Raw genomic sequence first — 72,089 nt, forward strand, 5'->3', positions numbered from 1 at the left:
TGTCGATGGACATTTGGGTTGTTTCCATGTCCTGGCTATTGTGAATAGTGCTGCAATGAACATGCGGGTGCATGTGTCTCTTTTAAGTAGAGCTTTGTCCAGATAGATGCCCAAGAGTGGGATTGCGGGGTCATATGGAAGTTCTATGTATAGATTTCTAAGGTATCTCCAAACTGTTCTCCATAGTGGCTGTACCAGTTTACATTCCCACCAACAGTGCAGGAGGGTTCCCTTTTCTCCACAGCCCCTCCAGCACTTGTTATTTGTGGATTTATTAATGATGGCCATTCTGACTGGTGTGAGGTGGTATCTCATGGTAGTTTTGATTTGCATTTCTCTTATAATCAGCGATGTTGAGCATTTTTTCATGTGTTTGTTGGCCATCTGTATATCTTCTTTGGAGAAAAGTCTATTCATGTCTTTTGCCCATTTTTCCATTGATTGATTGGTTTTTTTGCTGTTGGGTTGTATAAGTTGTTTATATATTCTAGAGATTAAGCCCTTGTCAGTTGCATCATTTGAAACTGTTTTCTCCCATTCTGTAAGTTGTCTTTTTGTTTTCTTTTGGCTTTCCTTTGCTGTGCAAAAGCTTTTCAGTTTGATGAGGTCCCATGGGTTTATTTTTGCTCTAATTTCTATTGCTTTGGGAGACTGCCCTGAGAAAATATTCATGATGTTGATGTCAGAGAGTGTTTTGCCTATGTTTTCCTCTAGGAGTTTGATGGTGTCCTGTCATATATTTAAGTCTTTCAGCCATTTGGAGTTTATTTTTGTGCATGGTGTGAGGGTGTGGTCTAGTTTCATTGCTTTGCATGCAGCTGTCCAGGTTTCCCAGCAATGCTTGCTGAATAGACTTTCTTTTTCCCATTTTATGTTCTTGCCTCCCTTGTCAAAGATTAATTGACCATAGGTGTCAGGGTTTAGTTCCGGATTCTCTATTCTGTTCCATTGGTCTGTCTGTCTGTTTTGATACCAGTACCACACTGTTTTGATGACTGTGGCTTTGTAGTATTTCTTGAAGTCTGGAAGAGTTATGCCTCCTGCTTGGTTTTTGTTTCTCAGGATTGCTTTGGCGATTCTGGGTCTTTTGTTGTTCCATATAAATGTTTGGATTGTTTGTTCTAGTTCTGTGAAAAATGTCATGGGTAATTTGATAGGGATTGCATTGAATCTGTAGATTGCTTTGGGTAGTATGGCCATTTTTACAATATTGATTTTCCCAATCCAGGAACATGGAATATCTTTCCATTTCTTTACATCTTCTTTGATTTCTTTGATTAAAGTTTTATAGTTCTCAGCATATAGATCCTTTACCTCCTTGGTCAGGTGTATTCCGAGGTATTTGATTTTGTGAGGTGCAGTTTTAAAAGGTATCGTATTTTTGCATTCCTTTTCTAATGTTTCATTGCTGGTATACAGAAATGCAACTGACTTCTGAATGTTAATCTTATATCCTGCCACTTTGCTGAATTTATTAATCAGTTCAAGGAGTTTTGGGGTTGAGTCCTTAGGGTTTTCTAGGTATAGTATCATGTCATCTGCACACAGTGACAGTTTGATCTCTTCTCTTCCTATATGGATGCCTTTTATTTCTTTTGTTTGTCTAATTGCTGTGGCTAGGACTTCCAAAACTATGTTGAAGAGCAGTCGTGAGAGTGGGCATCCCTGTCTTGTTCCAGATTTGAGTGAGAAGGCTTTCCGGTTTTCCCTATTGAGTATTATATTTGCTGTGAGTTTATCATAAATGGCTTTGATTATAGTCAGGAATGTTCCCTCTATACCCACTTTGGCGAGGGTCTTGATCATGAATGGATGTTGGACTTTGTCAAATGCTTTTTCTGCATCTATTGAGATGATCATATGATTTTTGACTTTTCTTTTGTTAATGTGGTATATGATGCTGATTGATTTGCATATGTTGAACCATCCTTGTGAACCTGGGATGAACCCAACCTGGTCATGGTGTATAATTTTTTTGACATGTTGTTGGATTCGATTGGCTAAGATTTTGTTGAGAATTTTTGCATCTATATTCATCAATGATATTGGGCGATAGTTTTCTTTTTTGGTGGTATCTCTGTCTGGTTTTGGAATGAGGGTGATGGTGGCATCATAGAATGTCTTTGGGAGTATTCCTTCTTCTTCAACCTTTTGAAAGAGTTTAAGGAGGATGGGCACCAATTCCTCTTTATATGTTTGGTAGAATCTGCCTGTGAAGCCACCTGGTCCTGGACTTTTATTTGTAGGGAGTGATTTTATGACCTCTTCAATTTCATTTCTAGTGATCGGTCTGTTCAGTTGGTCTGTTTCTACTTGATTCAGTTTTGGCAGGCTGTAAGATTCTAGAAAATTGTCCATTTCTTCCAGATTGTCAAACTTGTTGCCGTATAGTTGTTCATAGTATTCTCTTATGGTTTTTTGTATTTCTGTTGTATCCGTTGTGATTTCTCCTTTTTCATTTATAATTTTGGTGATTTGGGTTCTTTCTCTCCTCTTTTTAGTGAGTCTGGCCAGGGGTTTGTCAATTTTGTTCACCTTTTCAAAGAACCAGCTCTTGGTTTTATTAATTTTCTCTATTGTTTTTTGAGTCTCTATTTTATTGATTTCTTCTTTGATCTTTATAATTTCCTTCCTTCTGCTGATTTTAGGACTTCTTTGTTCTTCTTTTTCTAATTCATTTAGGTGGAGGGTTAAGTTGTCAATTTGGGATCTTTCTTCTTTTTTGAGAAAGGCCTGTATTGCTATAAATTTCCCTCTGAGCACTGCTTTTGCAGTGTCCCAATGATTTTGAGAGGTTGTGTCTTCATTATCATTTGTTTCCAGGTAGTTTTTAATTTCCTTCTTGATTTCCTCATTGACCCATTGGTTTTTTAGTAGCATGTTGTTTAGTCTCCATGTAGTAGGTTTTTTCTCTTTCCTTTTCCCATGGTTGGTTTCGAATTTCATGCCATTGTGGTCAGAGAAGATACTTGAAATAACTTCTGTGCTTCTGCATTTGTTGAGATTCGCTTTGTGTCCCAATATGTGGTTGATTCTTGAGAATGTTCCATGAGCATTTGAGAAGAATGTGTATTCTGATTTTTTTGGATGTAGTGTCCTGAAGATATCAATTAAGTCTAACTTTTCTATTGTTTCCTTTAGGATCTCTGTTGCTTTATTGGTTTTCTGTATAGAGGATCTGTCCATTGATGTGAGGAGGGTATGGTCTCCTACTATGATTGTATTCTCATCAATATCTCCCTTTATGTCTGTTAATATTTGTTGTATGTATCTGGGTGCTCCTATATTTGGGGCATACATGTTGATGATAGTAACATCCTCTCCTAGGATGGATCCCTTAATCATTAAGTAGTGTCCTTCTTTGTCTTTCTTTATGTCTTTTGTTTTAAAGTCTATTTTGTCTGATATGAGCGTTGTGACTCCTGCTTTTCTGTCATGTCTATTGGCGTGAAATATTTTTCCCCACCCTTTCACTTTCAATCTATATGTATCTTTTGTCCTAAGATGGGTTTCTTGTAGGCAGCATATTGAAGGTTTTTGCCTTTTTATCCACTCAGCCACTCTGTGTCTTTTGATTGGGGCATTCAGTCCATTGACATTTAAGGTGATAACTGATAGATGACTATTTATTGCCATTTGAACCTCGTGTTCCAGTTGATTCTATGGTTCTCCATTCTTCCTTTCTTTTTTTTTTTTTTTGGTTGGATGGTCTCCTGTTATTATCTGCTTGAGTGTGTTTTTTTTTTTTTTTTCATTTTTTGCAAATGCAATATTTGCTTTTGGCTTGTGGTTGCCCTGTTTTTTAAGTATGCTAACCCCTTCCCATAATTGTGTGTTTTAGCCTGATGGTCCTGTAAGTTCAAACACTTCATTACTATATTAAAATTAAGAAGAGAAACGTACAAACAAACAAACAAAAAGGGTTATTTACTTCCTAACATCCCTTGCCCACATTTTATGGTTTTGATGACTCTTTTATTTTTTTCTTTTTAATTTTATTTTGTTTGAAGCATGTTCATGATTAAATCTGTATGCTGGCTTATTTGAGTGACTGCTCTCTGATTGCGGTTTCCTCAGTCCTAGTTCTTCCTCTTCTTCTTCTTTTTTTTTTCTTTTCTTTTTTCTTCCCTTTCCTTCCTTTCTTTTTGGTTTAGAGAAGCCCTTTCAATATTTCCTTTAACCTGGGTTTTGTGTTGCTATATTCTTTAAGTTTTTGTTTGTTTGAAAGAATTTTTATTTCCCCTTCCATTTTAAATGATATTCTTGCTGGATAAAGTATTCTAGGTTGCATATTTTTTCCTTTTAGCACTTTAAATATCTCTTGCCATTCCCTCCTGGCCTGTAGTGTTTCTGTAGAGAAATCAGCTGATATTCTTATGGGGGTTCCCTTGTAGGTAACATTCGGTTTTTCTCTTGCTGCCTTTAGGATCCTCTCTTTATCACTAACTTTTGCCATTTTTATTATGATGTGTCTTGGTGTGGGTCTGTTTGGGTTCAGTTTGTTTGGGGCCCTCTGTGCTTCTTGTATCTTGAACCCAGTATCCTTTAAATTTGGGAAGTTTCCAGGGATAATTTCTTCAAATATATTTTCCATTCCCTTATCTTTTTCTACTCCTTCTGGAATTCCTATTATGCGTAGATTGGCCCGCTTTATATTATCCCATAGGTCTCTTATATTGCTTTCCAGTTTTTTGATTCGGTTTTCTGTCTGTTGACCGGATTGAGTGATTTCCATTATTCTATCTTCCATATCACTGATTCTTTCTTCTGCATTATTCATTCTGGTTTTTACTGCCCCTAGTTCAGTTTGCATCTCTGCAAATGAATGTTCTAGTTTTTCTTGGCTCCTCCTTATATTTTCTAGTTCCTTTCTGAGGGTATCTGCATTACTGTTCATATCTTCTCTTAATTCCTTCAGGATTTTCACTGTTTCTCTTTTGAACTCCAGGTCTGTCTGACTGCAGAGGTCTGTTTCATTGTTGACTGTTTTAGGTGAGTTTCCTGTTGGTTTGACTGGGGGTGGTTTCTCAGCTTCTTCATCTTGCTTGTTGTTTTCTTTCTCCTGAGGGAGTTGTACTGTCCGTGACCGGGCAGTGTTTGCCTTGTCACTGCTGTGGAATATTTCCTGAGGGCTGGCGTTGTTGGTCAATCTTTTTTGAGGCAGTGTGGCTTTTCTGGAGTGTTGAGGGGGCTAACAGTGTTTCTTTGAAGCAAAGTAGGGCTTCCTGAGGGCAGACAGGACTGGGAGGTCCACACCATGATGGTAGCAGATTTCACTTGGTCATGCAGAGCTTGCTCTGGTGTTTTTAGGCTGTGGGGTTCTTGCAGGGGGTTGGTGGTTTGGGGCAGCTGTTCCTCAGGAGTGCAGACCCCCTGGGGGCTGGAGCATCTATCTGGGTCACTGAGAACCTAAGAGGCTCTTCCCTAGGGCAGCCCAACTCAGAAGGATGGCTTGAGAATGTAGGCAGATCTTTTCACAGTCTGGCCAAGCTTGTTGCAGCTTTTCTGGGCTGCAGGGGCTCTTCCAGGGGGCTGGTGGTGCTGAGCAGCTATTGCGCAGGAGTGGGGCACCCCCTGGGGGCTTTGGTGGGTAGTAGGGCCGCTGAAAACCCAAGAGGCTCCTCCCCAGGGCAGCCCAACTCAGAAAGACCATCCGAGATCTTTTCCCGGCTTGGCTAGGCTTGTTGCAGCTTCTCTGGGCTGCAGGGGGTCCTGCCTGGAGCTGGCAGTCTTATGCAGCTGATCCACTAGGGCACCCCCTGGGGGCTTTTGTGGGTAGCAGGGCCGTTGGAGACCCAAGAGGCTCCTCCCTGGGGCAGCCTGACTCAGAAAAATGATCTGAGATCTTTTCCTGACTCGGCCAGGCTTGTTGCAGCTTTTCTGGGCTGCAGGGGGTCCTGCCTGGAGCTGGCAGTCCTATGCAGCTGATCCACTAGAGCACCCCCTGGGGGCTTGGGCGGGTGGCAGAGCCGCTGGAAATCCAAGAGGCTCCTCCCCGGGGCAGCCCGACTTAGAAAAACCATCCGAGAATTAGGCAGATCTATTCACAGCCTGGTTAGGCTTGTTCTAGCTTTTCTGGGCTGCAGGCCTTTTCTCGGGGGCTGGTGGAGTTTGGTGCTGCTCTGCGGAAGTGTGGCCCCTCCAAAGGGCAAGCAGGCCTGTGCAGGGACAGCCCCTGCGGTGGTAGGCTTCAGGCAATTGTTGAGGCCAGCCCTCCTGGATGGCAGGTTGGGCGAGAGCGTAGGGGGTGGAGGGGGTAGGGGGAGGGGATGCACTGGGATGCACAGCTTTCAGCTAGCTAGTGGGCCTGTAAGCTTGCTGTGGTGTGGGGGTATTCTATAGGGACCCACCCCTTCTTCTCTCCCCTCCCCAGCACGGGCGCAGACCAGGCTCTTCTCCCAGGTTCCCTCTAATGCAGCTTTCCACTTCCCCGCCCCTAGAGTATTGCTCCCTTCCTCTGCGACAGCTTTGTTTTCTAGTCTCCAAGGCAGTCTCTGCCCTGTCAAATGGTTTCTAGACCTCCCAAGCAGTTTCCGCTCCGCTCCGTCCCCCCAGCCCGGGGACTAACCTCTGGAGCCGAGGTCTCAGTGCCCAGCCCCCACCCAGGCATCCCCTGTCCCTTTCTTGGGGACCAACCTCCGGAGGCAAGTCTCAGTGCCCAGCCCCCATCCAGGCGTCCCCCGGCCCCCTCTCGGGGACTAACCTCTGGAGCCGAGGTCTCGGTGCCCAGCCCCCACCCAGGTGTCTCAATATTTGGTGACTGTGCCCGTAGTTCACATGGTCCGTTCGGTTCTTGATCCGCTTTTCCATACTCCAACTTACTGCTATACTCTTCTCTGCATCTGGAGATTCCTCTGGTTCGTTTGATCTTTTCCCCATGTAGGTGACTTTCCAGGGTGCGGGATCCCTTTCTCTTCCGCAGTTCCCTTTTGGGAGCACCCGTCCTGCTCGGATTCACCTTGTCTCACTCTCCTCTTTTCTCCTGTTCTGCCCAGTAATGTCATGAACTTCTTGCCGTTATTGGAGTTTAGGTTCCTCTGCCAGCAATTGGTTGCTGTTCTGTGCGAGTGATTTATTCTGTAGATGTGTTTTTTTTGTTGTGTTTGTGGGAGAGGGCGAGCGTGTCCCCCTACTCCTCCGCCATCTTGTCCTCTCTCCTGCTCTGATCTTTATGATTTCTTTCCTTCTACTAACTTTAGGTCTTGTCTGTTCTTCTCTCTCAAGCTGCTTTAGATGTAAAGTTAGATTGTTTATTTGAGCTTTTTCTTGTTTCCTGAGGTGGGCTTGTATTGTTATGAACTTGCCTCTTAGAATTCTTTTGCTGCATCCCATAGGTTTTGGAGTGTTGTATCTTTGTTGTCATTTGCTGCTAGGTATTTTTTAATTTCCTCTTTGATTTCTTCAGTGATCCATTGGTTGTTTAGTAGCATGTTGTTGAGTCTCCACGTGTTTGTGTTTTTGCAGTTTTTTTCTTGTTGTTGATTTCCAGTCGTATAGCATTGTGGTCGGAAAAGATGCTTGATATGATTTCAATTTTTTTAAAGTTACTGAGGTTGAATTTGTAGCCCAGGATATGGTCAATCTTAGAGAATGTTCCATGTGCACTTGAGAAGAATGTGTATTCTGTTGCTTTTGGATGGCATGTCCTATAAAAATCTATTAAGTCCATCTGGTTTAATGCTTCATTCAGGGCCTGTGTTTCCTTATTGATTTTCTATCTGGTTGATCTGTCCATTGCTGTAAGTGGGGTGTTAAAGTCCCCCACTATGATTGTGTTATTGTGAATTTCTCCTTTTAAGGTTGTTAGCAGTTGCCTTATATATTGTGGTGAACCTGTGTTGGGTGCGTAGATATTTAAAAAACATCTTCTTGGATTGATCCTTTGATCATTATGTGATGTCCTTCTTTGTCTCTGAAAATATTCTTCATTTTAAAGTCTATTTTGTCTGATATGAGTATTGCTACTCCAGCTTTCTTTTGATCCCTGTTTGCATGAAATATTTTCTTCCATCCTCTCGCTTTCAATTTGTATGTGTCCCTAGAAGTGAAGTGGGTCTCTTGAAGACAGCATATATATGGGTCTTGTTGTTATATCCATTCAGCCAGTCTATGTCTTTTGGTTGGGGTGTTTAGTCCATTCACATTTAAGGTAATTATTGATATGTATGTTCTTATTGCCATTTTATTAATTACTTTGGATTTGTTTTTGCTGCTCTTTTTCCTTTCCTTATTCTCTTGTTCTTTTCTGCCTATAGAAGTTCCTTTAGTATTTGTTGTAGGACTGGTTTAGTGTTGCTGAATTCTCTCAGCTTTTGCTTATCTGAGAAGGTTTTGATTTCTCCTTCAAATCTGAAGGAGAGCCTTGCTGGGTAGAGTAATCTTGGTTGGAGGTTTTTTCCTTTCATCACGTTGAGTATATCATGCCACTCTCTTCTGGCCTGCAGAGTTTCTGTTGAAAAATCTGCCAATAGCCTTATCGGGGTTCCCTTGTATGTTATTTGTTTATTTTCCCTAGCTGCTTTCAAGATTTTTTCTTTGTCTTTAATTTTGGTCAGTTTGATTAGTATGTGTCTTGGGGTGTTCCTCCTTGGGTTTATTTTGTATGGTACTCGTTGTGCTTCCTGGATTTGAGTGAGTGATTCCTTCCCCATGTTAGGGAAGCTTTCGGCTATTATCTCTTGGAATATTTTTTCTGTCTCCTTCTCCCTCTCTTCTCCTTCTGGCACCCCTATAATACGGATGTTGGTGCGTTTCACATTGCCCCAGAGTTCTCTGAGACTCTCTTCATTTGTTTTCAATCTTTTTTCTCTTTTCTGTTCTGCATCCGTAATTTCCACTAATCTGTCCTCCACCTCGCTTATTCGTTCTTCTGCCTCCTGTATCCTGCTATTAGCTGCTTCTAGTGAATTTTTTATTTCAGTTATTGTATTTTGCATCTCTTCTTGTTTAAGTTTTATATCTTGTATCTCTTTGGTTAGTGTTTCCTGTAAGTTATCCATCTTTGCCTCCAGTTTATTTCCAATGTCTTGCATCATCTTCAGGATCAACAGTCTAAAGTCTTTTTCCTGGAGGCTGAGAATCTCCTCATGGCTTAGCTGTTTTTCTGGGGTTTTTTCTTTCTCCCTCATCTGAGTTGTAGTTTTCTGTCTTTTCATTTTTATAGCTTTTTGGTGTGGTGACCTTTTTACAGATAATAGAGCTGTAACCTCTCTTACTTCTGGTGTCTGCCCCCCTTGTAGCTGAAGTCAGTATGGGGACTTGCTGTAGGCTTCCTGATGGGAGGGGCTGATGCCTGCCCCCTGGTAGGAAGAGCCGATTCTAATCCCTCTGGTGGGTGGGGCTTAATCTGTGGATGGTATTAGAGGCAGCTGTGTGCCTGAGGGGTCTTTAGGTAGCCTGTTTACTGAGGGATGGGGCTGATGGGTTGTTGTTTGCCCTGGGGCTTCTCAGCGGCTGGCTGACGGGTGGGGCCAGATTTTCCCAAAATGGCCACCTCCAGAGAAAGGCAACTGCTGAATATTCCTGAGAACTTTGCCTTCAATGTCCTTCCCTCACAATGCGCCACATTTACCCCTGTTTTCCCAGGATGTCCTCCAAGAACTGCGGTCAGGCTTGACCCAGATTCCCTTGGAGACTTTGCTTTGCCCTGGGACCCAGTGCACGTGAAAGTATGTGTGTGCCTTTTACGAAAGGGGTCTCCATTTCCCCCAGTCCCGTGGAGCTCTTGCACACAAGCCCCACTGGCTTTCAATGCCAGATGCTCTGGGGCTCTTTCTCCCTGTGCCAGATCCCCACACGTGAGAGTTTGATGTGGGGCTCAGAACTCTCACTCCTGTACGTGAGTCTCTGTGAACCAGTTAGTTTCCAGTCTGTGGAGCTTCCCACCCAGGAGGTATGGGGTTGTTTATATCACGAAATCGCCCCTCCTACCTCTTGATGTGGCCTCCTCTTTTTCTTCTGGAGTAGGGTATCTTTTTTAAGGTTTCCGGTCCATTTTGGTGAAGTGAGCTCAGTCTTTAGTTGTGTATTTTGTTGTTTTTAGGAGAGAAGTTGAGCTCCAGTCCTTCTATTCTGCCATTGTAATCCCGTCTGCCAACAGCAACATTTTAAACATAAAAAGAATATGACTGCTCCTTTACTTCTTCCTTTCCAATCTGATGGGGAAAGTCTCTTAAAATCTATGTTAACTCAGACCTAATTATGGAAGGGAATTCTAAGAAATATAGCTTTAGCTTAGCTAACTTGACACAATATAAATCACAATCCATCCCTTGTCAATTTGGCATCCATTATTTAACTCTTTCAATTATACTTAACTTTCAAAAATTTTAAGTTAAAAAAAAATACGTCTGCCTACCTTAATGCTATTAACCCTTGTACAGCAAAACCCTTCCGATCCTCTCCATAACATAGAATTTCTCCATTTTTGAGTTATGTTCATTTTTCTTTCAGCTGAGACATATTCTCCTTTGATATCCTGGGACTTTGATACTGAGATATAAAATAAACTGCTTTTGTGCATAGAATGTTAGATGGTAGGGGAATGAGGGAAAATATAATAAATTAATATATACCAAACATCTTATATCAAATATGGAATATTAGAGTCTGTGGATGGAGCTGATAAGGTGATGGTAGCTGGTATTTATACCTATCTATTCCCACAAGCCATTCCATAGTCTCTCTTTGCTCAGAGAGCTGCTTTGTGGGTTATAGTTTTTGATTGGTGGGGTTAGCCAAATCTTTATTCCTAAAATATCTGGAGTATGAGCAGTCCTATTGTTATTGAGTTCCATTTTTCCACTCACTTTAATCATAGGATACAAAAATAGTGAAAGACTGCAAGTGTCACCAGCACTCCAGATATATACCCCCTTATCCCCATGTGTAAAATCAATCTAGTTTCCACTGAATACTCAGGCTTACTTCCTCTGGCCAAAATGAGCAACCCCTCTTTGCCCGTACTTTTACTAGCATGTGGACCCCAAAGTGGCCATGTGGGAGTCTCACATTTCAGGCTAATGCCACAATTGTTGGTCCCTTATGAAGGCATTTTTTCCTTGAGATTCAAGATTTCAAGAGTAGTAGAACTGAAAGTTACCCAATAGGAAGCCACACTCGCAATAGTAGATAAATAATAAGAAAAAACACACTTATTTTCACCCCCATTGATTTTTAGACCTTAAACATTGGCTAAGGAAGAAACAGCACAATATTTTGGTCACTGATTTAGAGATTTCCGGAGGACATGACAAGGCCCAGAATTGACCTCTCAAGTATAAAAATGTGTTATCAAGAGTTGTTGTCACCTAGCCAGTAGGTGTTGCTGAAAGGTGTAAACAGACTATAATTGAGTCTTAAAGAGGCCATAATTCTATTTTTTGAGCAGGTACAATGTTAACATGTTTCCAAAAGTCAAAACAATGTAAAAAATCATACCCAGTCCTTCCTCTCATGTCCCTTCTACCCCATCACCTTCACTCCCTCTACTGAAGTAACATATTTTATTAATTATTGATATATTTCTGTATTTCTTATTGAAAAGATATAATAATAGATATTTTTTCTCCCTACATAAAAGGTAAAACATGAATTATTTTCTTTGCACTTTGCTTTTTGCACTTAATATCACCTAGAAATCATGCCATCAATGCATAGAGAATTTCCCCTTTTTCACTTGGCACTTGGGGTATATGGAAGTTCCCTGGCTAGGGGTCAAATCAGAGCTGCAGCTGGGGCCCATGACTTAGCTACAGCAATGGCAGATCCGAGCTGCCTCTGTGACCTACACTGCAGCTTGTAGCAATGCTGTATCCTTAACCCACTGAGCAAGGCCAGGGATCAAATCTGCATCCTCATGCTTTTTCTTTATTTTTTTTAATAGCAGCATAGTATGACATTTTGTGTAGGTACCATTGTTTATTTAATCTATTTCGTATGCTTGGACATTGAAATAATTTCCAATACTTTGCAGTTATAAAAAATACTGCAATGAATAACATTTACACATGTGAATTTTAATGTTGTTGGAGGTGTGTTTTCAGGGGCAATTCCTAGAAGTGGATTTTCTCAGTTGAGGGGTAAATGCACATGTAACTTTCTTAGATATCGCCAATTTTCCTCCTATTGGGGTTGAATCATTTTGCATTTTCTGAATTCTTACTAGCAATGCATATATATATGAGTGGCTGTTTTCCCACAGCCTTGCCAAAATATGTATTGTTAAGCTTCTGAACTTTTGCTAGTTTGATAGGAGAGAAATTGTAACACTGTGTGATTTATTCTGCATTTTTCTCACTGAGTGAAGTTGAACATCTTTTTGTTTTGCCATGAATTTTTTTAATCTTGTCAAATGTGTCAATCTTTTGTTACATCTGAATTTTTAGTCATAGTTAAAAGATCTTTCTATATATGCAACATGATAGGTAGAAATTTATCTTTATTTCCTTGTAATGCTTAAATAGGTTATATATGTATATGTGTGATCTGTTTGGAATTTATTGTGAGAGATTATCTTTTTCAAAATAGTTACACAGTTGAACCAACATTATTTATTAAAAACAACCACATAAACTAAAAGCTTTACTCCATTGATTCTTGAATCCACCTTTCTCATTTATTAGACTTCTTGAGTAGTTTCATCTGTACTGGACTTCCTAATCTGTTTCATTAGTTGTTCTCTCTTACCAGTACACACTCTTAATTATAACGCCTTTATAATCTGTTTTTGTTTCTTGTAGAATTAATTCCCACCTTGTCTTGTACCTTTTCTTTTTCACTGTTTTCCTGGCTATTACTGTATGACAACGGTCCCACCTCCATTACAAAAAAGCTCCTTGGCTTATTAATTGGAATAGTTTTACATTTATAAAGTAACTAAGGGAGAGCTAAGATCTTAATAATATTGAGATGCTCCAACCAAACACAAAAGATGTCTGCCTATTTATTTTAATCTACTTTTTATCTTTCAGGAATGTTTCATAGTTTTCCTCATAAAAATTTTTCTCATTTTTGTTAAATTTATTTTAAAGTATTTATCTTTTCTATTGCTAATTCAAATACACTTTTTAATTGAACAAACAATGTTATCTACCTATCAGTGGGATATGAAGAAATTACCTATGGTCATAATTTTTTTTTTCCCCAATTAGGTCTTTTTGTAAATAGAACAATATTGGTAGCAAACTAGTTTCAGTATGGAAAAAATAAAGAAATCACTCTACAGTCTAGAAAATGTTTCCTCAAAAATTATAATGCATTAGATATCTGGTAATATAGAGCATGATTGATACCGTCTGCATCTATAATGGGACTAAGCATTTTCTAAAACTCATTGTCCTCAGATATAAAGTATATGTAATGATGTCTTTCCAGGACATCTTAATAGTCAGAGTTATTCTAAACAAAGGACTAAACTGTGGGAAGCACTTAGTAAATGTGATTCTGCATATTCAGGTGTGTATGTTTGATATGAGAGAAAACTGCTTTCTAGAAAATAGCTACTTTATTTTATTTACAAAAGGGGTTATCTTTAGAGATATCAGAAGATTGCATATCTGGTGGGGTTTTTTTTTCCTCCTGGCACTTGTTCTTTTGAAAGAGATATCGGAGCAAGGACAAAGAGGCTGACATAGAGCGAGGTAGCTCATATACTTCTCTTGGGAGAGATTCCCACATGTAAAAACTATAATCTTGAGGTGACAAGACAGCTCTAAAATTCTCCTCAGCCTCACTACATTTTAGGCAGATTCCTTTTTGACTATAGGCCCCTGATTTCCCCTTGTTTAGAGCATTTACCATAGAAAACTTGCAATTTTATATTTTTTCCTTGCTGTTTTGAGATGTAAATCTCTCAACTTCCTGCCAGTTTTAATACACAAGAATGTCTTTCTTAAGGACCAGGGAGCCATTCTTTTGAAATATAATGATCAAGAAAGATAGAACCCCTATCTACCAGGCTTTGTGGGAGAATAGAAGTCTAATTTTGATAAGTGCCAGTTAGCAAACACAGATGACCAACCCCTCACTTAAAGATCCCCTTTAATTTTTCAGCAGCTCACTTTTGTTTAGAAACTCTCCTGCCTTTTGTTTCAAGGGAGCTGCGCTTAATCTCTCTCTCCCGTTGTAGTAGTCTTGAATAAAGTCTTTCTTGGCTATTTAACTCTGTCTAGTGCAATTTTTCTTTGACTAGAGATCTTTAAAAATAATTTTACAGTGCAATTTACAATTTGACTCTATTGCTTCTTGGATAAGATATATGATCCCCTCTGAGAACAATTAGGCATTTATGAACTGCCCTTGGGGTAGCTTTAATATGGGGACAAGGAGAAAGCATCCATTTTAAATTGATAAGTAATAACTGATTTGGTGCTCATGCTCATAAACTAAACAGCCACTGAATTTTCTTTTTCTTTTTATCTCTAATAAGAGAGATGAATTTGATAGACATATTGAATTATACTGAGTAGGACTTTAGCTTTCATTCATAGCCCCATTTCTTCTGAGTTTATTATAATCTGCTTCTCAATTGTCATCCTAAATTTTAATAATTTTCTTGGACTGTATTAACACATCTTTGTGCCTAAGACATAGCTCTTTAGTTTGGGTTTTATGTAAATTTCCCTTTTGCTTTCATCTTGGAGATTCTTCTTTTGTTTGCTTAATCTGGCCAATTTGGGTATGTACTACCAGTGACTTTACTTTTTTTGTCAATGCCTACTTTTTCGCCTCTTAATATCTTTCATTTATTTGTCAGGTCTTGGAGATAATAAGAGTGTTTAAAACACAATTTCTGTCTTGAAATGTCATAAAATCTAGTGAGGAGAGCAGTAAATAAACAGACAATAATAACGCATTATAGTAGGTTTAATAGAGTTATTTTATATTGACTATAGAGAAGCATGCAATGGACCAACAATTCCAATCCAGGCTTGAAGATGATAATAAGAGAAGTAGTAGATTCATGTGGGTTTGCGGGAGGAAAGGTCTCAAATGCGTTGCTATGACTGGAGGATGAACAATGAGGATGTTGGCAGAAAGTATTAGAGATTTGGAAATGTAATTTCTAAGAAATATCATGTTAGAGAGTTTAATTTTATTTTGGACGTGAAAGAGCTGTTGAGGCATTTGGTAGTTAAAAATTACTAACATGATTCTATTTGAGATTTAGAAGAAAAAATTAGTTTTAGTATGGAGAACGGTGTGTAGGTATCCTCAGTTTGCCTCTTTAATAATCATAAAATAATTTCATTATTGAGAAAATATATAACTGTGGCTATATAACACCAACTTAACCCCAAGGAAATGAATATGTTTGACCAAATTAATATTTATATTGTTATCTTGCTGTTGTTATATTACTATATTGTTATTTTTAAGGACTATTCTCAAAAGTTACAGTGATCTTTTAGCTAGCTCTTTCTATAGATCACATCATTAAGAGATAAATACATTAATGACATGCCCAAAGTTACACAGTATTTTATAGTAACAATGGGCCATATTTGTGTTGCTAGGATGAATTCGTCCCTCAAATTGAAAGTCAGACTACTTCACTCACAAATCTTTTTCCAAGTGGGATTTTACTTTTTAATGAAAATTGAGAAATATATTTTGTTTTACGTTAAAACACAGAGAAAGTGAATGCTGGCAATAAGCTTGGTGGGACTAAGGGGGTAACATGGATATGAAAACATAGCCTCTTGCATATTTTCAACATCCTGTGAGAGAGCTTTGGCATTTTCAGGGTTTATATCATGCATTAGACTATTTCCTTTCATATATATATATATATATTTAGGCCTGCACCTGCGGCCTATGGAAGTTCCCAGGCTAGAGGTCGAATCAGAGCTGCAGCTGCCAGCCAAACACCACAGCCACAGAAACACCAGATCTGAGCCACCTCTGCGACCTGCACCGCAGCTCATGGCAATGCCTGTTCCTTAACACACTGAGCAAGGCCAATGATCAAACCCACGTCCTCATGGATACTAGTCAGGCTCCTTAGCACTGAGCCACAAGGAGAACTCCTCCTTTCTAATCTTAAGGGCTGCTACCCCAAACTGATATCTGTCTTACACTGTACAGAACTTCCTAGTTTTACACCTTTGAAGAAGTGAAGTGTTGACCCTTACAACAATCTTGTTATATAGTTGGGACAATATTTTTGTTGCTTTATAAAATTAATCTTTAACACATGCCAAAAAAAGAGATTTTATTGAACTGGGAATCTGAGTTCAAAGTTCACATGTTATTTTTCAGTCTAATGCTTTTATCTACTGTCACATTGTATTTCTTGCCTCTCCCTTAAAAAAATAGTCTCATTTGAGTGTACACAAAATTTAGATGCAGTAAAATTTCTGATTGTCTTTTCCTGCATTCAAAGTTCATCTCCCAACCTAGGAGTTTATGATTAGAAATAAGCTTATAATCCATTTATGGATCACTCTTTCCATTCTCTTCTGGGGTCTGTGAAGCTAATCCACACAGCTTACTTAGCAGTACTTTTGTCCTCTTCCTCCTATTCTCTCAATGGGAGACACTGGCAGAAGATCAGAGAACAGGAGGAGAATGAATTCTTTATATAGATTCTCCTGGAACCACCCTTTTTTTTGAGTAACCATGAATTAGCCTCAACCCTCTCTAGGCTCTAAAAACTACTCTGCTCTTTCAGCACTAGGGGGAGTTCGACTCTCTGATGTTACTAATCTAAGTGTATTACATTTCTCCTAATTCATTTTCCTAAACACAGTCCTTTATTTAAGTCTTTGCAACAGATCCATTTTAACGTGTCTGTTTAAAATTGTCATTTTATTGGAGGAACATATATAAAAACTGTTATACTAGTGTCAAGAATGTGTTAATAGAGGCAGCATGGGTGGTGCTTAAAAGGACAGCCTCTGGAACCAGCAGCCTCATTTCTAGCTTGGCTTTCCACTTCCTGCTGTGTGTGACATTGAGTGCATTTTAAAAATCCATTTGTTCTTCAGGGTTTTTTAAATCATAAGTGAAACAGATACCTATATGTGTATGTCTGTCTGTCTGTATATATACATGCAGATGCTTTAGAACATCACTAACCAAAGAAATATAATACACTGAGAACGATAAATGTGAGCCATATGTGCTTTAATGCTTTTAGTGATCACCTGAAAAAGAATAAAAGAAAGAGGTAAAATGAATTTCAAAAATATGTTTACTTAACTCATTATATTAAAAATACTAATACATGTAACCAGTATAAAAATAGCTAATGAGGTATTTTATATTTTCATGTATGATATATACCCCAAAATCTAGCTTATAGTTTACATTTACCAGACATCTCAATTTGGACAAGCCACACTGCAAAAGCTCAAGGGCCAAACATTGGTGATGGTTCCTTTATTGGGCCCTTATTGGACAGCACCGCTTTAGTGGCTCTTCTAACTTACACCTATTCTCTATTCTCTTCTGTTAACTAAAATGTGCTTATAGGATGAACCACGATTCTCTATTCTTTTCTGTTAACTAAAATGTGCTTGTAGGATGAACCACGATTCTCTATTCTTTTCTGTTAACTAAAATGTGCTTGTAGGATGCTGAGTGCCTGGCACATGCAGGCAATGTTCTTATGTATTTGTGAACATATGCTTCCACCCTTTGAATTAAATGTTTATGAAGAATTAATTGTATTTTTCCAGACATGTTTACATCAGTTCAGTTATATCTTTTCATTATAATAATAAATTATCTGTTTATAAACCAATGCAATATCAATGTGAGAAGAAATAGAGTTGTTTCAATGAAAATTAGGTTAAATATTTTGAAAAGAATTCATAAAAGAGAGGCACTAATTTTTTTCTTTTTGAAATGGATATAGTAGAAACAACTGAAAGACTGACGGAAAATTATCAAAATCTAGAGGGATTTTGTATTCAGGCAACTTTGCAAGTGTTGGTATGTTTCTACTCTATTTAAAGAAAATGAACCTGGATATCATAGAATGATCTTATGGTTGTGGTTAATGAGAAAAGTAAAATGAACTCCAACATAAGAATATATAATATGAGAAAAATCTTAATATTATATCCACAAATTGTTAAACCATGTTTTACTTTTACATATATAAGGAATTAAATATAAAAAACTTAAAGTTTTGTCTATAGTACTTTAATGATTTTTCATTCCAACCAGTATTTTCAATTAACTGGCCATGGTCCTTCTACTGCAGGTCCCACAAGGGCAGGTGTCACATTTGTTTTGTTTGCCGCTACATTCTCAGGGCTAGAATATTAGTTGGCTCAAAGTAGATGCTCAACAAATATTTGTTGACAGATTGACTGACTCATCCTTTCCATATGGCATCTCCTACCAGGCAAGCCTGTTGGTTTTTCAGTTTATAGTTTGCTGTCACATTTTTTTTAAAACAGGATATTGTTTTATTTACAACAGACATAATTTTATGGTCCTATTTTTCTAAGCGAAATGTTATTCTAGTCATCGTGCAGAAGAAAACTCATACAAAATTTAACTCAGTAAATGTAGACTTGATGTTCTATTAGAGCAATGCTTTGGTAAGGAAATGGAAAAGAGTAAATAAAATTAAGTCTATCTTATTCTGAGAAGGTCAAAGAAACTTTGTTTTCATATGTTTCTGGGGAGCTGTGAATAAATATCCAATGAGCCTCATCTGGATTCACAATCTGTTCATCAAAACACCTAAATTTATCTTCTTCCTAAGTATCTCTATTAACAGACATTGACTGTAGTTCTACACATACACCAATTTGGAAAATTCCCTAAAATTAGGCATATAAATGGTATGTCAATAGATGTAGAATTTACTCCCCCTACCCTACCCTGATGGTGAAGATTTCGTCACAGTGTAGCTAAAGAGACAGAAAATTTTTAGTTAGAACTGGAATCCTTCCTGAGGGACTTGCCAATATAATTACCTTTTTCACAGTTTGCAAAACATATCATTTTAATGCAAACTTTTAAATTATTACATATATAACAGCAAATATATCTTAAGTGTACAGCTTGATAAATTTTCATGAAGTGTACACACTGTAAATAGTATCCAGATCAAGACAACGAATATTACCTGTAGCCTGGAAACTCTTTTTGAATCATATTTCAGTCACCACCCTCCCCAATAGTATTTAATATCCAGACTCGATCACTATACATTACTATAACTGATATACAAACTACCTGTATGTGGGATTATTCAATATGTACTCTGTTTGGCTTGGCTTCTTTCACTAGATAAATGTTTTTTAGATTCATTCATGTATGTTGATGTAGTTCGCTTATCCTGCTACATTGTATAGTACCACAAATTGTAATCCATTTTTCTCTTGATGGATGTAGGGATTGTTTTGGTTTTGGCTCTCATGAATAGTACTGGTCTGAACATTCCAGCATATCCTTTTGGTGGGCACAGGAACATATATCTGCTAAGTTTAAACTCAGGAGTGAAAATTCTGGGTCATAAAGAATGCAGATATTAAGCTGTAATAGATACTAGCAATAACCTCTTCTGCACTGAGTTACTTTACAAAAAACAAAAAGCAAAGGAGATTTTTGTCTTAGAAACTTCAACTGGTTGACTACATTAGAAGATATTACAGGGGAGTTCCCATCGTGGCTCAGTGGTTAATGAATCTGACTAGGAACAATGAGGTTGTGGGTTCGGTCCTCGGCCTTGCTCAGTGGGTTAAGGATCCGGCGTTACCGTGAGCTGTGGTGTAGGTCGCAGACGCGGCTTGGATCCTGCGTTGCTGTGTCTCTGGCATAGGCCGGTGGCTACAGCTCCGATGAGACCCCTAGCCTGGGAACCTCCATGTGCTGTGGGCGTGGCCCTAGAAATGGCAAAAAAAAAAAAAAAAAAAAAAGAAGATATTACATACACATCTTTGTTAATCTCTAAGTAGATTTTTTTAGAATATGTTCTCTCTTGAAAAGGAAAAAAAAAATCTGTTAGCTAATAGACAGTTAACATTCATTAGGTGGGTGTTTTGGTTAACTTTTGTAGTTTTAATTTTCCATGATTGTAGTAACATATTTACTAGTAAAGAGTCTGAGTAATATTAGGAAAATATTATGCTCCTAAATGATTTATTTTCTAAATGTATCAGGACTTAGCCTGCCTCTGGAAGTAAAATTAGAAATCTACCAAATTAAAATCTACCCCTAAATGATAGTGGCTTGGGTTTATGATTTAATACATCAAATCATAAAGTTTCTCAAAAATATTTTGACAAAATTTTTTTCAGAGCTACTAATAAGAGGTACATGCCCTTGATAACATTTATACCCTATCAAAATTATAGCTGCAGCAATTGAACAACTGTCTCCAGGAATCAATGGTAACCAATGGAACAGCCCTCTAGGCCCTTTTCTCAGCTACTCCCTCAGGCAACTTGGATCTGTAAGGCACTCAGTACCCGAGGGATTATTGCAATAGCCATCTTATTCAAAAATATCTGCCCTATAGCTGAGGCCCTCAACTCTAAATACAGATGAGAACCGCTGGAAATTCAGAAAAAGTTAGAGCTATCAAAAGAATATTTTGTGCTTCATAAATGACTACTTTTTTGACCCTTACAATAAGGTCCCCTATGGGAAACCTAGTAGGTTTGCTAATTCCTTGAGTTTATGGAGGTATTATGAAGTAGTAGAAGGTGGAAGATATCTCTCAAATACATATGTTTTCAATTTTTTGATCAGCACTTAGCAATAACTGACCTCTAGCAATTTGCTTCATCTCTGTGGGCCTCTGTCTGTATGCATGAAACCTGTAGTTAAAATCTAAGCACTTATGGGAAATAAATCAAATACACATGTGAAATAATGGAAAATTTATATATGGGTCTCTTCCCAGTGTTCTTGGCATAGAACTCCTAAAACTCTTATAATTTCCTAAGTGATAAAAACACTAGGGGGTATCTCTTATCCTCATATTTGTCTTTGACTTCATCCCTGACACAAGGCTAAATTCTTAAGTGATCTCTGAGCATTTGTTCTATTGAGACAACTCTAGGTGGGCTCCTGGATGGCTTCTGGATGGGGGCTTGTCACCAGAAAGATCAAACATGATTTGAAGTGTGGAAGTTTCAGCCCCACTTTACCCTTCAGAGAGGGGAGAGAAGCTGAAAACGGAGTTAATAACTGACCATGCCTACATGAAGAAGCCTCCATAAAATCCTAGTAGTAGTGGGTTTGGAGAGCTTCCAGGTTGACAAACACATCCACAGCAGGAGGGTGACAGGGACAGAAGCTGTTCTGCAGTCAGGACACTCCCAGACCTCATCTGTGTGTGTCTTTATCTGGTTGTTCACCTGTATTCCTTGTCATAGCCTTTAATATGCTGGTAACGGTAAGTAAGTGTTTTTCTGAGCTCTGTGAGATGCTCTAGCAAATTAATCAAGTCCAAGGAGGGGGGCATAGGGACCTCCAATCTACAGTGTATTGTTACCAGGGCTGGTGACTAGCATTGGCAGTAGACGAGGGAAGTTTTGTGGACTGAGCCCTTACCGGGGGGAGATGAAGCTATCTCCAGTAGGTAACATCAGAAGCGAGTTAAACTGAAGGACACTGGGCTAGTGTCACAGAAAATTGCCTGTTGTGGGTGAAAAACCTCCACACATTTGGTGACTGGAAGTGTCAGAAATAGGGTTCCGGGTAGGTGGTGAAGGATTCTCAGAGGGAAGAAACTTATCAAAAGCAAGAACTGAGTTTTCCCTACACAGAAGGAGAAAAACTATGCTTTTCTAATTCAATATAAGCACTGTTCTTTGTGCATATTATATACTCAGAGAGTCATTTCCATTTCCTGACTCCAGTTCTCCTGTTTTGTGCTTATTTTTGGGCGTTGAAATTCTAGGAAGTAATGACAAAGTAATACTCTTAAAATTCAAATCCTACTAACTTGATTTCGCAATATCAAATAAACAAAATCTTTATTTGGGCACTTTAAAGGGTCATAAGAAAATAATTTCACCCTTGTTGAGAAATTTCATTTTGTTGCCTCCCAGCTGTCACTTAAAATTTCTATTCTATGTTTGACTCTCATTTTGACCATAGATTGAGGGTTATAGTAAAAATTCACCCCATTTGTACTTATTTTTCTCTCAGGGAAAATAAGGGTCTCTAAAAATAAGATTCACGCAAGGTGATCAGACAATAGACCAGGATTTTCTTTTCTGAAAATTATAGTGTAAGTTATATCCCATTTTATTTCTATATTTTTATAGTAATATCTCTGAACTGTGCCTGGTATGTCCCATTTTGTCTTACGTGTCTTTACTATCCATCTCTCAAGACAATATTTCCTGTAGAGTTCAGTGTAGAAATTGCTTTGATTCCCTTTTATTACCTCCTATAGGATATTTTGGTGTTTGGCTGTCCTGAAAATATATCTCTATTTCTCGAACCAACGATTAAATTATTAACATGTTTTCTAGATCCTACCTCTTGCTAAATACAGTGACTTGGTTTGACCATGCCTTTCCTGCACTGTTTGTTTGCTGTTTTTAATTAATTCCTTTGTTCTTGAATCCCCAACTTGTTAATTATTCTTCCAAATATATTACCTGAACTATATTAATCTTATTTTTCAAATAGTTTCATCTTTCTTCTTGAAGGACATGTGTCTGGTTGCCAAGGCAAATGTTTTAGAAGCCACCTTTGATATCAGCTCTAAAGTATTTCATTATCAGTAAGTTGTGTCACAGTTATGCATTTTTCTATTTTTTTTTTTTGGTGTTTAGGAATATTTTCTTTGGGCAGTAGTAATTCTCATCTTTGCTTTTCTTTTTCAGCCTTCAATGTATCTATTTAGTTATCAGTAATTCATTCAAGATTCTGTAAAAGGATCTTGCCTCATTCTCTAACAGAAACAAAGTTGAATTTTCCTCTTAACCACTTCAAGATATACCTAACAAACGCTAATTCAGAGGAGATCTCACTGGCTTTTTAAGTTAAAATGATTCAGTTGGTAACTTCATCAGCATGAATATCTGTTCTATGGATAGTAAAAGCCATTCTACCATTGTCTTAATTATATTAATAATTAATTGCAAGATATTTGTAGCATTATTAGCTCAATCAAATCAGTGTTAAATATTTATGTTTTCGAAAGTGGGAAGAAAAATAATCACCTCTACTGAACTGTGATAATTGCATCTATCACAAGTATGTATTATTTCGCAATGAATTAATGGGAAAAGTAATTTTTATTACTATATAGATCATAGCTTATCATTGTAATTTTCCTCCTTTTCCAAAAAGAAATAAAATACCCACACACAAACGTGCCTAAAACATAAATATAGAACTCAATGATTTATTTCAAAATAAAAACTCAAGTAAACACTACCAGGTCCGGAAAGTGAACATTGCCAGCATCTCAAAAGCCATGCTCCATCTCCTCACAATCACTATCCACTTCTTTTAAGGTGACCGCTATCCTGACTTTATCCTGATTTTTACTTGTCCTTGTTCTTAAAATAAATGTAATAACTTTCTAAGTGCCCCCCATGTCTTACCTTTTTTCTTTGGGATTATTTCATAGAGCTTGTAGCAGCAATTTATTGCCATGTGGCAGCAGTTTATTGTCATTATCATATAGAATTTTATTATATAAACACACCATAATTTACTTTTCTTGTCTGCGGTCGATGTTCATTTTAACCGTTTCTAATTTTGGCGATTACAGATAAAGCTGCCATGAACATTCTCGTGGTATCTTTGGGTACATAGTAGTAAGGTGCATTTGTAAGTAGTGATGATAATCTTGATAGATAATTCCAAAGAATTTTCTAGAGTGATTATCCAATTTTGACTCTGATCAGTGGGGTTTAAGAGTTTCTGTTGCCCCATGTCATTGCCAACAACGTCCGCCATATAAACCAATCTGTGGATTGCCTTTTAGAGTCTTGTTTAATCAACAAAATCTGATTTTAATATAACCCAATTTGTTGATATTTTCCTTTAAGACCATTGCTTTTTGAATATTTTCTATTTAAGAAATTACACATATATACATATAATATATATTACCTTTTATAATACCCAAATTCCCAAAAGAGAAATCAAGCAGAAAGAGGGCTATCTCATTCATACACAGGTGCAATCTAATAAGCAGCATAAATCATATTTTGTATTTTGTATTTAGCTTTCTCATTTGTTCAAGGTCATTTGACCTTGGCCCACTTCCTATCCAAAAAATGTCTTTGAAATTCACCTGTTTTAAATAACTATACTTCACTTTACTGAGAATGGACTGGGTACCTGGTAGGAATTTTCCTCTCTGAGAGGTTAATAATTATTTTATGCTGAAAATGTTTGAAGCTTATGAGAAGAAATAAAAGTAGTATTCAGTTGTAGGAAACATAAGTACAAAAATTAGGTGACAGCACTGGACTGGATAACAATTTCAGTAGGCACTAGTATGTTGAAAAATTAATTAAGGAAATTACTACAATAATCTCTGATAAACCTACATTATGAGGTTAAAAAGACAGATGAACACAATCTTGAAGTGCTAATAAGGAAAGTTTACTTTCTTCTTGGCTATGTGTTTCTTATGAAAAAAGTGAAATGTGATTCTATTGCCTTTATTAAAACCCAATATGGTAATTTCCTCAGTCATATCTAGTCTCATGTTACCCTTGGTTAAAAGGCCTAAAGCCGTACAATGTTCATATTTTTTTGAGAGTTTCAACATTATTTCTTAAATATGCCTGTCATATAGCTGTGAGGATTTCAACCACTGCCTTAATTATCTGTGGTGGTATAATAGGATATAATGTCTCATCAATCTTCATCATTGTTTCTACTAAACAATCCTCCCTTCATATACAAAAAGGAAGAAATAATTGACCCAATTTGCATAATACTCTAATGTAGTCATGCTGAGCAACATGATTCACAGATAATCAACTTTTTAAAGATAACGGGTGTACCAAATTTATAATAGAGTGCTGTTACATTGTTTGAGGGAGGGAGAGGGAGGGAAGAAAAGCAGATGATTCCAGGGAATTTAGAATGGTTTAAACAACCAAAACAGATTGTAATTATTAAAGCACTGTTTAAAAACAATTTTGAGTGGAAATATTTCTTCACACTAAATGTGACACAGAGGCCCTCTATGGAATGTCAGTAAGGTATCCTGGACCTGCTTGTCTACTGTCTGAGTCATATCCCTTTTCAATGGCCTCTGAACTGTCTCGAGGAGCCCCTAGTGCTATGTGGAATGCAGTCTGAGAACCACTGAATTCCTGCATAAAAATGATGTTTTTGTGTCACAAGACCAGAAATGGTTACAGCCTTCACTTAGAAAAAAAAATCATTTGATACGACGACTGGGGAGAAAGGCAAGTTATCTCAGATATTAGAAAATGATTTGTGGAGTTCCCATCATGGCTCAGGGGAAACTAATCTGACTAGTATCCATGAGGAGACAAGTTCGACCCCTGGCCTTGCTCACTGGGTTAAAGATCTGTCATTGTGTGAGCTGTAGTGTAGGTCACGGCACGGCTCGGATCTGGCGTTGCAGTGGCTGTGGTGTAGGCCAGCGGATACAGCTCTGATTCAACCCCTAGCCTGGGAACCTCCATATGCCATAGGTGCGGCCTTAAAAAGACAGAAATAACAACAACAACAACAACAATAACAAAACCCCACAAAACCAATTTACTTAACATACTATTTATTCCTGATCCTATAGCCTCTACTACAATCTGCCAGGCCAGAGGTCAGCAAACTTTCCCTGTAAGGGAGAGGGAGGTAAATATTTTAGGATTTGACAGCCCTCTCTTCTGTTAGTCACAGCTACTCAGCTCATGCTGTAGCACATGTTACAAACATATTACAAACAGCCATACTGCAACATTAGTTAAGTGTATAACTTTTGTAAGGCTTTACTTACAAAAACAGGCACCTGGCCAAATTTGTCCAGTGAATTATACTTTATAAAATCATAGTTGTAAACTCCTGCACTAGACATTTTCAACTCAAAGTGTGATTCACAGGCAGCAGCAGCAGCATCCTCTGGGAGCAGGACAGGCTACCTAGATGGTAAGGCCCAAAGCAGCATAGAAACGCAGGGCCTTTTATTCATAAATTACTAAGAAAATTAAAATGCTGACAGCAGAACATTAAATCAAGTGTGAAGCTTTTGTGTAACTGTATAGGTTACAAATCTGTGAATGTGGCCCAGCCTAGGAGCTGGTTAAAAATGCAGAACCTCAGCCCCAACCCAAACCTGCTCAATGATAATCTGCATAGCAATAAGGTCCCAAGATGATTCCTATGTATATGTGTTTTGAGAAGCACTGATAGACTAAAACGATTCTGAGATGGTATTTCTGGCTGGGAGCTCTCTAACAAGGTCTAAGTAATTACTTCTGTCTAGGAGAAGCCTACTTTGAAATTCATACAAAACTGTTTATAAAATAATTGAAAAATTAGCATAGTCAACAAATATTCTCGTGTATTCTCTAATCTCCCAATTAAATGATTTGCAATATATCCTTAGTTTCTTCTGCTGCTCTCACTGCATCTAATTGGTTGCCAAGTGCTGATCATTCCCACTCAGAGAATTTTCTCTCTTGTTTTGCAGCATCTCTCAAGAGAGTGTAGTAGTTAAGGAATGTTGATTCTGGAGCTGGACTGTCTGAGTTTGTATGCTGGCGCCACCTCTTACCAGCTGTTTGGTCTTGGGCAGGTTACTTAATTAATCTGTTTCTGTTCCCTCTTATTTTAAGTAGAGGGGATAATAACTCAAAACACCATTGCGAGAAATAAATGTTTTTATATGCAAACACTTAATTAGTGCCTGACATATAGTAAACACAAGTATTAGATGATATTATTACCTATAAATTCCCATCACCTTCATAATTCTTCTGGCCTTCATAATCAGTTTCCTGAGCTCTTGCAACACTAACTGTTCTCAGTACCACGTGATAATTAGAATTAACTGTTTGGGAAGTGAAGTTAGCTACCTACTGCAGTACAGAAATAATAAGAAAGAATTATTATTTTTTTTCTTTTTAGGGCTGCACTTGCAGCATATGGAAGTTCCAGGCTAGGGGTCGAATTGGAGCTGCAGCTGCCAGCCTACACCACAGCCATGGCAACTCTGGATACTTAACCTACTGAGTGAGGCCAGGGATCAAACCAGCATCCTCATGGATACTAGTTGGGTTTGTTACCACTGAGCCACAGTGGGAACTCCAAGAAAGAAAATTTTGTGCACCATACAGTGGGAGCCAAGAGATCATCCAAGGATGAAATCAATATGTAGGGATCAAGTCCAAGAAATCAAGTATAATAAACTCAGTTAAGTCCAAGCAGGCCTTGGGAATAAAAGTGAGGAAGGTCTAAGGCAGGAAACAAAAATCACAGCCATTTGGCCACACCAAGCCCTCTGCCTCCTTTTATAAACGAAGTTTTAATGGAACACAGCCATGCTCATTCTTTTTCTTATTGTCAGTGGCTGCTTTTGGACCAAAATTGTAGAGTTTAGTAGTTGTAACAGAGGCCATATGGCCTACAAAACCTAAAATTTTTACTATTTGGCCCATTTCAGAAATAAAAACAAATGAACAAAAAAAGTACTAGCCCTGAAGTATTACAGAATGCAAAGTAGTGTTGAGGGGGAGGTTTCATGAAGAGAATCTTTCAAAATAGGTCTGAGAAGAATAAAGTTGGGAAGAAAGCTAACTCATCTGGCTGAGGTACAGGTCCTAGCTGTGTGTGGACCTTGAGCCAGAATATTCAGGGAGTTTATTGTTTATCTTCATCATTGAAACATTTGAGGATGATATTCTCTTTATGGAAGGAGCTAAAACTACTTCTAAAACACAATTTCTAGTGTTTTGATCAGTTTGAGTGGGTTCTGTTGACTGTAGGGAGATATAGAGAAGTTGACAAAAAGCGTGGTGGTTAATCTAGTGATTAAGGTACCACAATTATTATCATAAAAAAATCAAATCATGTAAATTTATTTTGATACCATCATGCAATAATATAAAAACTCTTTGACATAGCATGCAAATTCTTCTTTGGAAAGTCATAAACATTTTACATTCCAGAGGTACCATTGCACACTCGGCTTTGAATATGGAAATACCTAGTTTTGAATCCAGTTTTTGCAGATGTTTTTTCTATAACCTGAAAATCCTTCCCTAGCCATTCTCCTTATAGCAGATTGCAATTCATCCTACAAAAAGCTAGTTCAAATACCATCTGTTCTGGAAATCTTTTCACGAGTGTTGTAGGTATAATTAGTTATTCCTTTCACCATAATTGGAGAAGATCATGTTTTAACCCAGGGGGTTAGTGGACACATGAAGCAGAAATCCAACATAGCAGCATGGCTTTGTCTAGGAGTGATGGCTTCCACATGAAACAAGCCAAAGTAACAGAGGCTCCTCCTAGCATTGATAGGAACAAAAAGTAGAAACCCACCACCCCGGGGTTCATCCCAAGAGTAATACCATAAAAGGATAACCTCGTAGAGTAGCTGTTCTTCCCTGAGTAGAAATGTTCAACAAGAAAGTACTTTCCAAAAATGTGTTAACAGATGAGAACCCCTGGCAGTCTTCGCAGTGGTTCTGTGAGCAGACAGTGCCCTCTCAGAATAATATGGAGAAATGCCACTCCGTGAAACAGACATTTAACAAAAGAGAGGAAAGTAAAAGAATTAAATTGGGTAGAATTTTTCTATCACAATAAACCATATAAAAAGGACTTAAAGTGTTCTGTCCTCAATGGTCACCATTAAGGCCATCAATCCCAATCCTGTGAATAGAGATTCCTTGATTCAGATTAAGGGCAAACTACTGGACCAGGGTACTGGATGATATAATCTTCAATGCAAAAAGCAACATGGTGACTTTTTGTCCACTTGGAAAACCTTTATGTTATAATCTCTTGTTTCTGTTTTGCTATACCACTTTAGTTGACTTTATCTTATTTCCTCTCTGATCTTTCTCAGTTGTGTCACAACAGGAAGGAGTTCTTTCTTTTTACTTGGAAAGAGGTTTCTAGTTGTTTGGAAAAATAGTTTCTCATTCTTCCAAACCCTTTCTCCATAGGTTAAAGCCAAAGTGAATCTGAGATAGAGATGCAGGAGATAATGAGCAGGGAAGAGATATCTTCAGGGTGTTGTTATTTGCTTGTTTGCTTTTTTTTTTTTTTCTTGTAAGTATAAAGTGACTTCTCATAGATAACATGAATAACAAGGCATTTTTCCAGCTAGGAGATGACAAATGAATAAGCAGGACTCACTTGCCTGGAGTGTCCCTTCTAGCCATTAACTTATAAGCCTTAAGCAGCACTTATTTTTTGATGGAAAATTAGAGTTCACACACATATATATATATACTAAAAATATATATTAATACTGGATTTAGATCACTGAGGATAACAGATTGTTTGGATAATAAAATAGACAAAAAATATATACCTATGATACTATTACATATATCTCTGAATTTTCAGTACAATTACATAATAAGAAGATTATAAAACAAAAGAACTACTGGACCTTTTAAAAATTATTCTACATAAATGGACCAATGAGGAACTCAAAATAAAATTACATATGTCTTAGAAAGAAGAGATGGACTGAAAACTACATGAAAACATATTTTAAATTTGTCTGAAAATATAGTAATTGCAAATCCATAGCTTTAAAGACATAGACGAGTGTTTGTACATCCACATCCACATGCACCCAAACATACACATGAGAATGAATGAATGAATAAAACATCCATCTCAAAAAATACACACAAACATGAGTTCCCGTTGTGGCTCAGTGGGTTAAGAACCCAATATAGTGTTCCTGAGGATGGGGGTTCAATCCCTGGCTTTGCTCAGTGGGTTAAGGGTCTGGCATTGCTGCAAGCTGTGGCATAGGTCACAGATGTGGCTCAGATCTGGTGTTGCTGTGGCCGTGGCATAGGCCAGCAGCTTCAGCTTCAATTTGACCCCTAGCCTGGGAACTTCCATATGTTCCAGGTGCAGCTGTAAAAAGGAAAAAAAAAATGTACACACAAAAATAAATATGGAACTAAAAGCAAATGTAATCAAAGAAATGGCTCCACAATATCCATTTGGTACCAATGGTTTTTATGAGTGATTTCTTAAAAATTCTCCAGTGATAGGTAATTACTCTTCTAGGGCAGTATTCTAAGGAAAGGAGATATTTCTTAGAAATAGAAACATTTATGCACAAAGCATCCACTGAGATATAATGTATTATAGATAATTGGGAAATCTTCTTGTTTATTACAAATCAAAGCCAAAGAAGGGCTAGGAATTAGCCTGAACTCTTCTCACATACCTGACATAAAATCTACCAAGAAATCATGTTTCTCTACCTTCCAAATATATCTCAAATAATCAAATAGTCTACATCTTCCACATAAATCATTACCACTGTGCACTGAGCCACAATCTTCTCTCTCCTGGATCCTGAAGTAGCCTCTAACTGGTCTCCTTGTTTACACTTTTTCTTTTTTTTTTTCTTTTTTTTGTCTTTTTGCCATTTCTTGGGCCGCTCCAGCGGCATATGGAGGTTCCCAGGCTAGGGGTCTAATTGGAGCCATAGCCGCCGACCTACATCAGAGCCACAGCAATGCGGGATCCAAGCCGCGTCTGCAACCTACACCACAGGTCATGGCAACGCCGGATCCTTAACCCACTGAGCAAGGCCAGGGATCGAAGTCGCAACCTCATGGTGCCTAGTCGGATTCGTTAACCACTGCGCCACAAGGGGAACTCCTCCTTGTTTACACTTTTCATTCCCCCACACCAGAGAGTCTCAATAGAGCAAGCAGAGAATCCCTGTTAAAACAGATATCTAATTATAACATTTTGAGGACCAAAACAATTCAATTACTTTCCTATAAACTCAAAGTAAAATTTAAAAATCACTATGGCTTATAAACTCTGGGCCCTAATGATCTTCTCCTTATGCACCAGGTTCCTCCAGTCATCCTCTCTCTGTGGTGCCTCTTGAGCTGCCTCAGAACTTGACTTCACACTTGCTGTTTCATCTGCCTGGAACTCTCTTCCTTCGAATAACCAGAGGGCTTTACTCCTCACTTTATTCCACCCCCTTCATTATTACCTCATCAAAAACCTATCCTGGACCCACCTTTCTAGGATACAGAATTATCCATCATTCTCTGTCACCTTATCCTGCTTTATTTCTTCTTAGTGTCTATGTTAGACTATATATTTATTGATTTGTTACAGTTTCTCTCACAAGAAAACACATTGCAGGAGAGCAGGGAATTTTTGTTTGTTTGCTTTTGCTTTTTGTCTTTTGTCCATTGTCTATAAGAGTATATAGAAAATAAGAGGATCTCAATAAATATTTTTGAATTAAAGAATGGATAAAATGAATAGTATCAAAGGCAATGTGAAATAAATTATGGATTTACCCATATGATTGCATTGTAGTTAGTCATTAATACAGATGTTAAGAGGATGGTTTGCTTAACATTTGAGGTTAAACATGAAATTCAATCAGCAAATGTACATGCAGAATATTCTATCAACAATCTATGATGCATATAAATCTATACACATAGAAAAAGAGGAAGGAAAAAACCCAAAAACATATATTAAGACTTTATCAGAGTGGAGAACTTAATGGTATTGTTTGTCTTATATTTTATTTCATCTTTAAATTTGCAGAGTATTTTTTTAAATTAGAAAAAACATGTTAAGAATTGGGCACCCCTCCCGGGAGGGGGAGGGAGTGGGAGAGATCGGGAGCTTGGGCTTATCAGACACAACCTAGAATAGATTTACAAGGAGATCCTGCTGAATAGCATTGAGAACTATGTCTAGATACTCATGTTGCAACAGAAGAAAGGGTGGGGGAAAAAACTGTAATTGCAATGTATACATGTAAGGATAACCTGACCCCCTTGCTGTACAGTGGGAAAAAAAAAAAAAAAAATCAGTGAAAATAGTAAAGAAAAAAAAAAAAAGAAATGATGCAATGAAAATCACCATATTTGATCCTGACACTGAGAAATTGCTAGTAGCACATACCTACTCTCAAGTTAATTAAGAACATCCTGGGTTTGCTCTTTGAGGAGGTATTTCATGAAAATTCAAAGGAAAAAAACCAAAAAAACAAATTCAACTGAATGCATCCAACCAAACAGTTGAGATCTCAAATTTGTTGTTTTAAATGTACCTTGGCAAAATCACAAGTGTGGGATCATGAAACGCCACTAATGAACCCATTTCAATTATACTTAGAAAAGTGCTTGTAGTTTCTCTCATCCACAGGTGCAGAAATACCACTGTACATTTAACATATTATATTTCATAACTAAAATGTTTCTGTCATAGAAAAAAAAAAGAATTGGGCACCTACTGTATGCATCTCACTACGCTGGAGTGGTAGATATGAAGTTAATAGGTGTTCTGATTTTAACAGGGATAATGCATGAATAAACCAATAATTGTAATCTCAATAAAAATTATGATGATGGTCATGTGAGCAATCTGTGTGCTCCTTAATTTCTTAAAGCTTTATATTTCTCATTTGTATTCATAATTCTGGGATGTCATTACGTGAGTTAATGTGAGTAAAAGACTTCACACAGCATCTTACTAATAGTAAATAATGTCATTTTTATCGGGGTTTTTTGGTGTTGTTGTTGTTTTGGTTTTTGTCTTTTTAGGACCGCACACATGGCACATGGAGAGTCCCAGGTTAGAGGTCCAATCAGAGATGTAGCTGCTGGCCTACATCACAGCCATAGCAACACAGGATCTGAGCCACATCTGTGACCTGCACCACAGCTCAAGGCAACGTTGGATCTCAACCCACTGTGCGAGGTCAGGGATTGAACCTGTGTCCTCATGGATGCTAGTCAGATTCACTTCTGCTGAGCCACGACAGGAACTCCTATTGTTATTTTTATCAGAAGAGTATAGAGGAAGGCGTGATTATTTTTTGAGCAACATCAGGGTAGACATCACGAAGTCGTTGGCATTGGATTGAGCTAAAAAAGTGATGGTATTTGACAGTGGAGCCAACAATGTGGCTAAAATAAGCTATGGTAACAAAAGCTCCCAGAATTTCAGTGGCTCAAGATAATAAAACAATAACTTAGACAGCCTATATTTCCCATGCAGGTCAGCAATGACAAGGGACTGTCCCTGGTCATCATAATCCCTCAGGGACTCACAAGGACAAAGGCTCTATCTTGACCTCTGCTTGACCTGTGAAGTAAGCAGCAGAAGAGGTATGCATTGAATCATTAACTGTCTCTGAAATTTTCTGGGCAGAAGTGACACATTTCACTTTCACTCACATTTCAATAGCCAAATAAAGCTACATGGCTAACTCGAACTTCAAATTGATGGCCAGCAATCCTACCCTGTGCAGGAAAGTTAAAGAGCTGGAAATATTCAGTGGAAGCACTAATGATCACACAGATAGACTGACAAGGAGAATTGGTGGATTTTTTTCATCATTAGTAAAATTTGGACAATGATACAGTGCTAGGTCATGACAAAAACAAGATGAAAGTTTAAGATCTAGAAGTACGGCAGAATAGATACTCAAAACATCCTACTCCAAAAAATGCTAGAAAACATTGAATATAATTTTTAAAAGAATAGTTTAAAATGCACATCTGAGTTAGCAATAAAATCAGAGTAATCCTTGGAGGCAGAAAGCAAATAGAAAGCATAAATCCAAAGTAATAAGTGAAATAAAGTCCATGGCTTCCCTGGGAAAAGGTGTACATCCCTTAATAAAGAGCTTTGATTTTAATAACGTGTGCCCAGAGCCCACACAAAGTGAAAGATCAAGTCAGGGATCACACATAAACCTTGGATTTAAGCAGTGAAAAGAGTGAACCTGGAAAAATAAGTAAAACAGCAAAGTAGTCATTTGCAAAGATAGAATGTTCGATGCCTGTCTATCTTAACTTTGGATTTCAGAATTCCATTTTTTTTTTTTTTTCTTTTTAGGGCCAAACCCTCAGGCATATGTAAGTCCCCAGGCTAGGGGTCAAGTCAGAGCTACAGCTGCCAGCCTATGCCACAGCAAAGCCAGATCCGAGACTTACACCACAGCATCTGTGACCTACACCACAGCTCACAGCAACAATGGATCCCTGACCCACTGATAGAGGCCAGGGATCGAACCCTCATCCTCATGGACACTAGTCAGATTCTTTCCGCTGTGCCACAATGGGAACACTCTGGATTTCAGAATTCTTAACCATCAGTTGGTGCTTATGTGGTTTTCGTGGTCCAAATTTACATTATCTATGTGGTCTGACAACCCCAGGAGAAAGAGTAAGGTTTAAAGTATTCCAGGAAGTGATCATGTGCTGCCATTGTTCTAGGTACCAAGCAGGAACAAATGCAAATGCTGTCTGAAGGAACAAAGCTTTAGTCTTGGTCAAAGGATCGCCCACAAATACAATGAATTCCAAATAAGATAATCACAAAGCAAATGAGGCAATAAGGTAGTATAAATGATAGTTGAGATAATATGCAGCCAGATCAAATAAAAAATACCTTAAATAGAGGAATTATCATCTATAGAATGGAAAATATGTGTACTTAATGTATTAAAAAGTAAAAGAGGGAAACTTACATATGGAAAGTAAAAAGATAGTATAAAATTGATTATTCATAGTTTTAAAAAGTCCAAATATAAATTTTAGTAAAGAAAATAATACAATCATTAGACTATAAAGCTCTAAGACTTTTGTGTTTGTGTATGTGTGTTAAAATGAGCTTAATATAAAATACGGCACATCAACTAATTTAAAGGGTACCATCCATCCAGTGATATTAGGTACATTTTACAATGTTGTGCAACCATCACCAATATGTAGTGCCAGACACCTTGTTTGCTATCCCCAAAGGGAATCCTGTCCCCTATAAGCAGAGAAGTTTTCCCTCCTTTTTTTTTTTTTTAATTCTAATTTTTAAAAAGATTTGAGGAGTGTTCATTCTTCTTTAGATGTTTAGTAGAGGTCATCTGGTTCTGGATTTTCTTCTGTTAAAAGGTGACTGACTACCAATTCAGTACCTTTATTTGTTAAGAGTTCTATTCAGATTTTTGTTTCTTATGGAGTCAGATTTGTGAGTTTATATATTTCTAAGATTTTTTTGCATTTCATCCAGATTACCTGATATATTAGCATCCCAGTATTCTCCTATAATCTTTGATATCTCATAATGTTTTTAATAATGTCTCAAGTTTTATTTCTGATTAAGTAATTTGAGTCTTCTCTCTTTTTCTTAGTCAATCTGGAAAAAATGTCAATTTTAGTAATCTTTTCAAATAACTCATTTTATTTTCCTTGATTTTTCACTGTAATTTTTTTCTATTCTCTTACTTCATTTAACATCACACTAATCTTTATTATGTCCATTCTTCTACCTTTTTACTTATCTCGAACTTATTTTTGATTTGCTCAAGTAGTTTGCTAAATTTTTTGAAATTTATGTTTACCTATTGGTTAAGAGACTTGTTTAATTTCCACATATTTGTGGATATTCCAATTTTCCTCTGCTCTTGATTTTTAGTTTCATTCCGCGGTCATCAGAAAAGATATTTTGTATGGTTTCAGTCTTCTTAATTTTACTGAGATTTATTTTGAGGCCTAATATGCAGCCTATCCTGGAGAATGTTCCATGTGCAATTGAGGAAAATGTGTATTCTGCTGTTGTTGTGTGGAATGTTCTGTATATGTCTATTAGTGTTGTTGCACAGTGCTCCTTAGTGATTTTTTTTATCTGTTCATTCTATTACTGAAAGTGGGGAATTAAAGTCTCATTATTGTGAGGCTGTTTATTTCTTTCTGGTATTTTGTAAATATTTGCCTCATATATTTGGGGGTTCTGAATTATATAATACACACACACACACACATAAGCAAAGCAATATATTTATTTATTTATGGTGAATTGACCCTGTTATCTTTATAAAATGTCTTATTTGCCTCTTGTGATAGTTTTTACCTTAAAATCTATTTTTTTTCTCATATGAGTATGGCCACCCCTGCTTTCCTTCAATTGCTATTTACATGGAGAATCTTTTGCCATCCTTTAACTTTCCATTTGTGCGTGTCTTTGGTGGTAAAGTGAGTGTCTTGTAAAACAGCAAACAATTGAATCATTTTTAAAAATACATTTTGCTAATATCTGCTCCTATATTGTAGCATTTACCCTCAAAATAATTATTGATATAGAAGTTACTTCTGTCATCCTGCTCTGTTTTCTTTCTGTATTACTTTTCTTTGTTGTTCCTCAATTCTCTCAGCTTTACAACAGCTTTGTTATTTATTTTATTCTCTGTGATGTGTGCTGTTTTGTTTTCCATTTCTTTTATGGATATGTTTTAGTTATGTTATTAGTGGTTATCTTGGGAGTACATTTAACATCTTAGGTTCATAACAATAGTTTGAATTAACATCAATGTAACCACAATGGTACACAAAACTCTGCTCCTATACAGATCTTTTTCTCTTTAAGTTATTATTGTTATACACTGTGTACCCACTAATGTAAATTTATAATTATAGTTTTATGCATTTTGTATTTTAAAATGTAGAGGGAAAAAGAGGATACAAAACAAAAAATTAAAATACTGGCTTTTATAATTACCTATTCAGTCAACTTGGCTAGAATTATTTCATTATATGGCCTTGAGTGTCTGTCTGTTTGATATCCTTTTACTTCAGCCTGTTAGACTCTCTTTGACATTTATTGTAGGCAGGTCTACTAGTGACAGTATCCCTCAGCTTTTGTATATCTAGGAATATCTTAACTTCTCCTCATTTTTGGGTATGGTTTTCTTGAATATAGAATTTTCAGTGATTTTTTTTTCTTTTAACATTTTAAGTATGGCATTCTACTTCCTTCAGGTCTCCTTGGTTTCAGATGACAAATCAGCTTTGAGTTGTGCAACATGTTGACCTGATACCTTTATATACTGTAATATGATTGCCATTGTAGTGTTACCAACTCTTCCATCATGTTATATAATTATTATTATTTTGTGTGTTCATGGTGGGAATAATTAAGATGTGTCTCTTAGCAAGTTTGATGTTTATAATACAGCGTTGTTATCTAAAATCAGTATACAGTACATTAGATCTCTAGGGCTTGTTTATTTACTGCTCGTAAGTTGGTACCCTTAAACAACAGTCCTACTCCCCTACCCTTCAGTCTCTGGTACTCCTACTCCCCTACCCTTCAGTCTCTGGTAGCCTCCACTTTACTGTGTTTTATGAATTCAGCTGTTTTAGATCACAGATCTAAGTGACACCATAAAGTATTTGTCTTTTTTTGACATCTCACTTAGCATTATTTAGAGTCAGGAATGCAATATATACACCACACTGAGTAACACTGCTTTGCTATATTCCTTCCGCTTTGAGGTAATACTTTTCTGAAGATTTTTGTCTGCCAAATGTTTTATTTCTCATTTTCCATTTCAAGGTTGTTTTCTTATATTATTTTATTAAGAAACCTATAATTTTCTTACTCATGTTGATATTTAAATACCCTGATTTTTTCCTAACTGGCAATTAACATAAGGATCCTGTGGGGTAATTGTTTGGATGGCTTTTTCAGTTTCTTATTTTCTACTTTTGCTACAATGAAAAGTGGCTTTTGAAATATGAACCATTTATATGTGAAATGTAGAAAGTGGCTTCCATTTTCCTGATAAAATTTGGACAGAACAACTTTGAAACTTATTTTGCAGTATTCAGTACAAGTGAAGAACATACCTGTAACAGTGTAATTCTGTATCTATGCATAGAACTATAAAAAATCATACTAATTTGCACCAGGATATAGTTTAAGAATATTTGTATCAGCAATGTCTATAATGGCCAAAATATGAAGAAAAAAAATCATGAGATCATCTTGTTATGAAATACTATTCCACGATGAATAAAGCACGGTGAAAAGCAACATCTTGAACAAATCTTAAAGATAAAATTTTGAATGAAAGAAGCAAGATACATCCAGATACATCATGTATAATTTCAATTATAGATGGATTAAAAAATAGTCAGATTATATTATTTAGATAATCATAATTTTAAAAGCAAAGGTGTGAATGCCATTGAAGTCATTATTTACTTCTGGGGGGGAGAGAATAATGTTTGGGGGTACTTACTGGACATGTGTGAGGCTTTTGGGGTGCTTGTTATTGTTCATATTATTTTCCTTGTTTGAGATTATACGAGAGTTCATTTTACAAGACTGCTATATTTGAGATGCCTGTTATATATCAAAGTAGAAATATTGAAAATATATTTGGATATATGAGCCTTGAGTTCAGAGAAGAAGTCTTCCCCTGGGTATAAATTAGGGAGTCTTCACTGCATAGACTCAATATAAAGCAGCATCTATATGAGGTAGGCACAATATGTGTTCAAGAAATATTTTCTCTTGGATTAAATTATGTCCCCTCAAAATTTTTTCCTGAGGAATTATCTTAGAATGTTATTTGGAAATAGAGTCAGTGCAGATGTAATTAATTAAAATGAAGTAGGATGGGTTCTTAATCCAATATGCCCAGTGTCCCTATAAAGAGGAGACACTTGGGCATAGACATGACACAGGAAGAATGACGTGAAGATGAAAGTAGAGATGAGGTGGTAAGTCTACAAAACAAGGAATGGCAGATTGCCAGCAAACTATCAGAACTAAGGACAGAGGCATGGGATCGATTCTCCTTCATAGTCCTTGGAAGGAATCAACGAGCAACCTGATCTCAAACTTCTACCTTCAGAACTGTTAGAAAATACATTTGTTATTTAAGCTGCCCAGTTTCTGGTACTTTGATACTGCTTCCCTCATAAACTAATACATTGTCCAGGACCAAGACCCAATATTAAGAGGTTGAAAAATGAGAAGGAACCAAGAAAGGAGGTCAGTGTGATAGGATGAAAACCTGCAGAAGATAAGGCCCTGGAATCCAAGTGCTGAACCGGATCCCAGGAATCCAAGCTTCCTTCCACAGTTTCCATAGAGAGCTATGGAAGAAAGGACTTGGTTAAGTGTATTGAGTTGTTTTGGAATTGAGAATTAATCCTTGGATTTAACAAATTTAAGGCATCGGCGTATTAACAATATGTGTTTTAATGGTGTGGCTGAAGGCAAACATTCATTGAAGAACATGTAAGATAGAATAAGAAGGGAGGACAGGAAGCCAGCTAGCATTGCCAGTTCTCATGAGGAGTTAAAAGAGGATCAGAGAAATTGTACAGTAACTTCAGACTGAATGGGGATTGGAAAGTTTCCTTAACATGGCAGAAAAAAAGAGCATGTTTCTATATGCTTAAGAGAAGGATACGTTGAAATTTTAAATAGTTACTGGATTCCAGCCATTGGAAGGGCCAAAGAGAGCATCTAGTACTAAAATTCGTGAGGTCACCCTTAGAAATACGGACAATCTATTTATAAAAGGAAACAGGACACAGCAGAAAGCAGGCATTCAAAGCATTTAAGTATACATATATAGTAGGAGTTTGTGAAATAATTTTCAGATTTAAAAACTTTTTAATTAAATAGGATCTGAGCTTTATAGAATGAATGAAATGATGTCAAATTCAAGGAAGAGGGCAAAGTATGAAAAATCAAGGAGAGAACAAATAGATTAGAGACATGTAAAATGAAAGTTCTGCAACATTAAGCACCCATTTGAGATTAGTGGCCATCAATGCATTGTGAGGATATTTAGGGTAAGTATTAGTTTTCTCAGCAGTCATCATCATCTGGTTTATTCAGCTGGCCTTTCCATGAGCACCAGGTGGAGGGAATAAGATAGCCAAGTGACAGTCACTGGCATCTTGTAGTGGTTGTGATGAGATGTAAACAGCTGGGAAATGAATTTAGAAGACATTTTTCAGAAACCTCCTATTTGCCAGCAGTGGTATTAGTAGAATTCCTTTAATAAGAGTCTTCCCAAAAAGAATGCTAAATCAATCTTCTTCATTTTTTCTTTTAATTACAGCAGATTTATCAAGAATAAATCACCACATAATAAGGCACATCTGTTTAAATAATGATTAAAATGTTTGAAAGATATTATAAATCCACATTATAGTAGTAACAAAAACAGTAACTATCAATTGCACTGCAAATTACTGTTAATGTGATTTGCACATAAATTATTTCATTTATTTCTTATACCTTTTATAAGCTATTATTATCTTCATGTTACTTATAAGAACACTGAGTTTCAGAAAAATTATTTTGAATGATTTAGGACAGTCTCTGCATATCTCTTGATTGCTGCCTGACCATTAAAATTTTAGTGTTTATAGTATTTGCTCAAAAATAGTTTTTTTCCTGCTTGATTACTTGCCTTACTAGCAATTCATTTAATCCTAGAAAAATGTGTCGTTAGCAAATTATACATGAGAAAAAAGTTATTTGGAGATATTTTCCTTGAAGAAATGATCATAAACAATAATAAAAATGTGTACACATGACATACTTGGGGGGATTAGGTCAGAATTAAATATCACAACTGGTAGGCCAAACTTTTCTTTTTTTCCTTTCTTTATCAAAATTGATTAGAGTTCACTTTTTACTTCCACATTATTATATGAGTCAGAGTTTAGTCAGAGATGTAAATATTTTTGTGGACAGGACTTAAATATAGGGAATTCTATTCTTACAAAACCATTGGAAGGGCTGCGTTAGTGAAGGTCAGAAAGAACCACTGCTGGCTTTAGGGAAGCCAGAAAGTACAAAACTGTCTATGAACTCTGCTATCTGTTGAACTGAGAAAAATGATCTGAAGACATTCAGGATCCCTCTGAAGGTTACACTACTGCCTGGGTACACACATATCAGCCACTACTGGAAGAGAAAAATAACTTCTGCTTTCTACATAGCTAATTTCATGCCAACACCTATTATTAAAATCTAAGCTGGAATTCTGCTGACAAGCACCTTGAAAATGTAGTTTTTCATATTCTAAAGCCCTCAGAATAATGGGAATAGTGATAAATATCAACAATCATATGTGATTCAGTCCTCCTCCGTGGATTCCTGGTATTTAAGAAATAACTTCTCTTTACTAAAAGCAACAATACGTATCCTTCTAACATGATGATCAGTATTTTGTTATATTCTTCCTTCTCTAATAGTCTTATATAGATGGGGAGGGGGAGGAGAGAGACACAAATCCCATGGGTTATTGCATCCATCTCTGTGCAGTGACAGTTGCACTTCCTTTCAGTTAAAAACTACCTTTACATTCTTTACATTCTATAACTTAAAAGAAAACATAGAAATAAAAATTAAACTACTATATACATACGTCATGTAAAGTATCATGGGAAGAAAAGAAGAATAAAATGTAAAATTAATAAGTTCCCACGTGGTGCAGTAGGTTAAGGATCTAGCATTGCTGCAGCTGTGGCGCAAGTCCCAGTTGCAGCGCCTTCCACATGTTGTGGGAGTGGCTAAAAAAATTAAATTTTAAAAAAGGATATTCTTAAAAAAATGTAGAGGAGTTCCCATTGTGCCACAGTGGAAATGAATCTGACTAGTAACCATGAGGTTGCAGGTTCGATCCCTGGCCTTGCTCAGTGGGTTAAGGATCTGGTGTTGCATGAGCTGTGATGTAGGTCACATAATGCAACTGGACCTGGCATTGCTGTGGCTGTGGCGTAGTCTGGCAGCTGCAGCTCCGATTCAACACCTAGACTGGAAACCTCCAAATGCCACAGGTGCGGCCCTGAAAAGCAAAAATAAATAAATAAATAAAATATATAATTAGTTATTACGTATAAATACTATAGCAATCCAAAACTTGGGGATCAAAGTGAGAACAGTTGTTTGTGAAAGGGGTCATTTCTTTGATTCAAATGAATAGTGACGACATAGGGATGGCTTTGGGCTTCTTGGTAAATGGTTGAGGGTAACTTGCTCATGTAAGGTGTCTGTGTGCAGAATCCCAAGAGACCCAAAAATCTTGGTTCTTTTTTAATGGTATGGGGGTAAAATAATTTTGTTTTGTTTTGTTTTGTTTTTTCCATTTTGGAAGGACACTTTGATACATCTTAGAAATAGAAATCTAAAGACTTTATCACAGTAGTAGGCCTCTGAATTCTTAATTTTTGTGAGGGCAAGCATATTTTTACCAAGTCAGTTAGGGGCATTTGCTGCTTCTTTCCACTTTGATGGTGAACAAGAGACATGTTCTGTTTATCAACATCCTTGCGTTTTATTTTTATTCTCCTTCTCTGGTATGTACCCTCAAAATTCAGTCCTACACACCCTTCAATTTTCTTTTCATATAAGTTGACCAAACGATTACAATTATTTTGGTTTATATGCTCCCTCACTCCAGGTTAGGCTGGGAGGAAACTTTCTTTAGAATGAACTGGGATTTGACTGTTGTTACAAGGATGTAGGCAATGAAATTTGGTGGGGATAGGACTTGAAGAGAATAAGCAACCTTTGAAATAAGCAAATTGCTTCATTATAGGGTCTTCCAATATGAGGAGACTGATCTCAGACTGATGAGAAGAAGATTGTGTTGTCAGAGAAGACAAAAAATTTTGAGGTTTAGAGTATTCATAATTAACAGAGTTTACTAAATATCATTCTAAATTTTACATCACATTTTTTTCTTTCATTTATTGCTTTGAGTTTTATGTAAGAGCCCTACAGAGTTTGAGAATGACTCTGCAAATATCAACTAACTGTAATTTTGGACCCTGAATGGTTCACTTTGGTCTTATTTTTAACATTGATCCTTAGATTCCAGGAATTTAGAAAAAAATTTAAAGCAATAATAGAGCCTTGATTTTCTTTCTTTTTTTTCTATTTTTATTTTTATTTTATTTATTTATTTTTTTGGTCTGGCTGATTGTAGGCCAAAAATTTAAATCCCTGAATTTATAAATTTTTTTGTAAGCTAACTATATGGTCAGAAGTAGCCATCTCAAGGTATTTATACTTACTTCCTCTAAGTTCTATTGAAATAATCATTGTGATCTCCTAAAACCATACTTTGAAGAAATATATCTTTTCAGGCAACTACAGCCATGCTGGAATCTGCTAGCATTTCATTATTTTAGCAATTGTGTCATTATTATAATCAAATACGGCTAGGTTATTTAACCAGTTCTAGTTTCCCGTCATGAGGCCATTTATTTTACAAAATTCTTCATCAGTCAAGGGTTTGATTAAAGAAAAAATCACTCTACGGTAACTTAGAGGGGACAGATTTAACACAGGGAATGAGATGTTTACATCTGAAGGGCAAGCAGAACTTAAGCCAGGGAGACACTAGATTTAATGCAGCTAGAAGAGCAAGTGTTGCAGGAAATCACTATTGATGATTTCAGACTCCTGCAGCACTGAAGCTCAAGAAGCATAGGAGTTTTCCAGGAAACTGATGAGAGCGTCGTATATGAAGTCTGTTCACCCACCTCCTTGAAGCCGCTAAATGAAGGAAAACATATTTCCTTCTTATTTTTGAATCTCAAAACAGTACTTTCCTGTTGTAATATAAAGTAGTACTATGTTGGCAAAGGATTCTGGGAAATATAGGTTTTAAGTTCCAGACTCCAACATAGTTTAGTTGGCTCAGAAGGACAATGTATACAAAAAACCTACAAAACGACTTTTAACAAAACTTTGCGTAAGTATTTTTCATGTATCATCTGACAATTTTCCTGTGAGTTTGACGTGAAGTCCTGTCAAGTAATCATACTGAAGTATCTCTTATATTGACCCACTTTTCTCCATCCCACTCAGTGATTCTAAATTTATCCATCAGTATCTTTCCTTTGGTTTGCTACAAAAGCCTCCTAATTGCTCTCCCTACATCAGGTATCATGTGCCCCCAATCTATTCTCACTGAAGTCAGAACAATATTTCAAATCATAAATCTGTCTGTGCTATTTTTTTGCTCAAAATTTTCAATTTATCCTCAATGTTTTTAGGCTAAAGTAAAAACTTATAAACACAGTCCATTAAATGTTTATTATTTGGATTTTACTACTTTTCCAGACTTGTTGCCACAATTTTGAATGATTCTCTTGAGAACTTCATAATTTTTCACTTACAGCTACATGTAAAATTCAAGGTCTTTGATCAACTTTCCTCTTCTCTAATATCATCCCTAATTTGCTCTGCATTTCCTCCCCATTACATTTCTATATCTGACCAACCACTGAACATGCAAAAACTTCTCACCCAAATATTTTTTCAACATTTGGACTTGGCTGCAATGTAACCTTCCCCGTGCCTGCCGGTTTTTCCCACAGAAGACATCTTTCATTCATTCCCGCTCCATTTACCATGTTGTCATAGATGGAATCCGCACTTAACTGTCATTGCTACTTCCCAAGCATTGCTGTTTGGCTCATGCAAAATCTTTTCTATCTTTGAAGTTCTGCTTTTATTTATCATCCTATGACATTGTCATCTGCTGAGGCCCTTGGGCATATGGATCACAGTATTTCTTTTTATTTCAAACCTTCATGGTTTCAATAACTTCAAAGAATATATGGGTAGCCTGATGGATACCTTATTCTCATAGTTATTTGACTTCCTGGATTCAAGTGCTCTCGACTTCCACCATCCTTTAGACATCCATTCCCATGGCCACAGCTGGATTTTATCATCATTTATATTTTTATTACCTCCCATATAATAAATTTCAAAACACTAATCTCTGATCACAGCCTCCATTTATTTCAGCATTGCATTTCATTACTTTTACTATATTGCATTTACCTTTATCATGTCTTTAGACTTTCAGTTTCTCCCTCATTTTTCTCATATTCCTATTGCTTCAGTTTATTTCCTGTGAATCCCAGCCTCAATGGTGAGTCATATCATCATTTTATTTGAAGTTTGTGTGTTCGAATTGCTTGTTTGGATTGCTTTTCTGGCTTATTTATTTGATTTTTAGCATAAGCACCATACAAATTCCTGTAATTTGCTCCATAAAGCCATCTACCTCCTCTCCTCAGGATCCTGAGACTTGCTAGAGGAAATCATATATTGTTATAGATCGATGCTTCTACACATTTATTTTCTGCATCCTTACTGGACATTCAATTCTGTTAGCAATTGTTTTACTTGTTCTCTTTTACCATCTTGTCATTTCTCATAATACCTCTTCTAAAGAGTCATTATCATTTTCAAATATTTTAGCTACTCTCTTCCTATTTTTCAGTTATCAAACTACCTTGCCACTGTTTCTACAGAGAACTTAGGCTCTCAGGTATGAAAATAAATGGGTGGCCCACATCCTGTACCCCACAGGTATAACTGTTTTCAGTGTGGGCATCTATAGTTATTTAAATTCCTTTATGAGTGGAAGAGATGGTTACTTTGACTTTAAAAGTTAATCCCCAGCGTTGGTTCTAAATACAATTTTATTCATCTTTCCTAAGGAATCTGCTCCCCTAAGTATCTCTTTCTCATCTCCTGCCATATTTCCTCTTCTCAGTTTACCAGTCATTCCCTGCAATTGTATGATCCTTTGTGACTCAGGGATTCATCCTGCACATGTGGAGTCACCTGTCTGCACCTTGTGTTTCCAACTCTCACAGTACACTTTGTTCTAATCTATTTAAATGCACGTTTTCCCATCAGATTCTAAAATTTTAAGAAAAAGTGATTCTTTACAAACATTTTGTACTGTGTTTAGTACAGATTAGTATTCCAGTAAATACAAATTTATTGAATAAATGAACTTAATGCAAAATTAAATGAACAAACCCAAGATACAAGATTTTACTCCAGTTTTGCTAACAAGAGCTCCTTCAGTCTTTGTTTTTGGTAACATGTTGATACTTTTATTGAAACATTCATATTGCAATGTAATCTCTTTCTATAAGACCATGTTTTATTTTTGGCATGCATTTAGCTACACCAAAATATAAGTTGAATGTTCAATAATATAAATGAGTCACACTGTATTAACTTGCACATATTATGTAATTTATCCTTTTTGATACAGATGAGCTAATAAAACTGAATTATTCATGGGGTGCCAGTTGCTCTGTGCTTAGCTCACAGTATATAATGAGGTGGCAGTGAGGTTTTTGAAGGAAGTGGGAATTTACCAGTTTGAATAACATTGTCCACTCATAATAAGAATAAAGGTGGTTACACGTTAAAATCCATTTGAACTCCCTGATATTAAATGAATTGAGGCTATACCAGAAATATACAGTGTTTGTCATGCTTCCCATCCTCTTTTGTCTGGTGATTTATGGATCACAGGGATCTTGATACATTTCCTCTCAATAGCACTGGAACTGTATCCTAGAGGATTTATTATGGTTTAAGATGCTGATCGCTTAGCATTTCTATTTCACTATAACATCCAATTAATTATATTGTCTTAATTTGCATTTTTTTGAGAATCTATCACTCCATCTCTGCGACATAACAAATATCATGTGCCCACCTGCTTTTGTGGAAGCTATAGATTTACTTTTTCCAATGTTAATGCACATAAACTGTTCTATGTCAGTTTTTATGCCATAAATCAAATGCACGCAAGTGTGACTGTCCTGGGTCTCACTGTTTAATTGAATCCCATTTTAATAACACAACAGAGAGATATTTTCTCCCTTAGTACACTCACCAAATTTGTTATTGATTTTTTTTCTGCTGATCCTACGGGCACTGTTCCCATCTGTGTCTCCTCTTGTTTCTCCAGCTTACTGCAAACCACATGGGTGATGCATTCACAATAGAGATTAGGTCATTCTCTTGTTAAGTTATTCTTTCTTTTGGTTACTAGGATATTTTTGTACTTTACAAATTCAGCAGCCTTTATGTCTAGCCGTAAACACTATCTCCCTTACTTGCTTCAGTGTCAACCCTCTATGGCACCAACTATGCTTCCATTCCAGGAGCTTCTGCTTATGCAGAAAACTTTTACTAAGAGTGTTTTCACTGTTTAGAGCTTATTTATTTAGATGAATTTAATGATCTTCATTTTACATGGTCTTAACTTTATTAAATAAATAGGAAAACTGTTTTAATAACAGATGGACTCAAAGGATAATTCATAAGATTTTTAAAGATATTGTTCTATAGCAAATTGATCATGTCATCGTCCAATTCATTATTTAAAAACTGTCATGATAAGGAGACAGAAAACTCCTAAAATAGCTTTTATTTTCCATCTTTAGACATCAGTAATTGTGGGACAGCCCCTTTTTTATGGTCTGTCGAATTCTTCCCTTCTCTAAGCTGGGAAGTATACAGCTCTAAAAGTTTGCAATAGTTTGGGGCAATTTTCAGCACTGAGATAATGTTTATATCAAAGTTTTATACAACTCTGAGAGTTTGGGTCTCACATACATGTGACATGATAGAACGCCCTGTGAATAAGAGTTTACCTCTTCATAAAAATGGACAAACTCTAGTAGTGCCAGCAGTGAAATAAAACACAATTGCAAGGTCAGGAGGATTGGAAATCCCATATCTAGCAGAGCTCCATTTCTAAGGTAACTTGATTTCACATTACAAGCAAGAAGGTCAGGATTTACAGTCAAACACTTTGAAGAAAACTATATAATAGGTAGAAGAAGAAGGCATTGTAGAAGGCATTTCAATTGCATTTTCTTTTTTTTTCCTCTGTAGTATTTCTTAGAATGGATGACCTATGGTCTGAAAAGTACTACCATAGTCACCTTCACTCCTGGAGTGATTATTATTGATTCTCTTTTCACTTAATAGAGACCCTAAAAAGTTGCTTCTCGAAAAGCGTTGAAGCTCCTCCTCCAGCACTTTACCCCATGTCCCAATGTATAAACTCAGACAGGCAACACAACAGTTGTCTAGGATAGAGAGAACCTTGGTAGAAATGACCTGAATATTATACAGGAAGAATCTACAGTCTTTATATTATCAGATATAGTTGCCACTGTCAGTGTGAAAATGAACAAAATACAATGACAAACCAAGATGCATTCAAAAACTCTAAGCTGTGCCATTTGGGGAGAGGTCACTCCAGGTTTAGTTTGAGTGTATTTTGCATAAAAGGCAGCATGGACAAAGGATGAAGCTATTGTCACCTTTAATAGCTTTTAGTGTCATATAGTTATCCAGACATGTACTTTCCCAGTTTATTCTCTGCTCTCTCATATTTACATTTCTGCCAATCACTCTTTTTCATTTTCTTTGTGTTCATTTTCTGAGAAAGACTGTCACATGCATTATGCCCATTAAATCTTAGTGCTAGCAAGTTTCTAAGAACAATTTTCTTAGAAAATTGAAGAAAGTGCAGGCACAATAGACTCAATTCTTTGAAAAACTATCCTGAGTTTTTCTGAGTTCTATATTTCATACTTTGGAAAAGTTGTTCTTTCTAAGACCCTCGACTGAAAATGTTAGCTAAAGAAACAGAAATTCTTCCTGAAAAATTGTTTTAAATATTAGCATGGTCTCAGGGCAGTAGTTAGTAAGGCATCAGATCATGTAAGACCTTGATGGATATGCTAAGGATATCTGTCATAGGAGATATTTGAAGCTACTGATAGGGTTTAATGGGGGAAACGCCTTTGTCTTATTTATGTTTTAACATAATAATACTCATTACAGAGGGGATAATAAATTGGAATATGGAAAAAGTGAAAGAATGGAAATCCATTTTGAGGGTATCTCTTTCCAGGTAGGAAAAAAAAGTGATAGCTTGATCTAGGATCATGTGATTTGAGTTGGAGATATGCAGATAAATTTGAGAATTAGAAAGTAAAAATTATAGGATATTGTGATGGAGTGAAAGAGAGGCTTGGAAGGTAGGCAGTTTCTAGGTTTCTGACTTGCAAAGTGGATGTATAAAGATTGCCATTCACTGAAATAGGGACACGAGATCAACGATAGCATGGTATCATGAGTTAAGGACTGAAGTTATAAATTCTGAGTTATTGTCACATTAATGATAATGGAAACCTAGGAAAGAGATAGATTATATTGAAACAGTAACAATAACAACAACAAAAACTAATCCTGGGATAGGACATTAATGTACTTCTGTATTTAGCATTATTTGTTGTAATATAGGAGATTTGGATATATTTAAATTTAATGTGAAGATATCCATTAAGAGAGAAGTTTTATATGGAAGAAACAAGAAATGATGAACCAGTTCCACTTTCTAAGGTGGAAGGAGTTAGCATACAAAGCACAGTGGACCAGTTAATATTATTTCTGACAATATACAAACATGCTAATTAGTGACTTGTCTTAAATGTAAAAAAGATTGTATTTTTCCCACTTTTTAGTTTCATGACATTTGGCAAATTACTTAAATTTGCCATGTAACTTTTTCCCATGGTGACTGTATGTGAGATTAAATGAGTTAATCCATGAAGAATGCTAGGAATGGTTCCAGGCACAAAGTGAGAAACCAATAAATATCAACTGTTTTTATAGCAATTTTAACACTGTAAAATGTTATGTATAATTGTTTTGTTTATGGTACAGATGGTTCTAGGAGAAAAGACAAATTTACTCAGGTACCTGTGGAGCCCAGCTCAGTGACTGGAACAGAGTCCTTGATTTCTGTCTGGTGATCAGAATTTAAGTGAATTTTGTAATCTGCGGGTAAGAAGTTTAATTTTCAGACCCTAGAAGGAGTGTATACAGCAAATGTACAACCAGTTCTAGGCAGCGGGTTATCATATTCTAAAATAGAGGAAAATTTGCCCAATTAAGAGCTGTGGAGGATACCATCAAACATCATTTTTACATTGGTTTTCGATGCTGCAAGTAGAAAGATGAGAGTATCATGCATTCAACAGAATCATGTGCATTATTTCCTAACTGATATATGCACAACTCTGGTAATCAACAATGAGGAGATTTTCTGAAATGTTTTTATCAAGTGTTATGACTGAATCATATTGAAAACAGGGCTTCAATTGACTGTTTAATTGATAAGAGGCCACAAAAGGTACAGATATCTCTAGCTCAGGGAAGGTCTTTTTTGGTACAATAGAGATATGAATATGATTATGTTAGATTAGATTAGATTAAATTAGATTAAATTCAATTGTCAACTTGCTCTTCTAAGATTCTCATATGGACTTGCTTGTTTAGGACAGAGGCTTATTTATCAAATTCCCACATTCCCTCAGGGTTCCTAGAGTAGTCTGTGGAAGCTATTTATAGAAAGCAGTCAACCATATTAAGAGAAAGTAGACATGTTTCCACATGGGACAATCTTACTCAGATATTTTGACTTATTTTTAATATTGTTAATTAACCTCAATGTTATGGTCAATGAGATTTTCACTTCAATCATCTTTTGCTTTAGGGACTAAGCTGGTGGGGACTCTGTTGTAAAATATTCCTATTTTCCCAGAATTACCCAGGAAGTGGGAGAATATGCAGAAGAAGTAATTTCCTAGGAGTCCTACTGTACATTATAGGTGGTTAAAAAAAATCCTGACTGAAGATTTTATATATATATATATAGAGAGAGAAGGAGATTATATATATAATAAACATAGAAGAAGTAGTAGCTACTATATAAGTAACTAATACTAGTAACTAATATACTAGTAACTAATACAAAAGAAGATTTTATATATATATACATATATATATATATGAAGATTTTATATAATATACAATCTTCATCAGCAGGTTCATTTATGCAGAATAGAGGAGAGCAATGTGGTCAGGATAAATCAGTACTTATAGGCTCTTTTCCTACAAATGCGAGTTCCCTGAAATTCACCAGGAACTATGCTTTAGTGTTACATTGGTTGAGTTCTACCTATAATTATACTGTTAATAACAAGATTTTTCAGAAGAGTTTAGAAAATTTACCCTTCAAGTGTTCCTACATTTTTTGTCCAGCTGCACCTGAATGCCAAAAATTAATGCAGTGAAGTTGTTATCTGCTCACAGGGCAATACATGTGTTTCTCTTTGGGAGATACTAGGTTATACTCTTAAGTGTGAATAAATGAAAGGAGTATGATTAACATGTTTCTCTGCAAATTGGAATAAATGATTTTACATAAGAGACTTTTCAGAAATATAGTGGAAACACAGATAAATTCTCTTTAATTAGTTAATTCTTAGTTATCTTTTAGTCACGACTTGGATATTACTTCCTCCAGTTCACAAGATTGGGTCAAGTCCATTTGATGTAAGGGTTCAGAGAACTTGTTCTTCTGCCTTATTCCACATGTTGTATATATAATTAAATGATTTTTTGCAATTTGTTTTTATGCCTGGATTCTTTACTACATTTTTGGACTATAAGGTAATTCATGACTTTGGGACTCCATGCATATATCTCAAGCATATCTCATATAGTAATAGATAGGCAGAATAAACATCAAAGTGTATTTTACTAAAAGACACATTGTGTATGACATATGCCCCAGAAACTGAATAATTTGTGTTAATTTAATGAATGAGTATATACTGCTGCATTTTCAATAGGAAATTTCCTCCATTTTAATAAATTACAAATTTTAAACTATGTGGGTGGAATAGTGTCCCTCAAAATTCATATCCATGTAGAACTTCAGAATGTGACCTTATCTGGAAACGGTCTTTGCAGATGTGTTTGTAAGGCCCTCAGGATGATGAATGGAATTTAGAGTAGACTACAAATCTAATGACTAGTGTTCTTATGAGAAGAGGAGAGAACACAGAGGCAGAGAAGACCTGTGAGGACAGAGCTAGGGATTGGAGTTAAGCTGCCACAAGCTCAGGATGCTTAAGGCCACTGGAAGCTAGAAGCAGCAAATAAAAGTTCCTTTGTAGAGCTGGCACCTTGATTTCAGACTTCCAGCAACCAAAACTGTGAGAGAATAAATGTTGTTTAAAGAAAAAAATTAAAGAAATAAAATCCATTTGTTTTTCTCTTCTGAAATCAATATGAAAAATAAATAGTAAAAAAGTAGATATTCGTCATTAATCAAATCGATTATTGTTTGTTTCTCCCTCTACCAAAATGTGCTTCCTTTTCCCATACTAATCCATTGTATCAATTTAGAACTTGAATTTAAAGGTTAGAATATAATGAAAGTTCAAATTCTGGCTTTGAGAAGAGTATTCATTAAATAGCATCATGCTCCAAAAGTGTTTAATGCAATTATTTTTATGCAATATTCTTTAAATACATGGGAGCTCTTATGGTTCTAATAATATTGTGAATTTCTCGAGGCAAAGATTTTGTTTTACTTATGTCTCTATCCCTAGTACAGTACAGTTTATTAAATGAATAAATGATTTAAAAATAAAATAATCTGTCAAAGAGATATCATAATCCTTTAATTTGTTCAATACATTTGAACACTGTAAAGAAGTGATCCAGATACTTTTATGTAAGAAGGATATGAAAAATAATAGCTACTAGTTCTTGTACATTTATTATATGCCAGTAACTGTTTCATGATTTGGGTACATCTCAAGAAATCTATGAAATATGTGAGGTAAGTTTTTTATATTCTCTATTTTGAAGAAAGATAAGTAGAGCTTGAGAGAGTTCAAATAGTTTTCTTGCAATTAAACAGCTAAGTATGGCAGAATTGGTATCTCAACTCAAGATAATGTGTTGGAGCTATCATATGTTTCCTCATGTACTAATTAATGAAAATACTTAAAGACTTTCAATATTCTGCTCAATTGCAACCAAATTTTTGGGGAAAATAATTGGTCAAATAAGATGAATGTATGTGAAAGAGTACTGGTATCTCTGTCTCCCATGGAGAAAATCTTGGTTTTCCAAAAAACAAAACAAAGCAAACAAAATTTTTAAAAATGCAGACTTTTGAGAGGTAGAAAATCTTGACTGATTCTTGTTCCTGTGCCTGATTCTTTTTCCCAGTCCTTTGTTTGGCTTTGTGCTTAATCTTACTTGAGGTATTTAATTATTGTTCAAAATAATAATGGTTATCATTTGAAATTCCTCTTTGGAATAAGTTCATGATTATTCTAAATTGAAGATGAGTTTTCTTTGCAAACTGTTGATCATCTAGAATAATCTTACAGTCAAGAATATTTGAAATACTATGCCAAAATAGAAGTCTCTGAATGCTGTTTAAACTAGAGTAATTAGCTTTGTATTTGGTTAAGAATTAAATATCCCATAGTGGCAAAATATTAATGTTTCTCAAGAGAGGCTTTTTCTCTCAAAAAACCTGAGAACATTCATGGCTTATGTTTATACTACTGTCAAATCAATAATTTTATGGATATTTTATTTTTAGATGGTATTAATGATTCACGGACACATTTAATTATAAAGAAAAACATTGCCAAAATCACTGTTGGTTAAATGATGGGGAAAAGAAGAATAGTTATTTTGTGGTCTAGTGATTTCATTGAAACCACATTTTGATGCATCAAGGTATGTGTTGACTTAATAAATCATGGCAAGGATTTACAATAAATAATATTAATGTGACCTTATTTTGGGATTTTAAAAAGGCTTCATTTAAGGTTTTTAGAGACAGTGTCAGTTCAAGAGCCTTTATTTCAGGTCTAGTCAAACAAGAACACATAATCAGTATAATTAAAGAGTTCATTCTTTTGGCAGTATTAATATAACTATTACCTACACAGAAATAAAATATAAACATATAGATAAAATACTTTGCCAGAGATGACATTAAAGTTTAATGAAAAAAATCAATTTCTAAATGTATATTCAACATATTCTGAAAAAGAAAAAAAATGTGGCAGAATATTTCAGTCTTCTCTAGGATTACACACCTCTTGAAGGTTCCAACTCACCTGGGTCTCTTTGGGATCATAATACTATAAAAGCATACAGGTTGAGTAAGTGTAGAGAAAAAGTTACACATATTATACAATATATTTTACAAGGGTGTCTTGATTTGAGTCCTGTATCTAACACCTATTGACTCAGTGTCAGCTATGTGATATCTTTGCAGTTCAGAGTATTCATATGCCAAATAAGCTTACCTAAACTACGTCTCACAGGGGTAGTGGAGGGGCAAAAAAGAACACAGACAACAGACACTTAGTAAATGCCATATGCATGCTGATGGTTTGCATCATACTCAATATCCACTGCTAAGACTTCTGTTTTCTCTTTTGTTTGCCTGTTTACTTCTTTTATAACAGAGTAGGGTGATGAGAAAGAACGGTGGTAGAAGACTTATCCCATGATCTGAACAACTGAATATGAAAAAACATTCTGTATCCTAGTGAGGAAGAAACAGCCATGACCAAGCTATGCTCCTTAGTGGTTGTACCCAGTCACTCACCATGACCTTTCAGAGCAACAGGGGAAATGTCTGAGGCACACATGGTAGAGGATGCACCCTCCATTTGTGCAGCCCAGGGCTCCTCCTGCAGACCACCAGGAGTATTGCAAATCATGTCACTGGTCTGTGGGCTAGAAATCCCATTTAAAGTCATTTAAATCAATCTTTCTGTTGAAAAGCCACTTTCATTAGGCTTTATGGATATTAAATATACATTTTACTTGGGATGAAAGGAGCTAAGGTGTTTTATGTACTAAAATATAAAGATAACAGAAATGAAAAAAACACTTTTCATTTTCAAGCAAACTTGCCACATGATGTTTTCTGGAATCTTATAGTTTTACATGATAACATTCGGTCCATTACTTTAATAAAAAGGTTCCTTAGAACAGCTACAATTGTGCTTTTCAGATCTAATGCTTTCTCTTTGCACATCTCCCTTATGAGGCTGTTCTGACCTTGACAGCTTCTATTCCATTACTGAAATATTACAGCAATAACTCAGAAACACCATGGTTAATATAGAGTATATAAAGTGACATTTAGATGTCTAGAGATTTGAATGTTGGAACATTCTACATTATCTTCTTTACGGTTTTTGATGAATCTCAATTCTAAAGATCAATGGGATTCAAAATTTAAAATATACAAAGAAAGAAACAAAAAAACAGCTATTAGCCAAAACCAAAACCTGATTTCTCCTGGGAGAGAGAAGGCTCTTTGTTTCTGTGGAGTCATTGTGTGCAGCATGGAGAACAGAAACAGAAAAACATACTTAGTTTCAACTTAAAGTGACTCAATAAAATAAAAATAAGGTTACATTGATAATAAATCCACCTGGCATTTACTTGGAATATTTTAAGCCAAAATTCTTCCTTTTTTTCCCCCTGGGAGAGGGAAATAAAGCTATACAACTTGAGGTTAAGATCATAAGTCTCCTGATCATGTTTCTTTTGGTAGATGATAGGCCTGAGATGATCTGGTTGTTTTTACAGACATCAACTATTAATTTACTTTTAGTTTTCCTATTATGCTTATAGAGTGCAAGTAAGTTTTTAGGTGTTTCTCAGCTCACAATAATCTCTTTCTTTATGAATGTCTAATTCAATCTTTCTTCTATTTTTATTTCATATTTTTTTATGATTCTATGCTACCTCTTGAAAATTAGATTGGTCCTTAAGTACTCCTCAGTACTATTTAATGACACCTGATAGAAAACTAATGGAACTCAAACTCAGATTTATGGTAATTTGATTATACGCTTTTCTGTTTCTCCTGCCCACTCTATTTTTGTTTTTGTCCTGATCTTTTATTCTAAAAGATCATCTTCCTCCAATACACCACCATGAGAATGTAGAACTTACAAGGCTGGTCGTTTTGTCTAGTTTTCGCATTTCAGTCTTCTTTATGAGTGCCTGTCACCTAATAGTAAGTGCACAATAAATACTTGCAAAATGCAAGAATGAGTCTTTCCATATATCCATGGAGGAAGGTACTTGGCAAGCTTTTTTTTGTCTCCTCCCTTAATTGTCTGGTACAAAGTAAACACTAAATAAGTGTTTACTGAATAGTATATACATGTTTCTATGTAAAAATGGATAAAAGCAGTAGATTTTTATACCTTGTCTTAACTCTGGATATTTTAGGTGTTCCTAATTGTTGTCATGTTGATTTATTGATTCATACAAGTTCCTCTGCCTAAATCCTATTATCTACATGTTTCCATGGTCTAAGTGTGCTCAAGTCTTGACCATGTTCTGCTCTTATTAATTAAACATCCTGGGACCTTCTCACATGATACTTAGTGATGAACATGTCATTAAGATGAGATTATAATTCAACTTTTCTCATCATTGCATGCATCAAGAAATCTTTTTAAAAAATTATATTTATCTATCTCTATTCAAAAAAGCAATAATCACTTTTTTACATTTATCTATCCATTCATGCACTTTAATAATAATTTAAGTGCTAAATACTATTTATTAGCAATGTACCTGATTTAAAATGTAGATTATTTATCATATAAACCAATTTTCAAAATGCATTATTTCCTAATTCTATAGAAATGATGTCAATATTCTTACCCTACTGGATGCTGATCTCCTTTCTCATGCAGAATATTCAAAAATCACACTTTTAGTTCTAGCCTGGATTTCAGCTTATTGTAATGTAGAAAGAAGAAAAAGAAGCCATCATTTTCAAATATACCAGAATTATCACTGGATAATTATTTCAGAGAGCAATGTAAACATTTCAAATATTGAATACCCTCAATTCACATCATCCTATGTTTGTCCATAAACAATACAAGAGGTCAAGAAATTTAATTTAAAAAATGTGTATGACTGAGTTACATCAGAGCGTCTTATCTATTCCTTTTGTTATCCGTATTACATAATATGATACCAGGAGATGGTCAGTACTTACTAATTGTTTTTTAAGGAGTAAATAAATGGATCAATGTATGAATATACTGGCTAAGTGGACATAATTATTGGTATCTTACATAGTCGTATCTATATAGTTTGGTGTATTTGAAGGGTATAAGCTATTCTATTGTATGAAGAGGGAATGAAGAAGGAAATTTCTATCATATATTTATGAACATATATGATATTTAATATTTCTGTATTATATATTCACATAATTATATTATTAAATATACATTGTTACATTATATATTGTTGCATTATATATAGTATAATGATAATATATAATAATAAAAACATAAGTGCCCATCAATGGATGCATGGATAAAGAAATTGTGGTGTATATGTACATATACAGTGGAATATTATTGTCATAAAAAAGCATAAAATAAGTCAGAGAAAGACAAATACCATATGATTTCTCTTATATATGGAATCCGAAAATTATATGCAATAATCCCCCCTTATTTGCCATTTCGCTTTGTGTGGTTTCAGTTAACTGTGGTCAGCAGTGGTCCAAAAATATTAAGTGGAAATTCCAAAAATAAACAATTCAGAACTTTTAAATGTCATGCAGCTATTCTAAGAAATATGATAAAATATCACACCATCCTTCTCCATCCTGCCCACAATTCCCCATCATCGGCATCATCTACTCTTGGTAGACAACCATCAACACATCATGGCTGGAGGATCCAAGATCACCCCAAGCACATGATCCTCCCTCTGATGTACAGTCAGAAAGTAAATAATAGCTTAACGCTGTGTAACAATGCCTCTTTCATTCACCTTGTTTCCTCTCATCATGTAGGCATTTGACATCATCCCAGGAAGAAGGAGATGAGAACCACACAGTAAGATATTTTGAGAGAGACCATGTTCATATAACTTTTATTACAGTATATTGCTATAATTCTACTTTGTTATTTTTTATTGTCATTAATCTCTTACACGCCTAATTTATAAATTAAACTTTATCATAGGTATGTCTGTATAGAAAAAAACAGCACATATAGGGACTGGTGTTATCCATGATTTCAAATATTCACTGGGGGTCCTGGAACACATTCCCAGGAAATAAGGGGGAACTACTACAGCACTGTTTTTAAAAAATCTCATAGATGCAGAGAACAGATTGGTGGTTTCTAGAAGCAGTAAATGGGGGATGGAAGAAACGGGCAAATTATTTTTTAATTTAAATAAATTAAATAACAATAATAATTAAGTATGAAGGATATAATATCCTATGTAGTCAAAATTAAAGAAACTATTTTTCCATTGTGGATATTATAGATAAGTGTTTTTTATGAAAACTCATAAACCAAGAAGATTTTGTGACAGTGGGTATAATATAGAAATCAACAAACCTAATCAGAACAATAAAACCTTTTACTAAAGACTTCATAAACATTATGATAGAGAAATAGCAATGTACTTCTTAAACAAAGTTAAATGGAAGCAGAACTGGTTCCTAATAATTTTTATGTGGGTTGGAATCTAGAATAGAAGGGCTTACAACAACACCTTTTTTGCATATACACATAAGGCGACAGCTGCATAGAGGAGTTTTTCTTTTCAACTGGAGAGGTGTTTGGGGAATTATTATTATGAATATCATGAAAAATTCCTCATAGTAGTAATATTTTGGTCCTCATATTATTGATGGGATGAATAAATTCCAGCTATTGTCTATTCTTTTTTTCTTCCATTTGATTGGTCCAACTTAGGTCTCTTCCCTTAGATTAGGAAACCTAATTAAAAATCCCATCAGACTACATTTAAAAGAAAATGAGTAATTTCCTCAAAAGAAATTGAAATGTGAGGAAAGTTTATAGGGTCTCTAAGGCCAAAAAAATAAAATAACAAGTTTCTATTATATTGGTTAAACGCAAAGGTGAACAACAAATTAGAGTTCTTTGTATAATGTCATATTTACCTCAGAGCCAATATTTTTTAACAGAAAGCATAGATTTATTTTTCCATTTATGAATTTGTGGATAGCAATCTTGGGTGTCTAATTCATGCCACTGTTGCAAGAAAGCATGGGTGATAAAGTATATACAAATTCATGCAAATCTAAGCACTACTGGAGAACCCTGATTGCCTACCTTAACGATGAGGAGTTATCAGTGTCACTTTATATGTCAAAAATGACACTGAATTTCATAGTATGCTAAAAGCCATGGTATAGTTATGAATGTGGATCCAGGGGACATGTTATTCATTTCTGTCTTCCTATTCTCCCTCATTCTCTGTTTATTTCAGCTACTGGATGTAGAGAGGAGGGTAAAGCTAAGTGGAGAAAGAAGAGATAAATGTAATAGAAAGCAGAGAATTCACTCACCTCCAGAAATATTTTAGCCTAAAAACCACTCCAGTTCTCAAAAAATTAGAAATATAATTACAATATATGATCTAGCAATTCCATTTCTTGATTTATATCCCCAAATAATTGAAAGCAATGACTCAAAGAGACATTTGTGAACCCATTATTCATAATAGTGAAAGGGTGGAAGCAACCCAAATACCTTTTGACAGATGAATGCATAAACAAAAAGTGGTATATCCATTCAGTAAAATAGTAAGCCTTAAAAAAAAAAGGAAGGGAACTCTGACATATGCTACAACATAGATGATCCTTAAAGGCATAATGCTAAATGAAATAAGCCTGTCACAAAATGACAAATACCCTATGGTTCCACATATATAATGCCTAGAGTAGTCAAATTCATTGAAACAGAAAGTAGAATGGTGGTTTACAGGGGCTAGGGGGAGAGAGAAATGGAGTTTTTGTTTAATGAGCATAGAGTTTCAGTTTGTAAGATAAAAGGAGTTCTGAAGATTGGCTAAATTAAACAATAATATGAATGTACTTAACACTACTGCACAGTACGCTTAATAACCATTTCATAGGTAAATTTAGGTAGCAAGTTTTTGTGTTTCCACAATTAGAACTTATATGTATATAATACGTATTATATATATATAATGATCTGTGTGTCTGTGTATATGTTTCCATATAAACAAATGCCAATAAAATAGAAATTCCTTGAATTTTTTTCCATGTTCTAGAAATGTTCTGAAACTGGAATGTTATTCTCTTTTGATATATAAGCCATAATGAACAATTATCACAATAAAGCCCAAATTGCAGCTGGGATCAGTTTCTTGTACAGGCAATAATGTAACCATGGATTTTGGGAGAAATTTTCTATTTTATTTATCATGTTATGAAGAGGGCATTTCCCTGTAATTCAACTGAAAATACATATACTTGACACATTGATGGACCTTATTAATTAACCTTTCCCATTCTGAATCAAACTGGTGAGTTCTCTATCTCATTACTCTGTCCCTGACTGTCATTCCTGGTACACTTAGAGATGTCCATTCTGAAAAGAAATCTAGAGTTCTTTCCTTTGATTTCTAAGTATAAACTTCATTTTGAAGATCTAGTGTTATATTCAGCTCACTCCCTGGTGCATGCATAAACTCTGTTTTGTTTTGTTCTGATCAAAAAAAGCAGGTTTTACTTTCTAGCAATGGTTAAATTTTTATATCCTGGGAATACATTTGTTGTTGAATCATTTTGTAACAATTTGAAATATTTATTTTCTTGCATCTTTATGTGTGCTTTTATATAATCTTTTTACATTTATTATTTTTCATGGTATTCAGAGATAATATCTAAAATTTTCATCTTCTATACTCTCCTAACAATGACCTCTAAATATTTCATATGCTTACCTAAATTATGGCATACTGGGGCTCAAGTAGGAAAGCCATTATTTGTGTCATCAAAATTACAGACAAATATTTTAAAGGGCAGATAGATGGTCCCCATGGGACAATATATCAACATTTTCATGTTCAAATTGGCCAAGGAAAAATATATTTTTGTTATTTTGTCAAATTATGACAATTGTGTAAATTCAAGAAAATCATTATTTTAAGAGATTTCAAAACAATTTTAAATTTAAAAATATATATCTTGCTGGCATTGACTAAATCAGTAGCTTCAAATAAATGCAGAAGAAACATATATGTTGGATACTATTGTATGTTAGCATTTATGCATGTGCTTTGAAATACATGTCCTATTTTCCTATTTTTTCTGTGTTTGTCTGTATATGCGTGTATAAGAACACATGAGAACAATAATAGAACATTGAGTACAGGGTTATGGAGTACTTATGAGCTGCATAAAATTCTGATAAGTATGTTTTTTAAACAGCATTCAAAACAGTTTGAGTGTTTGAAAATCCCATTGTGGCTCAGCAGGTTAAGAACCTGACTACTATCCATGAGGATGCGAGTTCAATCCTTGGCCTCACACAGTGGGTTAAGGATCTGGCGTTACTGCAAGCTGTGGCTTAGGTCACAAATATGACTAAGATCTGGTGTTGCTGTGGCTGTGGTGTAGGCCAGAAGCTGCAGGTCTGATTAGATCCCTAGCCTGGGAACCTCCATGTGCCACAGGTCCGCCCTCACTCACACCAAAAAAAAAGAATTCTTAACTTTAACAAATCTAATACAAATTGGTAACTCCCTTCAAGCATAGACAAAATTGAACTTTACCATTTAGTGTAGATAGGAAATGAGATTCTTGCCCTGCTCTTTCTTGTACATATTCTGATCTATTTTCATATTCAAGTAAATGTAGCTTCTTATATCAAGAGGAACTATAGAGGCATTATTTAATTTTTATTTCTTATTTCTTTTGAGAGTTACAACTTTTTTCTCATTACCAACTATCAATTATATGTAAGCTCCAAAACTGTCTTGAACTTGTAAGATGAGTGAATGTCCCCTATTTTCATATGTTTTTCCATTTACAATTCCATGACAGTTTATTAGAGCTTTGAAATTACCTTAATTACATTTAATAGACATTGTTTGTCTTAATAGTTGAAAATATTATTTTAATATTGTTTTTACCCAAAAAAAGCCTATTGCATAAAGGTTTCCTAGAAGTACTGGGACATGCATATTCTTCAGGAAATTAATCTTTTTTTGATGAGGACAGATATATCTAGCAGGGGAGTTAAATTATGCATAAAATTATGCTCTATTATTCAGTATTTTTTTGCCTTAAGGATAAATGCTTTAACTCCTGATAAGTACAATGAGTAGCCTCCAATTGCCCTGATTGCTCTTCAAATTCTGGCTGCTTTAGTTCCTAGTTTGGCAATTTCAACACGCTTGCATATTTTTAGATGAAAGAGCATCTCTGATTAGAAAAAAATAAGCTGATCTTCTAACCATTTGCTGGATACACAGTGTATTTTATAATCATTTGTTATAAAGCACCTAAGAGAGAAGACAGAATTTTGGCAATAAATTTTATTTGAAATTTTTCATATTCAGAATCAAGTACACATGCACATACGTGCGTGTGCACACACACATTCCATTACACACTATCATTTGCATCAGTGATTAAACTAGTGGAATAGGGAATGTGTGAGTGATAATATGCTGAGCTTTATAGTAGAAAAGGACTTGAAAATCCCATCATGAAAAGGACAGAGCAAATAAGCCTATAAACATTCAAGGAACACTGAATTCATTCATATAGCGAAGTATATATTCATATATCAAAAAAATGTAAGAATTTTTCTTTTGCAAAGGTATGCCTAAATAATACAGCCATGTGTTCAGAATGCTTTAGTGCTTAAGGCTCAATATGCCATGGTTGACCATATAAAGCTGATAAATGTGTTTCAGAAGGGCAGTGAATCAAGGTCATGCTTCCTCAGTTCCATATAGTCCAAATTTCTTCCCCCTTCATTGACTCCAAAGTAAGAATGAAATAGTGAAAAATTATATTACTGCAATACCTATAAAAACCATGAATGCAATGAGATTTTGCTGGAAGAATATAAATATGTCACGATTGCTAGCAGCATTGCCTGGCATGGGATTTCTAGCCATACGGACGGGTCAGTTGCTACTTTTGGATTTTTATTCTATACTTTTTAGGGGCATTTCTGAGGTATCATAAACTTCTTTGAATGAGGAACTACATATAGGGCATACTTATTGAAACTTGAAGTCTCTCTATCTACCCGTGTGTAGAGTAATAAAATCAGGCACCCTAAGAACACAGCTATAGTGAGGATTCAGTTTATCTTTTAAATTGTAGAAATCTGGAATAGGAATTTTCACTCTGCTGTACTTCTCCAGTTAATGTGCTAAGGATTTTCCACACTTGTCATGCTCATTACTGTCTCTAAAGTTTCACAGTGATAACATGGAAGATTATCTTCTGTAGTCATTTCCTTTTCAGTCTAAGTGCTTTTTAAAAAATAATTCACCAACCATACTGTTATCTTTCTTTATTGTAGCTATACAGTAGATTAGTTAAAGCTTTAAGGGATTCTTTTTAAAGAAGTTCCAAATCTCTTTTCATGATCAATATGCTGCTGCATTCCCTTAGGTAGAAATATTCTGACAATCCATTTCTGAAAAAACATCATGGCACTGCTTTATTGGTAGTAAATTGCTTTCAGTTTAAAGTATCCTGGAAGAATGTTAACTCTTATTTTTGTTCTAGACATACAGGTACACAGCACATTAATTCAAATCACAAATGATACTAAATTGGGTGATGATATGAACACTCAGAGAACACAAACAGATAATAAAATGAGATCCACAACAAAATAACCAAATAATGTTCACACATTTTAATGTTATTTTGGATATATTTGGAGAAATATCCAAACACTGATTTATAATAGCTAGAAAATATTTTTTGCATGACTACCTTACAAAGAAACTTGAGGCTGATAGAAATAAAAACAAATTAGGTACAAATTTATGGTAAAGAAGAGTATTGAGGAAAATTTAACAAATATGATTAGCATATACTGAAGCATCCCATACAGAGTCTAAAGAAGTGAGTATTCCTTTTGTAATAATGGTATTTTCTAAACACAGCCCCTTCGTTTAATCAAGGTATTGTATCGATGCAGGAAAATTACCAGTGCGGGGAGATTACAGTCAAGGAGTAAAGAAAGGTTTTAATGCTGTTATAGGTGGAAATAGAAGAATGGCAAGGAAAGAGTATGACTGAATTTAAGTTCATGAATGTAGGAAAACATAAATGTAGTCCAAGGCAAGGGAGAGCTGCTCATCACCAAACTATTATAAAAGTGGAAACCAGTATGAAAACCAAAAAGCACCTAATGAAATGTGACATATGGAATATTATCATTGGGAGGTACCTTTTTTGTTTAATAGCCAGTTTAAGTAATAATTCCCATATCTCTGTCATTGATTTCCCTAATCTATATTTTATTTTGGTTACATTTTATCAGTTTATTTTATTGCCACTGTGATTTTGAAATGAAATTATTGTGGTTCCTCATTAGAATTTGTCCATGAATATTATTATATAATACAAAAAGATGCCACACAATTTCTGTATTGACCATTTCTTCCTGCTTCTGACTTGATTATACAATGCAAAAACAAACAAACAAACAAACAAAAAAAAAACAAACCTGAGTGTGAATCACCGTACTTATAGCCAGATTCTAAGAGTTAGATAAAAGCCTCTTGGAGTAAATAAGAGAGTGAAGCAGGCTATAAAAATCAGGAGCTCAGATGAGTCATTTAAATTATTCTCCAGGTAAAGTTTAATACTCTCCACACTCACTGAAAGTGCAGAAATCCAACCCATGATTGTGAAATGCAAACTTTTTTTCCTAGCGCCAAACTTCACATCAACAAAAAATCAGAATAAACCATATCCTGAAAGGTTATTAACACACTCTTCAGCATGCATCACGATAAAGGCACCAATAGGAGGGTAGGGTTATTCCTTAGCTTGGGAGGTAGGACTGAACCTAAAACACAGCAACTCATGTGCTTCCTTGTAGTTATATTCACATACAAACACAATACCAACCGGTCTGTCAATCAACTAAATACAAGTAAAATGTTTATTAAAGTAATATTGTTAATTAAATACCATAAAATAATATTAAAAACATTAGATTCTTCTTCCTTCAAATTTTATTTACTGTTGCCTAACCTGTGCATTTTTGGGATCCTTTTCAGTTATTCCTCCTCCCTCCTCCTTCTTCCTCTCTTCCCTTTCCCTCTCTCCCTCTCCCTTTCTCCTCTCTTGCTATATATATCTTTTCAGAAATGACTGCCCTGTTGAGGGGGACTCAAAGGCAGCACTCACTCAGAATCAGACCTGTGGAAGGCAGAAGTTCCTGCTGTAGTGCAGTAGGTTAAGAACCTAACTGCAGCAGCTTGGGTTGCTGTGGAGGGCCAGAGGTCGGTTCGATCCCGGCTGGTCCAGTGGGTTGAAGTACTCCACCTTGTCACAGCCACTGTGGCTGGGATTCAATTCCTGGCCTGGGAACTTCCATATGCCATGGGTACGAACATTAAAAACAAAACAAAACACAACAAAAAACCTGTGGAATCAATACTGAAGTTCCAGTTAAGCAGCAAGGACATGGAGGAAGTGTTGGAATCATATTGCTTCTTTCCCCTTTGTTCTTTAGAATTATACTCAGCTACACATTTCTATGATTCTGAAATTCCATTATTTAGGGCTGGATGGGGCTAACTTTTGTTCCCTTAAATCTTAAAACATTTTGCCTTCTCCTTTTTTCTTGTGGTTATAAAAGATCAAAATAATTTTTGGTATTCAAATAACCTTATTTCTGTCTGGTGGGATAATCTGAATCACACTATGAAATCAAGTCTTTGAAATCGCTGATTTAGTAAATGTGGTTTTTCTTAGTTCTTATGGATTGACCATTTCTTCCTGCTTCTGACTTGATTATACAATGCAAAACAAACAAACAAACAAACAAAAAAAAACACCTGAATGTGAATCACCGTATTTATATTCTAACTCATCTTTGAAAGAAAGGAAAAGGAGAAAAGAAAAAAAAAAGAAAAGAAAAATGATTACTGTATAAAACCCTTCAATACAAACATTTCCAAACTGAGGACCTGGGAAGTTTGGGAGGGTGGCTCAGCCAATCTCTCCTATAATGAATTTAGTACCTGTAATAAAGTAGAATTTGCTCTTCAGAAGGTAGCAGTGGAAAGGAAAGGAGTTCACTAGAATGGATTTATGAAAATGTTAAAATCAGTGTTTTTATTCTACTATATATAAGCTCTAGTTAAAATGAGGCTTTTTATGTTAGATCAGAGTTATTACAAGATTCCAATCCTATCCATTTCATCTCCAGCACGTATCCTGGATTCATTCACTTCTCCCCACTATGAGTCTCTTAAATGATCTTCTCATTTCTACTCTCTTTTGTCTCCTATCAGTGCTCTAAGCAGTTTTCAGATCTTCTTAAAATATAAATTTGATCATAAAGTCCTCTGCTCAATATTTTTCGAGGCCCTTCCATCAACCAAAGATAAATTCAGAAACTTAACAAGAATAGAAATACCCCCGTCTTACTTTTCCTATGCATCCTCTATAGTCCCTAGCTCTGTGTCATGGATCTAATCCTACCCTTATTTCTTCTAGTATAACAATCTTCCATTCTACTATATTTCTGACCAGTTCCTTTCAGCTTTTCCCATTCGAATCCTGCGCTGAAATCATTCCATTGAAGTGCTTCTTGATTCCCTGCATTTTTCTTTGATAGCACTTGAAGTGGTCGTTAACTATGTACTTATTCCTGTTAATATGTATATCATATTTGTCCCTCTCATATGTTTGAGTCCTAAAAAGGGACGGGCCCCCTTCTCCTTACTAATTGCCTAAAAACAGTGCTTGATGGATAGTTAGATGTTCATGTCATTTCTGGGTATTATGAGTTCAAAACTGAACATGAATTTGGGAGTCAGGGAGATGGTAGGTTGATATCTATCTCTTGCACCTTACCCAGAGATAAGGGAAATCCATAGGACTTTATTTTAATGCAAAATAAATCTTTTAGGAACTACAACTTTTTATTATTGAAAATATCTTTAAAAGCAGAATTGATGAGTGCATTCCAAAGTGTTTCCCCTCATAGCTCATATAGGGAATGGCCACAGTTATATGGAGGAGCAGAATAAACAGGCAAGGGAACTTGGCTGTCCTAAGGATCAAGGGATCATGGGTACACTTGAAACCCCTCAATATAGAAGAATTAGTCACTAAGTCCTATTAACTCTGTCCTTTAAATATTTATCTCCTCTTTTCCTAGTCTATTACCATTGCTCAAGTTAAGGCTTTTATAATTTCTCACCTATAATGTTTCAATTATCTTTTTAATAATGTCCATGAATTTGATATTTCCAGTTCTCATTCTTTCTTCATATTCCCATCAAGTCATCTTTTAATAGCAAATTTGATTAAGTCACTTTCTGACTCAAAATCACCCCACTGTTTCACTTTATCTCTGGCATAAAGTCTGGAACTCCTTCTCAGGCATGTGAGGTGACTATTGATCTGGTGCCTGCTTATATTTCCACTCAACAGCATCACCATTGCCTTCCATGGTACTCCAGTTCTAAGCCAGTTCTTAAAGTTCCTTAGGACATCTCAGAATCTGTCCCCTTTGATCAGATTTCATCTCACCTTATTTTATAAATGCTTATTTAACTTTCTAGTCTCAAGATTTCAATTTAACCTCAGCCAATTTTCTTGCAAATACATGATTTGGGTTATAAAATGGATTGTGCCAAATGAATGATTAGTTGAACCAACTACAATTATTAGAAATATAATGCATATGGTGCCAAAGAGTCTCCATATAAATGATAATGCTTTAATAACAGGTAATTTTTTATCATTAGTCAATTCATAAGGAAGTACTAGACCTCTAATCCTTCAATAATAATCCACTTCATATACTTCAAATAGACCAACAGATGGAACGAATGCTTTATCCACATGAGTACTGATCAAAAATTGGGTTCAATCACAAAATCATTTTTTGGCTTCAATACTCAAAATAATTTGTTTGTTCTTTATATTAATGTATATTGTCATATGTTTACATTATATATATATCATCACAGATATCTTCATTATGTTTCTCCAGGGTTTTGGATTTTTTTTTTGCATTTATATTAACGATATCAAGAACAGAAACAGAGCGAGTGTACACTGCATGCGTTGATCCCTAGGCTACTGGCCGCTGATAATAATTATCTCCTATATTTTTAAAAGTTAAGTATTATAAAGTATGAAATATTGATCAGATATCAGCAGATACAATGCACTTCAAAGTGCTCTTTCAGCTTCAAGTAGTGATAATAGTATCATCTAGTTTGTACCAGAAAATAATGCAAAAACTCTATATTATCCAACAGGGGACCAGGAAAACGAGGAGATACAGTAAATGATCTGCTAGAGTCACACAGAGAGGTTAGTAAATGACAGAACCCTGAACCTAGGTCATTTTAACAGTACAAAGGAGAAGAAGACCATCCAGAAAGGTGGGGCAGTGTGGAGTTGTAAGTGATCACACTTTCAATCTTGAAGTGCATTTACTGCATCTAAAGACAGCTGGGGACAGATGATGGCTAGATACTTGGCTAGGAATGATTCTTAGGTAGTGTCATGAGGAGACAGGTAATTTTTTATTAAAAGTATTTCAAGACAAAATTATGTTAATTAATAATTAAATACACGTGCCTGGATTTACCACCTAGTTTTCTCAAATTGTAAAACATTAGGATATCTCCCTTAGATTATTTTAAATTTTAGTAATTAAACATTATAAATATTTTTGGAACAGTGTTACCATCCCCAATCTCACATTTTTTTCTCCCTCATGGTAACTCATAATCCTGAATTTGTTGGATGGACTTTTAAAATTCTCATGCATTTTATACTTATGTATCTATAACAAATATAGTTTCAAACATATGTGATTTTATAAAGCATGTAAAGCATTAATGATATTTTTGTTTCTTCCTTTCTCCATATGCCTTTTGTTTGTTTCTCTTTTTATAATTCCCTGACTAGGATCCTCATTGTTATGGTTAATAGAAGTAATAATAACTTTCATATATAAAACCATCTTAATTCTTAATATAATGCTTCTAAGGTGTCACCATTAAGAATATTACTAACTGTAAGTTTTTTATCCTTTATGAGGTAAAGAAAAATTTCCTTCGATTTCTAGTCTGCTGAGCACATGTTTTAAAAATCATAAATTATTTTTCTGCCTCTGTGAGACGATCATATGTTTTCTTTTTTTTAATCTATTAATGTGTTGATATTATCCTTCCTGCTGTGGCTTCCCACAACCAAAATGATGATAATGATGCTACTCAGCAAGAACAAACAGGGGGTGCTCAGAGCACTGCAGGATCCTGGCAATGTGCCTCTCCTCTCACCCCAATGTCATCATTGGCAGGAATAAACAGGATGCCAAGAAAACCTCAGTTGCTCCTGGCAAGTCTCTGCCATGTACTTATCCCCCCTTTTATGACCACAATCCGTCAGAGTCCAGTTCTCAAAGGGAAAGCTATAAATCCAACTAATTACTCACTCCCCCTCCAGGAAGCGACCACCAAGGTGGATCCACTGATGTTTTTTTTTATTTTCCTCTTTATTTCAGTTACCACCAAGCCCAAGATTTCAACACCATCACCCATCTCTTGAATTCTTACTCATACAGTTTTGTACACATTCTTATCTGATGTATACTTTCCCGGAACTTTTGCATCTTTCAACATCTCCACTCTGAAACTCAGTATATATGTATGCATATTTTTCTTTTTCTTCTTTGGCGGCCCAGAGGCATATGGAGTTCCTGGGCTAGGGATCATATCTAAACCACAGTTTTGATCTACACCACAGCTGTGGCAATGCTAGATCCTAAACCCACTGTGCCAGGCTGGGATCCACCCTGTGTCCCAGCATTCCAGAGATGTTGAGGATCTTGTTGTGCCACAGTGGGAACTCTCTGGAACTCAGTATCTTTCATTATGAAAATCGTTTATTCTAGCCTTTTCTGTGGAGCGTCTTTTCTCCTTTCTCTGCATTAAATCTGGATCTCCCCTGAGGATGCAGCTTCCATCACAAGTCTCTCAAACATGGTTGTCCCAGACACTGATCTTGGAGACTAGAGTAGTATCATCTAAAACTAATATAATAATGTGAATCAACTATACTTTAATTTTTTTAAAAAATAGTGTGATACATAAAACACTTGTGTGATTTTCTCCTGCTTAAAAATAAATACATAAATATGTAATTAAATAATAAAACAGCATTTTTTCTAGGGCCACACCCTCAGCATATGGAGGTTCCCAGGCTAGGGGTTGAATCAGAGCTGCAGCTGCTGGCCTACACCACAGTCACAGCAGTGCTAGATCCGAGCTGCGTCTGTGACCTATACCACAGCTCACGGCAATGCCGTATCCTTAACCCACTGAGCAGGGCCAGGGATCAAATCTGCAACCTCATAGTTAGAGTCGGATTCATTTCCACTGCGCCACAACAGGAACTCCAATAAAACAGTATTTTAAAAGGATGAAAACAGGAAAAAAGGAAGAAAAAGACAGGACGAAAGAAATAAAATGTAAACAGTTTGAAAGAAAAAAATAAAATTGACTATTCACAGAAGACATGATTGTCTATGTGAAACCCCCCCCCAAATATATACAAATAAATTCCTGGAACTAACAAATGTGTTCCTTAGTATAATGTCACAGAATGCAATTTCTGTATACTGAAATCTATTGCTTCTCAGTACACTATTGATTGACTACTGGAATGTGAAGTTAAAAAAACACACTTAAAACAGCACCTAAAATGAAATATAGTAAGTACAATAAGTACTTATTTATAAGTATTGTACTTATAAATATAATAATTTCAATAAGTACAAGTTCTGAATACAGAACTCTAAAAAACACTGATGAACAAATCAAAGAAGATCAAAATAAATGAAGAGATATTGTGTCATTATGGATAGGAAGAATCAATATTGTTAAGATCTGAATTCTCATCAACCTGAACTATCAATTAAATGCAATTTCATCAAAATCCCAGCAAGCTATTGTGTAGATAGTGACAAATACACAAAAGCAATCCAAAGGAGAAAGAATAGACAAATGATGTATGAACAATTTGACTTAGATAAATGGTCATGATTTATAAAAATAAAAGAATAGACAAACCTGAAAAACTGAACACAGACCAGACCTATAATTCAATAAAAATTAAGTTAAAATCAATAATAGATCTAAATATAAAATACAAAACTATAAAATTTCTAGAAGAGAACATTTGAGAATATCTTTGTGATTTTTAGAATGGTTGTGCATTTTGAGATACTACACAAAAAGTATGATTGAAGAAAGAAGCAATCGATAACGAACTTTAATAAGAGTATTAAATTATTAACTTGAATTTATTAAAATTAAAAATTTCTGCTTTGTGAAAAACACTATTAAGAGAAAGAAGCAGCAAGCCACAAACTGGAAAAGCATATTTACAAAACACACATCTATGAAAGGACTTGTATCTGAACATGGAAAGAAAACTTACAAGTCAAAGAAACAGACAAACAAACAATGGACCCAATTAAATACATGAGTGAAAAAATCTGAACAGACACCTCTGCAAGGAAGATGCACAAGTGGCAAATAAATGAATCATATCAGAATCTCTTGGTGAACTTTTAAAACTACAATCTTCTATGACATTTCGTTAATAGAGTCTCGGGGGTAGGCCCCAGGCATTAGAATTATTTAATTTGATTTATAAAGAGAGGCAAGCACTATTGCAATATTTTGATAATACTTTTAAGTATGAAACAGATTAAAGTCTACAAATATAAGCAATAATAAATATATTTTTAGTTTATTCATCCATGATACTATGATAAAACAATTAAAATAAGTGAATGAAAGTGATAGGCACCAATGTAGATAAATCTCAAAAATATATTGAGTAAAGCAAGTCAAAAAGACATTTATTGAACACAACTGAACGAACAATTATTTTTGGGTACTTACACATGCAGCAAAATAATATAAACTAGTCAGAAAATTTTAAATGTTCAGAATAATAGTTATGTTGAATAACTTCTGTTGTGGAAGTATAAGAATGGTAGTAGATGTTTGGATACAGGTAATGTAACATATTTGAAATATTTTACTATCTCTAAAATCTTTCATAAAATTTGGGAAAATATTAAGGTTCAATAAATCTAGGTGCAAAATACAGGGGTATTCTCTATATCTTACAAAAGTGGGTACTAAACACAAGGAAATTCTTTACATTTAGTACTCTTGAACATTACCATCGACACTAAAAAACAAAACAAAACAAAAAAAGATTCCACACAAAGATCTTAAAGAACTGGATAATGAGAGAGAGAGATTTGATGGGGGAATGGTGGTGGATAGAGAAGGGACTATAAAATGGAGAGGCATAAAATATA

This window comes from Sus scrofa, chromosome 6 (assembly GCF_000003025.6).
Source record: "Sus scrofa isolate TJ Tabasco breed Duroc chromosome 6, Sscrofa11.1, whole genome shotgun sequence".
Lineage (NCBI taxonomy): Eukaryota > Metazoa > Chordata > Mammalia > Artiodactyla > Suidae > Sus > Sus scrofa.